At 35.1% G+C, this 72,089-nt stretch overlaps 2 protein-coding genes, 1 long non-coding RNA gene, 1 other non-coding gene and 1 pseudogene across 16 annotated transcripts; 2 read left to right on the top strand and 3 right to left on the bottom strand.

The window, feature by feature from the left end:
• The window catches only part of LOC141712855 (protein argonaute 4-like), a 22,080-nt pseudogene extending 19,113 nt beyond the window's left edge, over positions 1-2,967 (top strand).
• Positions 2,968-6,221: 3,254 nt separating this feature from the next.
• On the bottom strand, positions 6,222-6,328 carry LOC141680082 (small nucleolar RNA R71). The gene has a single exon (XR_012558260.1). It is a non-coding gene; the product is annotated as a small nucleolar RNA R71 (small nucleolar RNA).
• A 15,838-nt stretch (positions 6,329-22,166) lies between these two features.
• On the bottom strand, positions 22,167-24,652 carry LOC141672740 (uncharacterized protein At1g27050). The gene is made up of 2 exons (XM_074479399.1): positions 24,292-24,652; positions 22,167-22,745 (listed from the first exon to the last, which is right to left on the bottom strand). Exons 1-2 carry the CDS (start codon positions 24,622-24,624, stop codon positions 22,494-22,496), a joined length of 585 nt encoding a protein of 194 aa, XP_074335500.1. The 5' UTR covers positions 24,625-24,652; the 3' UTR covers positions 22,167-22,493.
• Positions 24,653-31,886: 7,234 nt separating this feature from the next.
• On the top strand, positions 31,887-39,246 carry LOC141672677 (uncharacterized). Of its 13 annotated transcripts, none has more exons than XR_012555650.1 (6): positions 31,887-32,288; positions 32,668-32,757; positions 33,263-33,386; positions 33,517-33,590; positions 34,222-34,321; positions 34,990-39,246. It is a non-coding gene; the product is annotated as an uncharacterized LOC141672677 (long non-coding RNA). The 13 variants fall into 13 exon arrangements; XR_012555657.1 differs by having other exon boundaries at positions 31,887-32,404; XR_012555675.1 differs by having other exon boundaries at positions 31,887-32,757; positions 34,990-35,352; positions 37,933-39,246.
• A 7,049-nt stretch (positions 39,247-46,295) lies between these two features.
• LOC141672665 (uncharacterized) lies at positions 46,296-48,571 on the bottom strand. The gene is made up of 3 exons (XM_074479318.1): positions 47,960-48,571; positions 47,051-47,460; positions 46,296-46,816 (listed from the first exon to the last, which is right to left on the bottom strand). The coding sequence occupies exons 1-3, from the start codon at positions 48,075-48,077 to the stop codon at positions 46,391-46,393; spliced, it is 954 nt and encodes a 317-aa protein (XP_074335419.1). The 5' UTR covers positions 48,078-48,571; the 3' UTR covers positions 46,296-46,390.
• Positions 48,572-72,089: the final 23,518 nt, after the last annotated feature.

Below are 72,089 nucleotides of genomic sequence, written 5' to 3'. Positions count from 1 at the left end.
AATGTTTGTTGAAGAACTATCTCAGAACAACTCCTGACATCAGAGAGATCAGAAAATGAAGAAGCCAAGTCGAAGATCTACAACTGCTTAAATTATGATATTTATACAGATTGAAGTTGTTATCAGAAGTTGAAATTGGTAAAAACTTTAAGGACTGTAAGTTGTAGTTATCTAGTCTATTTCTCATGCATTTGTACTTAATGTTTTTGACATCATCAAATATCTGTTAAACTTGTATATTTTGTTAATTTACAAGTTGGGGGAGATTGTTAGATATATTTGATAATGTCATGGCTAATATGTTTTATGTTTAGCTTTCAGATCTTACGTGAACAAGATAAATCAGTACTTAACTGTTGATCAGTACTTATACTGGAAGTCAGGACTTAAGGATATCAGTACTTATATTATCAGGAGATAATCATCAGAAGATAGATATCAGAACTTAAGTGCTGAAGGACAATCAGATAAGGACAGTAGCTGATTAAAGGAAAGAAGATCGAGATAAACATAAGAAGAGATATGCATGAAGAAGGAATTCCGTGAAGAATGGAATACTTGGAAGAAAAGATATCTGATTGATATATTTTAGGAAGCAGAATTATATTCCATATCAATTAGCGATTATCTTGTAACTGTGTAGTATATAAACACAGGCATAGGGTTTACACTATAAGTGTTATCATTATCGAAGTTATTATTCTTTATAACCCTAGCAGCTCTCGTGATATTTGTTCATCACTGAGAGGTAACAGTTCCATATTGTAACAGAGTTTATTGTTTCAATAAAGTTTGTTTTCTGTTACTTAAGATCTTAAAGTTCAATTTGAGTGTACTATACACTGTATTCACCCCCTCTACAGTGTGTGTGTGACCTAACAGTAAAATGTTTGCAAGTTGCTGGTCGCATGCAATAAAGTGAAGTTCCACAGTACCATTCATGACATGTTCTCGAATAAAATGGTACTTTATGTCAATATGCTTTGTCCTTGAATGTTGCACATGATTTTCAGTAATGGAAATGGCACTTGTGTTGTCACGGAAAATTGGAATCTTGTCCACATGTAAACCATAGTCGAATAGCTGATTTTTCATCCATAAAATTTGTGCACAACAACTACCTGCTTTGTTTTTTCCTTGTTTCACTTTTATTTGTTGTATGTTTATACCTTTGCTGTTGTGCATTAAGTGTGAATGGTGTGCATTGCCAGTATCTAAGTATGTGTACTTCTATAGGTTGCTCTTTTTTATGAAGATGGTCATCCAGTTGATGGTAAATGTATTGGAAGACGTGCTTGACCGTATTCATCAAACTTATAAGATGGAGTTGGAAGGGAGAGACTTTGCTTATGATGGTGAAAATAGTTTGTTTACTGTTGCAGCTCTTCCAGGAAACAAGCTAGACTTTAATATTGTACTTGAGAATATCTCATATAATAGGAATGCTCTTTTAAACACGCTACCACATTTGTAGAAATTCAGTGCATCTGTCCTCACCTAGTTATTGTAATTATGTTTTTCAGGAGCACTGGAAATAGCAGTTCACTTGCTGATAAAAGTCCTGATGAGAATGATCGGAAGAGTTTGAAACGGCCTTACCAGTCCAAGACTTACAAGGTGGAAATTTCCTATGCTAGAAAGATTCATGTGCAGGCCATTGCACAAGCTTTACGTGGTCAGGACTCCGAGAACTCTCAGGAGGCCTTAAGGGTTCTCGATATTATCCTCATACAACATACAGCTAAATGATAAGTTATTGTCTCTAATCTCTTTTAGGACTTGTCATTCATAATTGATATAATTAATAAGGAGAGTTTCAGGGGTTGCCTTGTTGTTCGATAATCATTCTTTCATAATGATGGGAATAACTTTTCTAATGTGGGTGGTGGTGTTCTTGGTTGCCGTGGATTACATTCAAGTTTTCGTACCACGTAGGGTGGTTTATCACTGAATATGGGTATGTTTAATTACGTTTGTATATGAGTAATAGTTTTCAAGTTATATATTTGCAATAATACTGACATAGATGAAACAACGGATATATTTATTATTAATTAGCTTTATTTTGTGACTACCAGATGTATCTACCACTGTGATTATCCAGCTTGGACCTGTTGTTGATATCCTATAGCCAATCAAAATGCCAGGGATCCATTCTCTCTTGACTGGGCTAAGGTAATCTAAAGTTCACTTCATTCTCAAAGTTCATCATAAGAAAAGGTATGACAGCCATGCATATTACTCGAGAAATTGGGTTGGAACTTTCAGAAATGGAGACCAGACTTCTTTCATTGCCTTATATACAATGGTCTGATGGACAAGGAAATGAGGTGTGCCAAGCCTCTAAATTTTGGTTTCATGTTATTGTTCTTCATATATCAGGATTTATCTGATCCATGAAAAGACTTTCTCAAATGGTAATCCATGACATTTTACTCTTTGCATGTATATGCAACACTTGCTATAGTTTCAGAACTAAGATGGTGGTTTTGTGAGGTTTTCCGTAATTCCAATGCAAACAAAATTTGATATTTGAAGAGGATAAGGCAGATGGCTTGATCATTCGGTAGAAATATAACGATTCTTTATCTGCTTCATGTATCATTTTAGAATTTTAGTTATTTCTTGGAAATTTAGATATATAGTATATTTTTTTTAGTTGCTTGTGATATGTAGAATCTTTCCTAATATCGTTTGTTGCTACCTAATTTGAATGTCTCAAGGATTTTCTGGTCTTACCTTGAACTTTTGCCACTACTTTATATGATTTGGTTTATTTGTTTTCTTTTAATTTTAATTTAGATGAAATATACTTTGTAGTTCGAATTGGATGATTTCATTCTGATTCCATGTGATGCCACTAATACAGGGGTGTATAAGAACAATGGTTATTTGATGGTTTCATGGAATGGAGGTCTTAAACAAATGTGTGCAGCGGTGAGTGGACCAAGCGAAGATTATGTATGAAATTTTTTTTATCTCCTGTTATAGGTGAAATCTATCCTTTAACTTTCAGCATTATGATGAGCGCTAGCCAGTGAGTAAAGGTTGAGGGTTTGCTGTTGAACACAGGTCTGTTGCAGGGTAGCTGGGTCTCTGGACGATCTTCTATAGAAGATATTGAACACATATAGAAGATGATCTTGAATTATAGAATAGTTTGTTTAAAATTATAGACATATTTGAGATTAGTTGTACACATTGAGAATTTATTGATCTTGAATTCAATTGAGTAATAATATATATGTATTAACTGAGTTTTAAGAATTAAATTTTTTCAGTATTGTGGTTAATGCATTATCTAATATTCGATGTTAATACAGGGATATTAGCACATGTAAACAAGGAAATAACATCGATTCAAAAATAAACACCCGATGTCTATTTATTATATCAACATTGGTAATTTAGAAAATAATCAATGTCTATTGTTCAAATTGACATCGGTTATTTAGAAAATAATCGATGTCTATTGTTCAAATTAACATCGGTTCTTTAATAAAAAATTGATGTCTAATAGGTTTAAGACATCCATTTTTATTTTTAATCGATGTTAATTCATAAATATTGCTTGTGTTCTATAGTTTTAAATATATCTAATCATTCTAATATTGTATTTCTGAACTTGATATTACTCAATTAGATAACAAGAATGTGAATTAGACATCAGAAATTTTCCAGAAACGTTGTGTAAGATTACTTAGACATCGGTTTTTAACCGATGTCTATGATAAAATATCTTTAACATCAGTCGCGAATATATCATATATTTTTTACATAGACATCGGTTTTTAATCGATGTCTAAGGTGTTTTTTCTAGTAGTGTCTGAGCATCAATCATCATTTTCACGCTTCTTCGGGAATTCATCCGGGTATCATATCTTTTCTCGTTCCTTGCCCTCGGGACAAAGCTTCTTTTGGTGCTCTTGTACGAATCTGATCTCGGTCACAGATCGGGCCTGGCTCATAGATCGACTCTTCCTTCTACACTTCTTTTACCGGGGGTAGGTTGAATGTGACCTCTCTTTCTTTTATCGCCTTTATAGTGATCTTTCTACCTTGAGTCATAGGTCCTATATGATCCCGGCTTGGTGATAAGTGGCATTTTATACCACTTAGAACGTCTTAAAATGGCTTAAATTGGTGTCTTGAAATCAAGTATTTTGTGTATTTGATGCATTTTTCTAGTGTTTATGCATTTCAGGGTATTAGTTGCATTTCGGGGGAGGAATCATCAAGAATAAGCCTTGGCATGTGTTCACCATTGCGAGAGGAAAGGAATGGGCAGATTACGGCGAAGAAACAGAGCAAACCTGGATTTTTTCCAGTAGAGGCCTGCGCGCCCGCGCAGCAATGCTGAGCGGCCGCGCAGCAACCTGCGCGCCCGCGCAGCTATGCTGAGCGGCCGCGCAGGGTCGGGGAAAAAGATAAATTATTTTAGACTTCTACTTCTGTTTGGCTTCCAACTTCTATGTAATCTAAGTTTTATGGGACTATTATATAGGTAGATTTGAGACGTTTTCACAGAGAGTATTAAGGGGATTATGTTTTAGATTGTGTTTTACGCAAGAAGCGAAGGAGATAAGGAAGAAGACCGATTTAGCACACCGCAACGAAGAGGAAGCATATTTTCTTGTGATTCTTGTTTCGTTGTAATGTTGGATGCTAGTTTTCTTGCTTTGACTTATTTACTCTTGTGACGTACTTTGTTTTAATATAATTAGTTTAGTTATTATTTTTTTGTGTTTGTTTGTCATGATTTCATATGAACCCATGATGGCGATAAGTTCTATTATGGGCTAATCGTGATTATGGGGTTGCAACGGATTTATTATGGAATTCTTTAGTTAATTGTTTAATACTTTAGTGTGTGATGATTGCATGATATCTAGTATTGGTTGTGCGTATTCGTCTTATGTGCGTCGCGAACATATAAGATAGGGTGTTAATCTCTTGTGAAGCGACGGTGGATCTTGAGATTTAGAACTTGCCATGCTAGCATAGGTTCATGTACGTTGAGCATGATTAGTGGGTAACTCTAACAGTTTTATTTGCCCTATGTAATCAAAAGGAATAACTTGAGCTTAAATTGTTGTGTTGTCAATTTCTGTAGACATATAGGAACTCAATATAATTGATGACTATTCAACTTCTATCTTAATTGTGGATGCTTGGTAGAATGGTATTAGTACAATGAAAGTTGGCTTTTATCAGTTTCGTGTTATTCGATTAATATCATCACTGTCACATGCTAAAGGTAATAACAATGGCTATAGAAGGAAGTAATAATGAAGTTGTGATCTCATGAGTGTTTTATTATTGATAAATTGAAGTGTTAGTTAAGTGGTTAATTAAGTAGTTAATTATAGTTAATATTTAATCAACAATTTTAAGTGTTATTATCTTAACATTGAGAAGTAATCATACATTGGTGAGTGAGTTTAATTAGACAATAATTTAGTCTGAGTCTCTGAGGGAACGAACTAGAAAGTATTCTATATTACTTGCGAACGCGTATACTTGCGTGAATATTAGCGCGTGTTTTCGCCCTAACAAGTTTTTGGCGCCGCTGCCGGGGACTCGGCGTATTTGTTTAGTTTATGTACTTACCATCATTGGTCATTAGGACTCAGTGATTAGGACGTAGTAGTTACTTACTCTTTTCGGTTGTGTTTCAGGTACTTTAGCAAGCGTTTATGCAAACTCGTTCTCGTGCTCGCAAGAGGACTTTAGATACAGCTGAGGAGACAGACGAAGTTCTTGATATTCCGGAGAAGTTAGATTTTGAGGATTCGGATTCAGGAACTGAGCAGAAAGAACCAGTAAACATGGGAGATCGTATTGTTCAAGCTGATCCAGCTCTTATGGATTTTTCTCGGCCTAAAATTGATGACATTCAGTCAAGCATCCTTCATCCGGCTATTCAAGCTAACACCTTTGAAATCAAGCCGGGCACTATTCAGATGGTGCAGAATTCTGTTTCTTTTGGAGGAGCGGCAACTGAAGACCCCAACATGCACATAAGGAATTTTGTCGAGATCTGCAGCACTTTTAAGTATAATGGCGTGACTGATGAGGCTATCAAGTTGAGGCTTTTCCCATTCTCACTGAGGGATAAGGCTAAAGACTGGTTACATTCTGAACCAGCTGGGTCCATCACTACGTGGCAAGATCTTGCGCAAAAGTTTCTGGTGAAGTTTTATCCAATGGCAAAGACTGCTGCTATGAGGAGTGCTCTTACTCAGTTTGCGCAGCAACCTACAGAATCTATGTGCGAGGCTTGAGAACGCTACAAGGAAATGTTGAGAAAATGTCCACATCATGGAATGCCGGATTGGATGGTGATCACTGGTTTCTATAATGGTTTGGGGGCCCAATCTCGGCCCATGCTCGATGCAGCAGCTGGAGGAGCCTTATGGGCTAAAAGCTATACTGAGGCGTATAATCTTATAGAGACGATGGCTGCAAATGAGCATCAAAACCCAACTCAGAGGATGACGTCAGGCAAGGTAGCAGGTATTCTGGAAGTTGATGCAGCCACCGCTATTGCAGCCCAGCTCCAAGCGCTATCAATGAAGGTTGATTCTCTGGCTACGTATGGAGTTAATCAAATAGCTATGGTTTGTGAGCTTTGTGCAGGTTCTCATGCTACGGATCAGTGTTCTCTTGTCAACTGAATCTGTTCAGTATGTGAATAATTATCAGCGACAACAGCAGCCTGTGCCAGCGACCTATCATCCTAATAACAGAAATCATCCAAATTTCAGCTGGGGGAATAATCAGAATGCTATTCAGCCACCATATCAGCAAGGAATGAGTAAACAGTTTAACCCACCTGGATTCCAGCAACCACAGCAGTATGCTACAAGGCAATCATATCCTCAACAGGGAAGTACAGCTGCACCCACTAGTGCTGATTTTGAGGAACTTAAGCTGTTGTGCAAGAGTCAGGCGGTTTCTATCAAGACCTTGGAAAATCAAATCGGTCAATTAGCCAATGCAGTGCTCAATCGTCAACCTGGCACTCTTCCCAGTGACACGGAAGTACCAGGCAGGAAGGAAGCTAAAGAGCAAGTCAAGGCTATTACCTTAAGGTCTGGAAAAGTGGCTGATGCTGAAAAGGCAAAGGAAGTCGAAGCTGAAGTTAGAGATGAAGAATCTAAGCAAAAGGAGAAAGCGGCGGAACCAAGGAAGACTACTGTTGAACACACTCTGCCTGAGGCTAATACAGGGGAGAAACAGCTCTATCCTCCACCACCTTTTCCTAAGAGATTGCAGCAACAAAAGCTGGATAGACAGTTCGGGAAGTTTCTGGAGGTGTTCAAGAAACTTCACATCAATATACCTTTCGCTGAGGCTCTGGAACAAATGCCTAGTTATGCGAAGTTTATGAAGACTATTCTTTCAAGGAAGGTGAAACTGGATGACCTTGAAACCGTTGCTCTCACGGAAGAATGCAGCGCTGTTCTGCAACAAAAGTTACCACCAAAACTGAAAGATCCAGGGAGCTTCACCATTCCTTGCACAATTGGCAATCTGACGTTTGACAAGTGCCTTTGTGATTTGGGAGCAAGCATTAATCTGATGCCGTTGTCGATCTTTAAAAAACTGGATCTGCCTGATCCAAAACCCACGTACATGTCACTACAATTGGCTGACCGTTCCATTACTTACCCAAGGGGCATAGTTGAGGATGTGCTCGTCAAAGTGGATAAGCTCTTCTTTCCAGCAGATTTTGTTATTCTGGATTTTGAGGAAGATAAGAAGATTCCCATAATCTTGGGGAGGCCTTTCTTGGCTACTGGCCGTACCTTGATAGATGTGCAAAAAGGGGAACTTACTATGCGGGTCCAAGATCAGGATGTGACCTTCAACGTATTCAAGGCAATGAAATTCCCTACAGAAGATGAGGAGTGCTTAAAAGTGGATGTGATTGATTCTGCAGTTACTTCGGAACTCGATCACATGCTAATGTCTGATGCATTGGAAAAGGCCTTAGTGGGGGATTTTGATAGCGATGATGAAGATAGCAACGAGCAATTACAATATCTGAACGCTTCTCCATGGAAGCGAAAGCTGGACATACCATTTGAATCCCTTGGTACTTCTGACCTTAAGAATGCTGAAGGGAAGCTCAAACCATCAATAGAGGAAGCACCTACCTTGGAGCTCAAACCATTACCTGAACACTTGAGGTATGCTTTTTTAGGTGATTCATCTACGTTACCTGTTATTATTTCATCTGACCTTTCAGGTAGTGAGGAAGACAAGCTCTTAAGGATTTTGAGAGAATTCAAATCGGCTATAGGATGGACCATAGCAGACATCAAGGGGATAAGTCCTTCATATTGTATGCATAAAATTCTGCTAGAGGAAGGTAGTAAGCCAATTGTGGAACAGCAGCGAAGAATGAATCCCATCATGAAGGAGGTGGTGAAGAAAGAAATTCTGAAATGACTAGATGCAGACATCATTTATCCTATTTCTGACAGCTCGTGGGTGAGCCCCGTACAATGTGTACCTAAGAAGGGAGGTATCACTGTGGTCGCAAATGAAAAGAATGAGCTCATCCCTACTCGAACAATTACAGGATGGAGAGTATGCATGGATTATAGAAAATTGAACAAAGCCACAAGGAAGGATCACTTCCCCCTTCCATTTATTGATCAAATGCTTGACAGATTGGCGGGTCATGAGTATTTTTGTCTTCTGGATGGTTATTCCAGGTATAATCAGATTTGTATTGCACCAGAGGATCAGGAAAAGACTACCTTCACTTGTCCATTTGGCACATTTGCTTTTCGCAGAGTTTCGTTTGGGTTATGTGGCGCCCCGGCCACTTTTCAGAGATGTATGATGGCTATATTCTCTGACATGATTGGAAATAACGTCGAAGTGTTCATGGATGACTTCTCCGTCTTTGGACACTCATATGATGAATGTTTGAATAATCTGCGCGCCGTACTCAAAAGATGCGTGGAAACTAATTTGGTGCTTAATTGGGAGAAATGTCATTTTATGGTGCGTGAAGGCATTATCCTTGGGCATAAGGTCTCTAGCAAGGGTCTGGAGGTGGACAAGGCCAAGGTGGGAGTCATTGAAAATCTTCCCCCACCTAATTCTGTGAAAGGAATCCGTAGTTTTCTTGGTCATGCGGGTTTTTATCGGCGATTCATCAAGGACTTTTCAAAGATATCTAAGCCGTTGTGCAATTTGCTTGAGAAAGATGTGCCGTTCAAATTTGATGATGAATGTTTGGCAGCATTCGAGACTCTCAAGAAGAGTTTGATCACTGCACCAGTTATTACAGCACCAGATTGGACAGAACCGTTTGAGATGATGTGTGATGCGAGTGATTATGCGGTAGGTGCAGTTCTGGGACAGCGCAAGAAAAATCTCTTCCATGTGGTCTACTATGCGAGTAAGACTTTAAATGGTGCCCAATTGAACTACACCACTACTGAGAAGGAGCTTTTGGCTATAGTCTTTGGCTTTGAGAAATTTCGATCTTATCTGCTTGGTACGAAAGTAACAGTATTCACTGATCATGCAGCTATTCGCTATCTGGTTTCTAAGAAGGATTCGAAGCCGAGACTCATTTGTTGGGTGCTTTTACTTCAGGAATTTGAGTTAGAGATCAAAGATAGAAAAGGTACTGAGAATCAAGTAGCTGACCATCTCTCTAGGTTGGAGAATCCCGATTCTACTTCACAAGATAGGACGTTAATCAATGAATCTTTTCCGGATGAGCAGTTGTTTGCAATTCAGGAGGAAGAACCATGGTTTGCAGATATTGTAAACTATCTCGTCAGCAATATAATGCCTCTTAATTTGACATCCGCTCAAAAGAAGAAGTTTCTGCATGAGGTGAAGTGGTATATGTGGGATGAACCATATTTGTTTAGACAGGGAGCTGACCAGATCATCAGGAGATGTATCCCGTTCTGTGAGACGGAGGGGATATTACGAGACTGCCATTCCACGGTTTATGGTGGACACTATGGAGGTGAGAAGACGGCAGCTCGTATTCTGCAAGCAGGTTTTTTCTGGCCTACTTTGTTCAAGGATGCTCATCAGTTTATTTTAAGGTGTGATCGTTGCCAAAGAGTGGGAAATTTGTCAAGGAAGGATGAGATGCCATTAAATGTGATGCTTGAAGTCGAGGTCTTTGATGTATGGGGAATCGATTTCATGGGGCCTTTTATCTCGTCTTGCAATAATCAGTACATCTTGCTGGCAGTCGATTATGTCTCAAAATGGGTCGAAGTTAAAGCTTTACCGACGAATGATGCAAAGGCAGTACAAAATTTTCTTCATAAGCAAATTTTCACAAGGTTTGGAACACCTCGGGTAATCATAAGTGATGAAGGATCGCATTTTTGCAACCGTAAGTTCACTTCTATGATGCAGCATTATAATGTGAATCATCGAGTAGCTACTGCCTATCATCCGCAAACAAATGGTCAAGCGGAAGTGTCTAACAGAGAGATAAAGCGTATTCTAGAGAAGGTTGTTTGTCCGTCAAGGAAGGATTGGTCTTTAAAGCTCGATGAAGCTGTTTGGGCTTACAGAACAGCATACAAAACTCCACTTGGGATGTCACCGTTTCAGTTGGTGTACGGTAAGAGATGTCATCTACCGGCGGAGCTTGAGCATAAGGCCTACTGGGCATTGAAGAAATTGAACCTGGATTTAGATGCAGCTGGTAAGAAAAGAATGCTTCAGCTTAATGAACTTGATGAATTTCGACTTCAAGCGTACGAGAATAACAAAATGTATAAGGAAAAGGTGAAGAGGTGGCACGATAGGAAGCTACATCCTAAGTTATTTGTGCCAGGGCAACAAGTTCTTTTATTCAACTCTCGGCTCCGACTTTTTCCTGGGAAGTTGAAATCAAGGTGGTCTGGACCTTTTATTGTCAAAACTGTGTTTCCACATGGAGCGGTGGAAATTTTTGAGAATGATTCGGACCAAGCATTCAAGGTTAACGGTCAGCGGTTGAAGCACTACTATGGGGACATGGCAAACCGAGAGGTGGTTAGTGCCATTTTGTTGACTACTTGAGAAAGGTACGGAACGTCAAGCTAATGACGAAAAAGAAGCGCTGCGTGGGAGGCAACCCATGAATTGTTGTTACAGGAACCCTTAGAAGTTAATAACCTATCCAAAAACACAAAAAAATCAGAAAACAGGGGCTGAAATTTTTTTTTTCCAGAGACCCTCTGCGCGCCCGCGCAGCTATGCTGAGCGGCCGCGCAGGGGTCGAGTTCCAGAAAAAAAATTTACAGTTCAGAAAAAAAAAAAAAGAACAAACAAAAACACAAAAACAGTTTTAGCCCATAAACCCACGAATTGTTCCCACTACCCCATCATTTTATCCCTTAATTCCCAAACCCTAATCTAATCCACACCCTATATATACATACACCTATCCTACATATCTCCCACAAAACTTCCTACACTTAAACCCTCTCGCAAACATCAAAAATCAGTTCTTACACACTTTTATTCACGAATCAATGGCACCCAAGAGAGCACGCACTATTGACAGCAGCAGCACAGTTCCTACTGCTGATTCATCGAGGGGTACTGCTGCAAGGCCTCGGTTAACTGACAGAGCTGCGGAGGAGGAGTACACTAGGCTGTTGGGGAAGCCGATTCTGAAGGAGAGGGGGTTTTTACCATCAGGGAGGGATGGTGAGTTGTTGCCCATGATTGCAGAGAAGGGGTGGATAGCTTTTTGTGAGTCACCCGAAGCAGTACCGATGAGCGTTGTTCGCGAGTTCTACGCGAACGCGAAGGCTGAAAAGAATGGGTTTTCTGTAGTCCGTGGGCTGACGGTTGATTATCATCCTGCGGCGATTCGCCGTGTGATTGGACAGCGAGAGAGGAAGCCCGAGGAGGAGAACTGGAATGAAAAGACTGCTGAGGATTTTGACTTGGATTTGATTTGTGCGACTCTCTGTCGACCGGGCACAGTTTGGACCCGCAGTCCAGGCAATAATGAGTATCGTCACTTTCTGGCGATCGCCATGAACAGGTATGCCCGTGCATGGAATGCATTTATATGTGCTAATATTTTGCCTTCTTCACATGCACACGAGGTCACAGTTGAGAGAGCACAGTTGTTGTGGGGAATTCTGCTGCATGATGAGTACTATGTGGACCTTAGTGAGTTTATCTACCAAGGAATTCTGAAGTTTTTGAGGGGAGCAAAGCATATGAACATCCCTTATGCATCCACGGTTACGAAGCTATGCCGAGCAGTGGGAGTGAACTGGCCGGCTCATGAGCAGTTGTAGTTGCCAGCAGCTCCGATTGATTCTGGCACTCTGAATGGGATGCAGGAGTGGACCGGTGGTGAGCCTGAGGAGCATGGGCTGGGTTATCGTCTTCCAGGAGGGCGTCCAGCACGAGGTGCTACTATGGCTAGGCCAGGGCGTGGTGAGGCTGGTTCTTCGAGAGCTCAGGAGGGTGCTGGGATGGGTGATGCCCAGTATAGGAGGCTTTCACGGCGGATGGATGCCATGTATGAGACGCAGAGCAGGTTTGCTCAGGAGCTCACCCTTGCGTTAGGGACTGCTTTTCGAGGCCTTGGAGCTGATATTCAGTGGCCAGTTTTTGGTGAGGACTCTGCATACCTACCGCCTGATACTTCACCCACTGAGGGTGATGATGATGATGACTCCGAGTAGGTATACCCTGTGTTCCTTTCTACTACTTTCACTGAGGACAGTGAAGATTTTTAGTTTGGGGGTGGTAGTTAAGGAATATTGTGTGTGTGTCATTTAGTTGCATATTCATGATAGTTTAGTTCATATAGTTGCATAATTTATGCCATTTAGTTTTTTTTTATGAATGTCATGTAGCTCATGCATTTACCATGATCCCTTTTGTAATAAGTTATCGACTGAATTGTGATATTGATGCGAGTGTAGTGATAGCATTAAAGTGATATTAAGTTATGTAGGTTGATATGCATGCTAGAAACAATTGTAAGTCCACTAAGTCTTAAAGAATGCGTAAGGGCTAGATTGTTGTTATGATTTGGTTGTTTTCAAGGTCAATCTACTTATTATGCTTAGAATTCGATTATAGGTTCTTAGTGATAAAGACATGAAAAAAGAAAAAAATTTGGAGAAAAAAATATAGAAGTTGTTGCTAGTTGTGGCTAGGCGTCAAATGGCTAGTAGCCGGCTCGCATATGTTGCGAGTAGTCTAGGGTTGAGCAAGATGGAGCGAAACGCACTTGCTCAGAAGTTATTAAAAAAAAATTGCATAATTGATCAAGAGTGGGCTCTTTGGTATTCGAGTTATTAAGTTCTTAGGGGACTTTGTGCCTAGTGACCTAAGGCTTTTAGAGTCTGGGATCCGCTAACCTAACGCTCGTTACATGGATACCATTGTATAAGTCTTTTGTGGACCTCACTCATTGCACGGTCAAATAAGCATTTGAGTTGTAAATAAAAAACACGATTCCGTAGTAAGCTCCAGAGTTCTTGTAGTGTTGTATATCACTTTGTGCCTAGAATTTTTATTCTTTGTATAATCGTAGGATTGCCTTGAGGATAGTCTAGTCATAGTAATTGGTCTAGTTCCGAAGCATATCTGTTAAGCATTTGCACACACCACGTTTTTGGCTGTATGTCCGTTTGCATGAGTTTATTGATCTTTAGTTGTCTAACTGCATTCGTTGAGATGTGACAATTTGGTTGGTTAATTGTAGTAAGGGGGATCGTTGCATTTTCGTATAGATTGCATTCATGCATATTTTTATTTGTTTTTGAGTCTGTGACGCTTGAGGACAAGCATCGATTTAAGTTTGGGGGTGTGATAAGTGACATTTTATACCACTTAGAACATCTTAAAATGGCTTAAATTGGTGTCTTGAAATCAAGTATTTTGTGTATTTGATGCGTTTTTCTAGTGTTTATGCATTTCAGGGTATTAGTTGCATTTCGGGGGAGGAATCATCAAGAATAAGCCTTGGCATGTGTTCACCATTGCGAGAGGAAAGGAATGGGCAGATTACGGCGAAGAAACGGAGCAAACCTGGATTTTTCCCAGTAGAGGCCTGCGCGCCCGCGCAGCAATGCTGAGCGGCCGCGCAGCTATGCTGAGCGGCCGCGCAGGGTCGGGGAAAAAGATAAATTATTTTAGACTTCTACTTCTGTTTGGCTTCCAACTTCTATGTAATCTGAGTTTTATTGGACTATTATATAGGTAGATTTGAGACGTTTTCACAGAGAGTATTAAGGGGATTATGTTTTAGATTGTGTTTTACGCAAGAAGCGAAGGAGATAAGGAAGAAGACCGATTTAGCACACCGCAACGAAGAGGAAGCATATTTTCTTGTGATTCTTGTTTCGTTGTAACGTTGGATGCTAGTTTTCTTGCTTTGACTTATTTACTCTTGTGACGTACTTTGTTTTAATATAATTAGTTTAGTTATTATTTTCTTGTGTTTGTTTGTCATGATTTCATATGAACCCATGATGGCGATAAGTTCTATTATGGGCTAATCGTGATCATGGGGTTGCAACAGATTTATTATGGAATTCTTTAGTTAATTGTTTAATACTTTAGTGTGTGATGATTGCATGATATCTAGTATTGGTTGTGCGTATTCGTCTTATGTGCGTCGCGAACATATAAGATAGGGTGTTAATCTCTTGTGAAGCGACGGTGGATCTTGAGATTTAGAACTTGTCATGCTAGCATAGGTTCATGTACGTTGAGCATGATTAGTGGGTAACTCTAACAGTTTTATTTGCCCTATGTAATCAAAAGGAATAACTTGAGCTTAAATCGTTGTGTTGTCAATTTCTGTAGACATATAGGAACTCAACATAATTGATGACTATTCAACTTCTATCTTAATTGTGGATGCTTGGTAGAATGGTATTAGTACAATGAAAGTTGGCTTTTATCAGTTTCGTGTTATTCGATTAATATCATCACTGTCACATGCCAAAGGTAATAACAATGGCTATAGAAGGAAGTAATAATGAAGTTGTGATCTCATGAGTGTTTTATTATTGATAAATTGAAGTGTTAGTTAAGTGGTTAATTAAGTAGTTAATTATAGTTAATATTTAATCAATAATTTTAAGTGTTATTATCTTAATATTGAGAAGTAATCATACATTGGTGAGTGAGTTAATTAGACAATAATTTAGTCTGAGTCTCTGAGGGAACGAACTAGAAAATATTCTATATTACTTGCGAACGCGTATACTTGCGTGAATATTAGCGCGTGTTTTCGCCCTAACACTTGGGCCTTGTAATTGAGAATTAACACGTACAATGGGCGGAGCTCCTCGCTCTGATGGGAACTCGATGATCGGTTCATCGTTATTTAAGGTTCGTGGAGTCACGGAACCTGCTTATCCTTCTTTAGTTATCTTGATGAATCCCCTCCAGATCGATATCTCCTTTTTCGCAACTCCTTCCATAATCATCTGTCATCCTACAATAGGCTCTTTCCCGAGGTGATATTTTTCTGTTCAAAGGGGACAATATTTTTTCGTATATGGGCGATGTTTTTCATGCGTCTGACCTGATCGGTTCCTTGGGTGGTACCCGAATTGATACTTCTCTTTGATAGAGGGACGATTACCATTGTCCCTCCGACTATCATCGACGGTCTAATGCTTTTCACGCTCTATCTCATCGAGGCGAGCTACTATCCTTCTCATAGGTGTCTCATCCATGACTAGGGGGTAGTGTCTCTCCTTTCCTAAGTAAGGATCTCCCTTGGTGCGGTGTCCTTTTGGGGCGGTGGTGGCAGATTGATCATACGAGCATCATGGCTTGTTACTTCTTGGTCGTTGTCTCCGTCGTCAGTAAATTGATACTTCACAAGGGTCGTTTCGTTCTATACAATGTATCTACGTACCCCTATTTATAGGGGATTAAGCCAAACGTAGTTATTGGGAAACAAGTAACCTAGGTAGTCATGGGCTCACCTTTGTGATACCTTAATAGATCGGACCACCGCATTTGAGTAGAATCGTTATGGGCCTTTCAAACCCAGTTACTTTTTTGAAGTATGACGGTCAAGTTATTGGCCCAAGAAAATCGAAGTCAATGTCAACCTAGAACCATGAAAAAAGGAAACTAAGTAATGGGTTTTAAGACCTATGACCTACAAAGGGGTGACGTCATTCAACCCCCCTAACTGGGCGAGCCCTGTTAGCCGGGATGGGGCCTAATCCATTATCAGGGATAAATAATAACTGGGTTGAATTTGAATTGATGTACAGAGGCCCAATTATTGATATTTGGGCTAGGTTTCTTCTTCAACAATCTTCATAAAACAACATTTTTGTTCTGGACTTGACCCTTGAGCTTGGCCTAGGACGTTTCTTACTTTATAGTCTTCATAATATAGTCAATTGTCTTCTGGACAGAAAGCTCACCTTTAAGCAAAAACCAATACATCTGGAGAGAAGGCCCACCTTTGGGCGAGAACTCGTAATAGCATACAAGAGGCCCACCTTTGGGTGGGAATGATTGTTAATAATTCACGTGGTCTTTAGCATCTTTCTTTTAATAGAGCTTCAACATACCTTTGAGGTAGGACAATGCTTGTTGGGCCTAATGAATAAAACCTATGACAACTTATGGGTGGGTTATATCTAAAGGTGGGCCTTCTTAACATAAAATTAGGTTATACTCTCTCCGTCCCAGTAGGTTCTTAATATTTGAAATGATAGTTCGACACGAATTTTAAGACTCTTATCTACTCCCTCCGTCCCAATTCTTTTGGCTGATTTGACTTTTGCATACATATTAAGAATAGTGTTATATTTGTAGAAATGGACCAAACTACCCATAATTTTACACTGTATTGTTTATCTTTCTTAATCAATGCATGTCATCTTTTTTAACAGCTTTTCAATGTTTGGTAAAAATATACCTAGGAAATTTCATTTTTTAATGGGACTTTCATTTGACTCTTAAACAAAGTGAAATAAACTAAATGCAGGTGGGTAGTGATTAACATGCAACAGGCTATATAAACTAACCTCAAAACTCCATGTAGTCATTATCTCAATCTTCTTTTTAGCTCCATTTTCTCTTTGCATAACTTGTAAATGAAGACGAAAATAAGTTCTGATCTTAATGAACTACCTCCACCACCCAAAATTTATTTTGATCTTAATGAGCCACCTCAAATACCCAGAGTGGTTGATATGCATGAACCAAAGCCACCTGAAAAATATGTCTATTGAAAAGTAACAATCCATCATGAAGATGTTAAGTATTTTGATCACTTGTTGTGACTGTAAGTTTTTTTAAAAAAAAATTGTTAGACTAACAAATTATAATATTCTTAAAAAAAATTAATGCATGCCTTTTTTTACAGGTTGTTATTAAGAGATGGACTAGATATTGGAGTATTTGCTTGGAAAAATGAAGATATAAATTTTATGTAAACAAATATTTTTGCAATGTTTCATAAATATGTTCCTTTAAGGATATTAATGTTGTTTAACATTGCTTTCCAAATATTTATGCATTGTATTTGTTTTTTGATTATTTTTACTTTATATACCATGTTACGTACTTAAATTTAACTAAAACTAGCTAACAAAAGTAGAATGGTTGCATTTTTTTGGGCAAGCTAAAAGGGATATAAAATTAATTTCTTGAAAAATAATCACCTATTTAAACTTGAATCATTAATTTAAATTAGCTAGTAAAATTAGAAGAGGTTAATTGATGGTATATTTTTTTTAAAGTATATACAATAATAAATCTATAAACACAACAATCACTTAACAACAAAAAAAATAAAATATACTTAAACAAAAAAAATTCAAAAAAAACATATTTTATGAAACACGTAAATAAAAAACCTTCAAAAGTCTAGTTAATAAGCCAAACAAAAGACACCTACATAATTTAACAATGATATTACAAGTACTTTGAAAATAAATCTACAGCTAACTAGAATGAGATAATTGATCTTTAACAAAGGTTAATAAGCTCCTCGTCACAAGCTAACTGAAGGGGAATGGTTCCGTTTGGGCACTGATTATCATCAAAATGTGGTTGTTTATAGTTATGACTTCCAGAAGTCTTCATTATCTCAATCATGTTCAATTGCAACGTTAGAAAAATTTTGTTAAGCTTATCATGATGGAGTTCCTCAAAAGACTTTTCAACTGCTGCAATAAGTTCAACTACACTTTTGGGCGCCTGTTCATGTTGTAAACTTTGTATTACTCTAAAAAATCTCAAGTCTAGCACATTTAGGTTTGGGCTATTAGGAGGTTGAAAGCACAACGTATATCAAAACCATTTCTTTGAGTAGCTTCCACAAACTCTGGGTCATCTACACTAATGTGAGGTTTTGCATTATCTTGTTGGACAAAGATTATACCACCTGTATTTCCTCCAGGCCAAATAGATTCAATTGCTGGAATCACTTTCTCTTTCATCATTTTTCTTGTAACATCTTTGGTTATTGGAATTATTGGTTTAGTTTCTAAGGTACCTGCAGGCCTATTTTTGCTTTTTCTCTTGGCAGGTTCTTTTGTAGTGAAGGGAAATATACCAATTTTCCCCTTAAACATGGTTTTCCGTAAAGGGTCAAATCTAGGATGTGCAACCATACATTAAAACATGATTTTGTCAATAAAATTAGAACTTTTACATGGACGTAAGGGTGGGTTCTCGTCCGGAAGAAGATAGTACCTTTGATTTTTTTTTATCATGCTAAACCATTTTTCATCTATGTAGATATAGTTTAACATGCTTGAAAAATATGAAACATTTGAATTTATATCATGAGTGATCATAGATAAACAAAACCTTAGACGGGCTCTCTTGTTTTCCTCCGTCAAAAAATAGCTTTATTGAATTTGTATGTGGACGTAGGTGTCCCTCTTGAATGCGTCTATGAACAGTGGACTTTGGTAATTGATTGTCACATGATAATGAACATATATTTGTTCTTCTGTTGAACGAGACTCCTTTCACCATATTGACATCAATTTCTACTCTTTTTCTTCCTACATGACCAAATGACTCACTTGTAAAATCAATTCCGTGAGCAATGTTTTACTTACCAAGTAACCATATTCTTGTAATGGTGCGGGTTGATGTTGAGAACTTGTTTGCTGTAATTTTTTTTAAACTCTTTTTCACCTTCATATTCTTAGAATTTTGGAGGAGAAAATCAAATACAATTATCTTTTGATCCGCACTCAAATGCTTGGATCCACCTGCTCCATCTTGATTTGATATATTTTCTTCCATATTTATACTTTATACACTAAATATTTTGTGTAAGTGTTTTAAAATTTGCACGTACTGTATGTTTAAAAACTTGTTAAGTTTGTCATCTTATTATAGGCTGAATAAGGAGACCAGGAGGGGGTTTTTGGAGGGAGTAAAATTTTTGAAATGAAAATAATTGATATTGGAGGTATCTCTCCTGATACAGGAAAATATTTGGAAGGAGAATGATTTTTCATGTTAATCAATGTTTAAATTTGTAAATGGAAGAGTTAATTTCTTTACTCGAGATACGTTAATATAATTAAAAAATATTAATGTCTGTTATATTAAAAATATTACAAATAATTCTAACTAGCTAAATTTAAGAATAAAATAATGTTAATATTGTTCTCATCTTTTGTATTTTTAAATTTATTTTTTGGTTTAAGTATGTGATCACAAAATATTCGCATATTTTATGTTGATAAATTGAATATAAGAAAGATTTAATATTAATTTAAGAAAGGTTTAATATTTTATGTTAATTGTAAAAATTTTAGTGAATTCATTGTACAAAGAGGTGAGTACGGTCTGTATTGGAGGGAAAATGATTTTTTTTTAAATGTATATCACTAAATATTGGAGATAAGTGTAACAGCCTAGTAAAGTTGTTATGGTTAAGAGACAAAACTAGAATTAGGTCATTATTACGTAGGTAGATTAGTGAATAGTGCACGCCTATGCATGCAGGCTTTGTAAGGGTAATATTGGAACATATTTATTAAAAATGGAAACACAAACATTTATTTGGGACAACTTAAAATGGTAACTCAGCTAAAAGAATTGGGACGCATGGAGTAGTATAGTTCCAAAACTTATTTTAAATTTTTTTTTTGAATAAAAGTTTATTCGAAAAAATAAATTTTAAAAATTAAATTATGGAACTATACTAAATAAAAGCCTTAAAATGTGTGTCGAACTTTCTAGTTCAAATATTAAGAAACTAGTGGGATGGAGGGAGTACCTGATTTTGGGCGTAACAGGGGCGCATGCGAATATATATATATTTCAACTTGCATTCTCCATACCTTAGACATAAGCTGATATTTAATTGGGAAAATAAATTGATAAGTCCCTCAACTATTCCGGTTTTATTCGATAGGTCCTTGAACAAAAGATTCCGCAAACCGGGTCCTTTAACATTCAAACTTTTTTGGATCGGGTCCTTCCGTTAAAAAGATTCTAACGCCGTCAGAATCTGTCAGAATTGAGCTGATGTGGCATTACCCTTTTGACATGTCATCAGCTTATTTGTATACACGAACAGAGAGAGTTAAAAACGAAAATAAATCAGAAAAGAGTCGTTAACAAAGTTTAAATACATATATATACATAACTATCTCTATATGTTGGATTAGGGTTCATAACATAAATTGGGGAAACACTTCATAGAAGGCATGCTACTGATTTCATTAGGGTTTTCGTATGTGTACTTACATGGATTCTACCTTCTAACATTTGTGTGTATATTTGCGTGTTCATGAAAATGACAATGATTCATGTGTATACTTGCATAGATGTCAATAATTTTCCTTCAATTTCATAGATAAACTCTAACCCAATAAATAGATATATGTAATGTGTATGTATATGAATAGTGAATTCTGTTAACATCTATATATGAGCTAGTATGTCTTTTTTTATTTAATTATATTTTTCTGTCAATTTACATGTCAACTAATAAGATTTTAAAGTTGACTGTCACGTCAACAAAATTTTGATGACGTCAGAAACTTTTTAACAGAAGGACTTGATCCAAAAAAAATTGAAAGTTTAAAGACCTAATTTGCGGAATCTTTTGTTCAGGGACCTATCGCATAAAATCGGAATAGTTCAGGGACTTGTCAATTTATTTTCCCTATTTAATAAAGTAATTCGGAGTTGGAGTGTTAGAGTTCACACTGGACGATTTCACCTGAAGATTTCCTTTAGACTGCCTTACCAGTTACCTTAAATTATGCATGTATCAAACGACAACCCAATTAAGACGGTCTCAAAATCTCTTTCTACGATGAGACTCACCTGGTTGCTGGGAGTTATCTTAGTTTTAAGAGAGCTACATCACGTTGTTACTACAGGACTAGTTGCATTCATAGTAGACAGAGCTGGAAAACCTCTTTTACTGGAATATCCTATCATACAAGAATCCAGTATCACTTTCAACTATTATATGCTGAAAGTAAACTTTGATATTTGGTTATGTGTAACAGCATTAGACTTGGTATCAAACTTTCTGATAATAGAGCTGTCATTTTGCCTAAAGATATAAAATCACACTACATTTCTGCAATCCGTCTTTTTCTATAGTTGCTTTCGAGTTAATTTTTTAATTACCATGAACCAGGCTTATGAAATGGGAGTTAGAGACTAACTTCCAAGAACAGATTTGTTTCAATAATAAAAATACCATGCCAAATTTCAGCTATGAAACTGGGGACTAATATCACACCCACCCACGCATTAGACAGATAGATAAATAGATAGATAGACAGATAGATCGATATCACTAATTGCAGAAAGATATAGAAAAACCTTGTTATGAAACGTTTCTGGGAACAGAATTTCAGCAATTCATCTTGAAAACTACCTATAGCGAATCCCCATCGACGCAACAATAAACTAATTTTACCATCTAACAAGGCCCGTGAATGGCGCCTAACACAAGCAATCTTTTAGACAGTGAATAAGAGCCTCAGAGGTAGTGTTATATATATATATATAATGTTTTTAGTTATTTTTAAACATGGCCAACAGGGTTGGTCAAATTTTTGCAATCTTGGATCACTTTGGTTGATAATTTGCAGTAGCTAGTTTTATCTGTACAATGTAACAAGGGCATCCAGAGATAACTATCGGCAAATGTATGCAAGTGATGCTAAATATGAAGCTTAATTTCACTGCAAAATGTTAACACTAGTCAGGTTAGTTCAATACATGATGGTATGACACTCTAATCACAATAACTTTGGAAAGGAAATAAAATAACTCTGGAAAAGAAAATGCCAGCTCTGGAACATATTACAGTATTATCAAGCAAAACAGAAACCAATTTACTAAACTCTATCATCTTTGATCACCCTCACTCATCTTATCTCAATCAGCCCTGGCCCTTAAACCAACATCAGCTATGCTAAAATCTGCTTTGGAAATGCTAAACATACATAATGTTACAAATCGGATCAAACCCGTTATTATTAACTAAATTACAGAATATCATCATAGGCAACAATTTCTCTACCGTTGAATGGAATTTCTTCCAAAGACGGTCCAGACTTAGAAATCTTCTTGTTGCCATGATCTTCATCTCTAGGGTTTACAATTGTTGACCCAAGCCTATTATGAAATCTTCCGAGTCTACTCAATGGAACCTCAGCTCTCAATAGTTTTGAAGATCCATCTTGTCGAACCCCTTCTCTCCATTGAGGCACTGGATCGCTCGCCCTCATTACCTGCACCTACATTTACACAAACCACAAAAATTAATCCCTAATTTCACACAAAGGAATCACCTTTCATTTAGTCCTAGCCATTAAAATTTCATCTTTTATAAAATACAAAAATATATCATAATCTCAAATATGAAGTTTCTAGTAAGCTACTAACTTTGTTCTCATTATAATACTTCAAGAATTACAAAAAGATCTTAGGCCATGTTATATAAAATTCAAGAATTATGAAACATACAAAAACACCTCAATTCAGTAAAGAACTCACCTGCTACATGGCACAAAACTCTAATCATAAAAATTAGATCTTTCTATAACAAACTTAAATCCCAATTCATGACATTTCAAGAACTTAAACATAAAACAAACACCTAAATTCAACCAAGTAGCCACCTTTAATCCACAAATACTCATTAAAATCCAATCTTTGGACATAATTTTAATAATTGCAACAAAATCAACCCCTAATTTCATAAAAGGAGCCATCTTTACTACACAACTACTCGGAAAAATCCAATCTTTACACAAAATTCCAATAACCGCCTTACAATTAAGCCCTAATATAAAAAAAAATGCAGCTACCTTTAATACACTACTGCAGCTGCTCATAAAATCTAACCTTTTGACATAATTTCAGTAATTGCAACAAAATGAACCCCTAATTTCATAAAAGGAGCCACCTTTCCGACACAACTACTCAAAAAAAATCTAAACTTTACCACATAAATTTCAATAATTACAATACTATTAAATCCTTACTTCCAAAAAAACATCTTTACTAAAATACCACAAATAAAAATCCTATCTTTACACATAATTTCAATAATGCAACAAAATGCAGTCCTAATTTCCAAAAAGAACTTTAATTCGCCACTACTCACAAAAATATAATCTTCACAAAATTTCAATAACCGCATTACAAAAAGAAAAAGGAGTTGCCAGCTTCAATACACTACTGCTCATAAAAATCCAATCTTCACACCAAATTTCGATAACTGCAAAACAATTCAGGCTAATTTCGAAAAGTAGGAACCTTTACAACACCACAACCCATCCAAATTCAATCTTCCTACAACAAATCTAAGAATCACAACAAAATTAATCTCTAACTTCAAAAAACAAGCCACCTTCTACAGACCAATACTCACAATAATCAAATCTTTACACACCGAAATTCAGTCCTAATTTCCAAAAAAGACCTTTAATTCACTACTAACAAAAATATAATATTCACACAAAATTCAATAACTACATTACATTTAAGCCCTAATATCCAAAAAGAAACAGATTCAATAAACTACTGCTCATAAAATCTAATCTTTACACAAAATTTTAATAAATTCAAAACAATTAAGGCCTAATTTTGAAAAAGTAGCAACCTTTACTACATCACAACCCATACAAATCAAGAATCTCATCAAAATTAAGCTCTAATTTAAAAAAAAACACCTTTTATACACCACTACTAATAAAACTCAAATCTTTACACAAAATCTCAACAATCACATTAAAAAAACAAAACCCAAATTAAAAAAAAAAAGGATCTTGAACATACCCTATTAGAATTAAGTGTGATTCCAAAAGAAGGGTCAAGAGAAGCAGCAATGGCAGCTTCAGCTGACTCATTTGACCGGAATGTGATGTAAGCAACGCCAGTGGGTTCCATTCTAGTCCTAGAAATTGACCCATAAATCTCAAATCTCGATTTCAGGTCAAGAACAGAGCAATCTTGAGAAAGTCCGGTGACTATGACGGCGGTGGAGATTTTGGGTGATGGATTTTCCGGGGGGTCATCGGAAGTAATGGGTGGTAAGGGACGACGTCGTTTTGGGTAATTGTAAGGGACGTGGCGTGTGGTGTAGGAGGGTTTGTCTCTTTTGCGGCTCATGTTTTGTTCGGTAGAATTGGCTGAATTGGGGTTGGTTTATATATTGTTGTGAATTGACTCGGTTTATTTGAAAATTTAAGTTTTTACGAAATCACAATTTCGGTTGAACTTGGTTTTGGTCCTTTTGAAGTTAGGAACATAATATTTTTCCAAATTTTAGAATATTTTGAATAACTTTGATTCGGAAATTTGGTATTTTGATTAACCGGGATCGAACAAGGAATTTAGAATGGAATGAATTTGAGAAGTTTTCATAAAATTTCACGTGCTGATTATTCATTTCATCAAATTCGTTAATCATAATTTTTACATTAATTTTAAGCCCATTCTCTTTTTCTATATAAATGGACTCTGGTATTTAGCTTACGGGGAATTAGCAATGCGACTCAGCACTCCGATCTTTCATACTTACATTTTTAGTTTTGATATACTAATAGTTTTATTGACTTTAGAGTTTAAGATTTGATTTGGCTAAACAAAAAAAATGTACCTGGCTAAATATATGAATGGGTTGTTATAACTCACTATATATATAACTACTATTTTCTTTTTAAAATTCCTTCTGAACTTAATCCCAGGTAAGCCTGCACACACTTCCAAAGAGTCTATATATATAACTACTATTTTTTAAATTGTAAAGACTAGACGAATATACAATAAGTTTAACAAAATCAGCTAAATATTATACATGTATATATATTATATATAACTATTTTTCTAATGTATACCAAAGAGTACGCAATAAATTCTAACCCTCATGAGTTACGTGTATTTTGATCAATTTTCTAATTATAAATATTGACGTACCCCTGCATTTATAAACATATCTACCAATAAAAATGTATCAAAATTATATTGTTTGATTTTAAATACTCATTAGAAGGCCGTATATATAAATGTATTAAAATCTATAAAATTATCGGGCCATCTCCGACAGTTGTGATCCAAAATCCAAATTTGGATCACCAACTAATCCAAATACTTATCCAAATTTTTTATCAACTCCAACAGTGTGATCCAAATATTTGATCCAAATTATTATATATAATAATATATAAATGTCATATTCAACAATTTTTTCTTAAATTTATTGTTTAATCATTATTAATAATTTATATAACATTTCATAAATAAATTAAATGAAAAAAAAATTAATACACATAAAAATGTTAAAATTGTGCACACATTTATTGCAATAATTAACATACAAGATATCGTTGATACACACTAATTTTCCGAATTAGTATATTCTTCCCAAAAAAGCTCAATTAATGCATCTCTAAGTGCAATATGTGTCTCTTTATTTTTCATTTTTCTATGGCGGTTTAGGAATTCTTGGAATCGAGTATTTTCATCAATCGGAATGATCTCAACTTCTGAATTGGACACTTCTGACTCTTCAATGAAATTTTAATGAAATTATGTTTTCTCATTATTTTAAGTTTTATTTTAAAAATAATTTTGTTAACTATTAATTATATTATGTTATTAATTATATAATTACAAAGTCAAAAATCAATTTTAAATCTCATAAACTACAAATAACAAAATTATTATTTAATATTAAATCAATTGATCCAAATTGGGATCAGTGAACAGCAGTGATCCAAATTTGGATCAGTGAACAGAAGTGATCCAAATTTGGATCAGTAATGTTCACTAATTTGGATCAGTAATGTTCACTAATCCAAATTTGGATCACTATTGAAATAGAATTTTGGGATAATCTGCCCCAAATTTAGATATTTTGATCACTCTTGGATTTGCCCTCAGCCTCATACTCCCCCATGCACTGATTATGTATTCTATAATTTCCTTCCTCAAAAATAAGATAATAATCAAGATGAATAAGTAACCCACCTATTTCTTCAAACAAAAGCCGATCTCGAACGAAATCATCATCTCGCCAACTACTCCAGTCGGTCGATCCTGAGACACGAAACAGGCAAGAAGTAAAAGAAGTAAAAATATGGGCAATAATTTAAGAGCTACTCATGCGCAACATACACGTATTCTTCATCATGTTCATTCAAAAGTTTAACATTCAACTTGATAGAAAAGAAAAAATAGTTTAATATTTAATTTTTTGTTAGAAATCTTCATTGCATGGCCAACCAAGCGAAAAAAATATTTTCGGTATATAGATTGGATTCCAACTTACCAAGCAGCTACTAAGCAGGAGCGGGACTAATTTATCTTCAATCGATAAAGTGCCAAACAACTGAGATAGTACCAATCAACCCTATCAGGTCTATATTGGACTTTAAACAAATTTTGACTAGACTTGAATAAGATTTTTCTTTAATTTTGATGCATCGTTTGGGTGAACTAGTTCTATATCTCGTGTAATGCACATGCATACTCTAAATTACATGAATATATTATTTTAATTATTATTGTTAACGGTATATTTATATTGTCTTCAGGTAGATAATAGATGATATATTTGTTTATTTATACAATGAGTATTATTTGGGGGATGATGACATCGGTGCATAATATGTTCTCCGACATTTGACATTAAGATGAAACAACATTTGTAATGTATTCTTTATTATCTATTAGGTGATATATATGGATTATTGTTACGGAAATATATGTGATTGTTTGAACTACTGCATAATATAGTAATTTATTCACATATACTTTTAATTTATAACTATTATTTGAATTTAAGTCTTCTTGAATTCTTATTTTTTACTTTAATAAATCTCCCCTCCCTTATTCAGTAATAAAAGATAAATAACTCTGGACATGTTAAGCGCTTCATGGTTACATTTGATACATAAATCTTATTGTAGTTATTCACTTAAATTCATATCATTCGTCCACGTTGTGGCATATACGGACACATTCAAACACCAATATAAACCAGTATGATTACATGTTTTATGAATATTATAAGCTAAATCATATATAGATACACACACACCCACACACATTCATGCTAAATTCATATCTTTTTCAGTTGATATTTTAATATTTAGTGAATCTAATTATTAGTATTACTATGACATACGGTATATGTCATCAAATCGTGTGATGAATTATCATAGAAAGGGTGTGACGAAAATCATTAAAATTTATGACAAACAATTATACTTTTGTAATTATAATCTCTATGATCACTTAAATGTATTGCCACTTATTTATAAAATAAGAAAAAATTATCAATATTCTCATTTTTTTGGTATATTTTGACCAATATATATGTTGTCGGGTTGTTGGTCATAAGTAACCATGTAAAGCTCTAACCATTTAATTTATGTTAATATATGTAGAAGTATGTGCTCATATCTCCGCTAAACCTCATACCTTTACGTTTTGCGTCGTAGCTGCCTTTAATGGCATATGTCCAGGTAGTTCATTATATCTTCTCTCTCTATTCCATATTTAGACTTAAACTTATTAACTCTTTTACGAGTCAAACTTAGTCAATTTAGATCTCAATTACCACAATTAATTCTCCACTGTATCCAGTTGATGTTATTCTTTTTAACATTCTCTTGTACTCGTAGTTTTGTTGGATGATTTAATTAATCAAATGATAAATTTACACAAATTTATTGGAACAGATATAAGCTTCATTGCCATATCTTATATATATGTGTACCACATCCTAAAGCAGCATTCTGCATTTTATGTGTACTCTATTACCTCTAATGTTTCGAAATTATACATAATTATATTTAGCGTATTGTTCATGTTTGCATATGTGGGTTGTTTCGATATCTGAATTTATTATTATTATTGTTGTTGTTGTTGTTATATAGACATAATATTCAAATAAAAATCTAATTCAAATTACGTATTTTTATGTCTCAGGAAATTTTAAATTTATAAATATTAATATTTATTTATATTTTTTATTTATAATTCACTTATTTTTATTAATAATTTGATAATTAATAATGTATGAACTCATGTTCAGAACTTAAACTAAGGTTAAAGATAAATACATTTTTATTTTAATATCATTTAAAAACCAATACCTGACATTTTATTATATATGAATGTATGTATATATGTATGTATGTACATATGTATGTACTAAAAATATATGCATGCGTGTATTTTTAATCACTATATATTATGAGTTATAGACAAATATTCATATTAATTATGCAACAATGAATAGATTTTTAATAAATGAATGATGAGATGAAATAAATATTAACGTAATATTAAAGATTTGCACTAAATATATGTATTTTTGATCAAATATATAATAATAACTTAGATATAAATTTGCATATTAATGATGTGTTAATTGTATGAATATGTGTGAAATAAATTTTATATAAGTACTAATGTTTGGAGAATATTTATTAAATATTAATAAAAGTATTAATAATTAAATTTGGCATATAGTAATAAGTTAGAATAAATATAAGAAATAATTATAAAATAATGAATGTGTTCTAATGGTTAAAATATGAATATTTTTATGGATTATAATTAAAGTAATTATGATTAAATTGATAACAGATAAAACTATATGATGTATTTATGTGTGTATATGTATCTGTGTATGTGTGTATGTCTGTTTGTATGCATGCATGCATGTATGCATGTATATATGTATGTATGTTTGTTTGTATGTATATATGTATGTATGTATGTATGTAGGCATGTATATACAGGGGGTTGTTCAAATAGAAACTGCCTTAAAATAAAAACTAGAAACCAAGGTCCAGCCCATCACTTTAGTACCATTCACCCACCTTACCAATTCCCTGTACCCAACCCCCGACTCTTCCCTCAAAACCTCACACTTCAACTTACCTCATTATCCCACCCTACCACCGCCATCACCTCTACCACCACCATCACCCCCTTGTTACCACCGTCATCCATGTTCGTTACTTTCCATTTACCCCATATATTCCTCCCTTCATATTCTCTGAACTTTTTTTTTGATAAGCTTTTTCTTTTTCCCACCTCTCTACATATGGTAAATACTGTATTAATAGTTAAAGTTAGTGATTTCTGTTTGATATTATGACTGTTACAGTCATGGTAATAACGGTGAAATAGGTGGTGGTGTTATAATGATTGTGTTTAACGATCAGTACAAATAATATGTCTTATATTCCGGCGATAAATCATTAATTATACTTACAAATATCACTAAAATTTAGCTAATTTATCTAATAATATAAAAGGATCAGAGAGATATCTTAAACGTTGTTGGGCCTGGTCCACTTATGTGGGCAGGGGCTATGGTTTTATTAAGCCGAAATAAATAAATTAAAAAACGCATAAAAAAGGTCCAAGAGCGGACAAAGAAATTAAAAAGGGGGAGACAAAGTGTTACTGTGAGTATGATATTCATACTGACATACTCTTCAATCACTAAATCGTATGACGACAATCACTAAACTGTACATAGTAATCACAAAATTACACATAATAATCATTATATTGTACATAGAAATCACTATCTACACGGTCTGGATCCTAGGGTTTAAGGCCTAAACTAAGTTAAGGTTTAGGGCTAAATGGAATGTTTATCAACTAATTTCTTATTATTCGAAATAGCTAAATATTTTTAAAACCTATTTAAGAAATTGGTGAACCCTAAAAAATTAACAACTATTAAATTAAGTTCCAATTTAAATTTTAGATAGTAATTTCTAGATCTTGAATTATTAAATTTCGTAAACAGACAAAACACACTATTCAAAAGAATGTTGAGGAGAAAATGAAATTTGAAGAAACTGAAATACAAGAAAGTCAAGATCAATTTCAAGATTAAGAACCAAACAAGAAACCAAAAATAAACAAGTGGAAGAGGAGGACAATGAAAAAGATAAAAATTTACTATATTAAACATGTTATTCACTAAACCAGTAATTTATGTGTAAAAGGTAAAAACGTATATTAGGAGATTAATGGTGTATGGGGGGGAGATGGGATACGAGGAGAAAAATGTGGTACAAAAGAAAGACGACAAATCACTAATTATTCTTACGAGAATCACTAAAATTAAGAAAGTTCTGAAATTATAGTAATTCTGGTTTAGTGGTTCTGTTAAGTATAAATAGTGATTTATCGTCGGAATATAACAAGTATAGTATGCAAATTAATTGTTGGGAGATTGAGAAAAATATAGTGAAGTCGGATTTTAAAAAAAGATTGTCGCTTAATAGAGAAAAATAAATTAAAAATAGATACAAAAATATTTACGTAGAGATGTACGTGAGAGATAACAGTTGAAATTGAAGGGAGGAGAAAGAAGGGGTTGGATAAAATTTGTGTTGTGGAGATTCAATTCAAGTTATAAAATTAGTGGTTGTCATTAGTTTCTAGTTTTTAGAATAAAGTTGGTTTCTATTTGACCATCTCCCTATATGTACATATGTACGTACGTATGTATGTATGTATGTATGTATGTATGTATGTATGTATGTATGTATTTATATAGGCAAAAGTTCCACAACCATGGTTGGCTCCACGTGGTTAGGAGCCAACCTTAATATTTGAAATGAACGGTCTTGATCGGTTGGTTCAGGAATGATTTCTAACCAATCTTGGTTGTGAAAGGGGACCCATGTATATATTATATATATGTGTATGTATGCATGAGCCCTTCTTCAGAGAACAGTTAATTCTATTATAAAATTTCATTAAATTCGTTGTTAATATAAAATAATAATTATATTTAAATATAATAAAACGTTTAACAATTGAAATTTGAAAAAAATAATTATTTTTAAATTTGATTATACTTTGGAATAATTTTGGATAACTGTGATTGTACTACATAATCACTTTAAACTATTTAATTAAATTTGAATGATTTTTTAAGGAAAAAAATTGTGCAACTTTGTTTTTAATTTGATAATTAAAATTTGTAACTATATACGATGAAAAATGAAATAAATTATGTATTTATATTTTTTAAATAATAGTTATCCAAAGACCTCTATCTAACGGAGAACTTCATGAATTGCCACCCTATATGCATGTATGTATATATTAATGTATATATGTATTAAAGTATATATACACATATTAATTCGATAATAATTAATATTTTTTAATAAATAAATGAGAGTGAAATAAATGTTATATTAATGTATATTAATGTAAGGTATAACGGTCAAATTAATTAAATCTATTATTAAAACCCGAATGTTGTTAGTACTGTAGTATACATAGCGTCATAGCCCGACCCAACTAGGATCCGACCCAATCCATATATAAAGCGTAGAATGGGGTCGCACAAATATTTTCGAATTAACCGGTTCAACATTTTAAAAAGCGTCGTTTTTTCATTGTAAGCCGGCCGATCCCACCGGTGTTCACCCTCTAAGCACGTATGATCCGTCACCGTCTTGCCTAATAGGTGTGCCTAACAGTTTGGTATGAGTAGCCTCAAGAAGCTGCTGAGAAAATGCTGCTCTATCTATATATACCCTATATCTATCTCTTCTTCTTCAGTGTGATAGCAGAGCGCTCTCTCTCTCTCTCTCTCTCTCTCTCCCTTCTTCAGTGTGATAGCAGGGCTCTCTCTCTCTCTCTCTCTGTCTATATCTCTCTCGCTCCCTCTCTCCCTCAAACACACCGACACACACTGACTCTCCGTTTCAGGAAAGCGAGCGCTAATCATCGGAGCAATACAATCTTTTACTTCAGTTTCATTTACACCACACACAAATGTATTTTATATTTTATTATATTTTGAGTAATTTACATGTTTTTTGTACTAATTTTGTACTGTAATTGATATTACTAATGAAGCTGAAGAAATTTTTAGTGATAACTCGAAATGAAGGTGTGTGTAGATAATTTATATTTTCTATTGTAATATGAGTTGTTGAGTTATGTATGTTATTAATTGTATGAAATTAGTATGAGAAATTAAGTTTATTTAGGTTTCAATCAATAGGTTGATCGGAGTATAATTATGGTAAAAATTGAGCTAATACGAATCTTCATTGTTTTCCCTCTTTGTTAGTATATATTTATATATGAAGTTAATTTGGGTTTGAGTGTATATATGAATTGATTTTGTTTTGTTGTATATATTTGTTACAGCTACTGTGCTCATGCTGAGCAGGCTACTCTCAAGTGAGTAAGTCACAAGTTAGTCATGAGCTGAGCTGGAGGAAGTTAGTTAGAATCCAGGTGTATATTCTGTTACTTTCTGATTCTATATATAAACAAGCCTGAGCTCTATTATAAAGTTGAGAAAATCGAGTAGAGAGATCATTCCAAATCTCTCTCGTAGTGTTCATATACACGACAGATCTACAACTTGTAAAACTTTCAATATTTATATATGAATGTATCAAATAAAGTAGAGGAAAAGGACAGGCGAGGGCTGGAATCATTTTTTTCTCTTCAGTCACTTAAATTCAGATTTTTTCAGACCGCATATTCAATGAATAATGTCCTACTGTCCGTAAGAAGTAAGTTATTCAACATATCTGAACTCTAAAACTCGCATGCACTCATGTAAGAAGTAATGCTATGCACTGAGACCAAAAAGTTACTGTTAAGATCTTGATAATTTAATGATTACCTTATTTGTATGTTTAGTTTAGTCTTGCTATCATTGATAGTGCAGTGTAATTCCTCTCCTGTTGGAGTTTTTTTTTTTTTAATTATTTCTGTATTATTGACATTTCAGGAGTGAACAAGCAATGGAAAGTACTAAAGAAAACTTCCCTCCTCTTTCTGATCCTCCACAGTCAAATTTTTACCAACCGGAATCCATTGTGAATATTCTAAACGTATCTGTTGCTAAAGCAAAGGTACTAGAAGATAAGCCTCTTCCTTGCCATATTTAAATGTTATATCAGAATACAAAGTTCTACTATCAGTATATACAATCGGGAACCCTTGCAGCGCTGTCAAGTACTTCAGTTTATATACTTGTTGCAGGAAAACTACTTAACATTCGTAAATCAGCTACATTCAGAGTGTTCAACAGCCCAACTGCAAACATCTTGATGTAGGTAATTAGAATCCTTTCGTTATCTACAAGTGGTAATTAGTTTAATTTAGTTATTACAGTTTTTTTTACTAAACTATTAAAGTGCTTATTTGATTTCTTTGTTTTCAATAATGGCCCTCCAGTTAGTTTAAAATGTGATATCTTGCTTCCCACTTGCTAATCTTATGAATTTTGAAATGTGATAAGTTGTTTCAGTGAAAGTCGACCTACATAATACTCATCAGTCATCAACAAAGAGAACTGTCTAGCTGAACTTCAATTTTCTCTCAACTGGTTAACTCATAACTTGGAAGATATTTGATCTATTTGAAATAGTAACAAAGAACTTGCAAACCCAATACTATCTTTCATCAAATGAACAACAGAAAGAGTTCAAACAAACTTATACAAAAAAAACTTATAACTTTCTAGACAACTTAATTATATAAAAAAAAATTTAGCTACAGCCTACTAATAGGTTTTACTGTATATGTACCTCTTTAGAGTAATTACATATTCTTATAGTTATGCCCCTCTTCAATATAATAGCAAGTATGAACATCAAGTAAGTGTAATATGTTTCTATAGAAGATAAATGTATTTTATTTTATTATATTATAATTAATTCACATATTTCTGTACTGGTATTACAGAAACATAACGAAGCTGAAGAAATTTACAGTGGAAAATTAAAGGAGTTGCAAGCTGAATTTAGCTGCATCTAACGATCTTCGTCAAAAACTCGAAACCAAGGTTTCTATATAAGTTATTTTTTGTAATATAATTTGAGGTATTGAGTTATGTTTGTTACTAATTTGGATGAAATTAGTATGAGAAATTAAGTTAATATAGGTTTTGAGCTATAGGCTGATCGGAATACAATTGTCGTAAAATTGAGCTAATATTAAATCTTCATTGTTTTTCCCTCTTTGTTACATATATAAATGTGAAGTTACTGTGGGATTGAGTGTATATATTAATCGATTTGGTGTAATTGATGTGTGAAGTAATATTACCTGTGTTGTCGTTACTTGTTCTTTTTAATATATATGTATGGCCATGAAAGCAATTAGTATTCTCATAATTTTGCTAAACTGGGTAATTTCTTTGACATATTTATTATATATATATATATATGCTCTTTAAATGTGTATGAAGCCATATATCAACTATTTGGACGTACATTTAAGAACATGTAAACTTCAGGTTCTAATACTACTAAGTTGTAATCAACAGATTTGAATTATTGTTGAAGATAGGTGTACATATTGTTATGTGTGGTTCCAGTGTTGGTGATGCAATGATTAAAAGTTCGCTACATTTATATGATGTTATACTTAGGAATTATTCAAGAATGGAAATAGTTCGATAAATACATTCTCTTTATCTTGTGTTCATTTTTTCTTGGCTGTTTTAAGCAGGTGGTATTAGGTGTCAATCGCCTTGATATGGTTAATAGAATTCCCCAAAGATACCTGGATTTGAAGATTTTCTTGAAGACAACAAAGATTTGTGTGACAAAGTCGTATTGCAGAAGTAGCATCAAAAAGAACAGATATGCTCTTTCACACTCTTTTTATGTATCTGCATTCTGCAAAAATTATTCTTAAGATCTGTAAAGCTACGTCTACAACAATTGTCAGGAAAATTATGTCTCTTTCCACACTAGGAAGATCATTTTACGTGTTCAAGACATTAAGGGTCTCCATGTCAGCATTGATCAATGAGTCTCAACATATCCATATCTAATACATAGTTATTTTAAGATTTCAGATTATGGGCAGGTAAAATACAGACTTTACTTCTAATTGCATCTATTGTGGATGTTCAGTAAGTTCTATTAGTCATATACATGATCAGCCAAAATAAATTAAATATGCCTGAAGTATCGTACACATATGCTTCTAGCTCTTAAGAGAACTTAGGTCACAGTATGCTGCCATAACAAACTTTCTAATGTTGGGTGGGCGAGATTGTAGACTTCTTTCCTGTGTTACATTGTGTGAATGAACTTTTAATTAGTTTAATATCCGTAATTGGTTTTCGGTAATATGTAATGAGAGTTAATTGTTTACTTCCGTGTGTACTTTTGGCGTGGAACATGTAGCCGTGCATTTAAATGGTTCATATATTATGTCAAATTCTGTTTAATGTGTTGAGTCTGTATGTACATCTTACAACGATTGAACACTAAATATCCATGAAGGAAACAACTGTAACAGGGTTGTCTAAACTATAAGTGTTGACACTTGCTGTGCATCTTGCTAAGTACAATAGTACATACTCTAGGTATATATCACTGATTGGAGGGTAAGGTGTCTCCCTTTTCTATGCAGCCAGCTGTTATGGTTGTAACTTGTAATGAGAGTCCTGTGTTCTCTTCTTTTTTATGTCTTGTATATACATTAAATATTTGACATATTTTACATAATTAGGATATGCGTGTGTTTGTGTCGAGCAATAAATGCATGCGATGATTACATGTTAATCTTGCTTGGAATTATCGACTTCAGCAAACCCGCTAAGACTGAGACACCTAGAAAAAAATTGAAATAGTTAACTTGAAGATAAGAGATACCAAAGTTACATTGATATTTCGATTTTAAATAAAGGAGAACACTCTGCCAAAGTTTGGTAAATGGACCGTTAATTATGTTGATTCATTTGTTTGAGATTCATGTAATATTTAAATGTTCTACTACAACATTAGATGTAACCTAGGAAATTATATATAAGTTCCTTGTGCATTTTTATCTGATCTTTGGTTGCATCTTAAGAATTCTTCATGTCCAGAGTTCAAGAATTTTTTAAAAACATCTATTAGATGATAATCATTAGTAAAAACTAAAATAATGTACCGAATAGATTCATAATAGATCTCCATTGGCCATGTGATAATACCTAAGTTGTTTCCTACAATGCAGCAGCCAACAAGAGCTGTTAAACTTCTATGATGTATGTTCATAAAAAGCTTAGTCTGCAATTAATCGATTGCATTGACAAGCCTATTCGACAGTACTTTTCAGGCAGGTTGCCCGTAAAGTATTGAATAGGCTTGTCAACACAACAATAGATTAATTGCAGGTTAGGAGTTTTTATGAACATTCATCATAAAAGTTTAACAACTCTTGTTGAGTATTGTAATGCGGGCAATGACTTAGGGATCATCACATGGCCAATGGATACCTATTGAGGCATCTATCAGGTTCGTTATCTTAATTTTCACTGATGAATATCAATTAATTGATTTAAAAATTATTTAGAGAACTCTGAACATATAGAATTTTTAAGATGCAGCCAAAGATGAAAAATCAGATGAAACTGCAGAGGGAATTATGTATTATTGCCTAGATTACTAGTAATGTTGTACTCCCTCCGTCCCTCCCAAATGTTTACATTTGGGTGGGGCGCGGAGTTTAAGAAAAATAATAAAGTAGTGGAGAAAAGTTGAAAAAATGAGTAAAGTAGTGAGACCGATTAATATTATATATATAAAGTGGGTATAGTGGATGAAAGTAGTGGAGGTAGTTAATTTAAAAATTATAAAAACTTTACTATTTTTGGAAAATTTTGAAATGTAAACAATTGGAAGGGACATCCCAAAAAGGAAAGTGTAAACAAATGGGAGGGACAGAGGGAGTAATAGAATACTAAAATATTACATGAATCATAAACAAAATGAATTAAACAACTAATAGTCCCTTTACCAAACTCTGACAGACTGCCAATGATGCAACCAATATATTTACACAGAAAATACCGACACTGGGTCAATATAAATTACTCCCTTTGTCCCATTTAATTCTATACATTACTTTTGGGCACGCTTTTCAATACTCTCTTAAAACATAACTCCACAATATTTTTTAATTTTTTTTTCTGAATAAAAGTTTTATGTTTAAACTTTTATTCAAAAAAAAACATTAAGAAACTATACTTTATAGAAGTCTCGAAATACGTGCTAATAGTAAACGTATACAATATCACGGGACGGAGGTAGTACAAACTAAAGCTTATGTCACGCTACAATATACAATGTCCGCACAAACATAAGCAGCACTGCATGTACTGATTAAAGCATATTAGTACGTAAGGAACATAAATTACCATCCTCCAGCATCAATAAACGTACATTAGAATGTCAGTGTCCTTTAAACATGTAGCATCAGCTAATGATTCAGATCAACCTTTCTAGTTTTAACCTACAACTTTATCATTAACTAGTTACCGGATTAAATGCTGTTATCACTGTATTATGTAAGTCTCTGTTTATAGTTTGAACTTTAAACAGTCAACTGTACTAAACATATCTATAATAGTAAGTGATTATGACAAATACATTAAACTGGTTGCATTTGGTTCAGGTACAAACTCTAATGTCTTAAGTTGGGAAACAGAGAATTCTGATCGCAATTGATGCAGCAGGTCAGCAGATAATCTCATGTTATTGTTCCTTGCAGTGGATAACATAAATTGGTGTTGAATCATGTAAATGTTATTTACTTTTGCAATTTAAATATGGACTAAATTGCACTTTGTGTAATTTTATAGTTTTGCACATAGATGGCCGAAATAAAAAAGTCAACATTTGCATGGCTAATTTTGCTTTTTAGATACACTATAGGGGCTCCGCACAACTGCCGTAAAAAAACTTAACAGAATGTCAATTTTCTTGAGGGTAAAAAAGTCATAAATCTTTTTAATCTTATGTTGTGTCTATATTGCATGTATACATAATTATTCCCCAAATTGAAGTTCTAAATCCTATACAACACACTGAAATTATAATTGCTGGCTGCCTGGCTGCTCCCACAATTTCCATGAGCCTCTCGACACTCTGGGAAGAAAATGGGAAGAAAATTCCAAGTCTGTGTTGCTATAGTAGATACTTTGAGCATGTCAGTGGCAGAAATTAGCAAATTTGGAGTAAAGTGGCTTTGAAGTTTAAACATAGATGACACATCTCCCTTTTCAGTTTTCATGGCTGGAAAAAACGAGGGCTCGTAACCTATTAATTAACAAGCAAGGATTGCATAAACCGAAATGATGGAGACTCGTACAATTTTAGTTGGTTAAGTTTTTGTAGCAAGCTGTTCCCTTCAGAATTGATGGTCTTAGTTTCACAGGCACTGTGGCTCTCTTGATGTACTTTAACGTTCAAACGGCTCTATTATGTGCTGCCGGGGTGACTTATGCAGGTATTTGGTATTCCTTACTACCCTTGGAATTATGTCATTGTTCTCATGATTCTCTTGTTTTCCATTGTATTGTACTTGCAGTACAATTTTACATGCCTCATGCCGGAAGCTGAGCCCTGCCAAGCCACCTTCTCGAGGGAGATCAAAATAAAACTTATAATTGCTTTAATGACCCTGATAAGTAGTGAGCGTTGGCCATATTTTTGGAACATTTAGGAGGGTTCTTGTAATAGCCTCACTCAGTTATCCTGCAGGAATGTAGCTGGGTCAGCTGAAATTGGTATTAGGCGTTCCAGCACTTGTATGCAACTAAAACACTTTGATGGATAGGCAATATTATTGTAAACATAATTAGAGTAGGTGTGCTGATACCTTTTGAATTTGAGCTCTAGATCAAAATAGGTTCTTGGAGTGAATTTGGCAGGCTAGATGATCGCACATTAGTAGCTGTATATGGAATAACTTTTACTTTCGTTTTCAGTTGGATCCATCTTATGTTTTCTTAATCGATAATGTACTCCAATCTACTTATACAAGTTTTTAATCAGCAAACAAGTAGTTTGCAGAGACTAATTTGGTTAAAATTGTCGACCAGTCCATGGTTTATAAAGTAGGCCGATAGCTATTAGAGAATGGATAGGATCTCACAAGTAGAATTTACTTCTATGAATTTTGCATTAGAGTTGATCTTAAACTAAGATATCCACAAATTCTCAACAAGGGAAAAGACTTGTCAGCTGCAACAACTTTCAGACAGTCCGCTTGTGTACATTTAATGGATGTTAGCTATTACATGGCATTTAGATTTAGACCAAAGCCAAGAGCTTTGATCATAAACAGAAATATGGAAATGAGATGTGTCTCGAAAAGAATTTACAGGTTCAGATAGGGATACAAGGTCTGTATCAGCACAATGTGGACTCTCCGAATCAAAAACATCACTTCTGGGCGAATTCGCATGCCTCGGCTTAATTACCATCACATTTGCACTGAATACATTCTGAGATATCAAATTTGAATTTGACATATATCTGTTGGTTGTGGTTCTTCCGAATTCGTCATAGTAGGTGGTGAACTGTTTAGAAGAAACCAAGAATGCCACACATTTCCAAAACTCTATACTTGATTGAGCATAACAAATCCCATATTAGAAAGCTCAGCTGTCAACTACTCAATTATAATTGCAAGTACATTTGCAATTCTATAGATCCAATTAAATTTGAGCATGTACTAATTAAAACATACTACTAGCTTAATTAAGCCTCACTTTCTCCTTGACTTCAACATCCTTAAAAATTAGACCTCAGTCAAACCCCTTTTTTACCTCAGATTTTTATATAATTGTAGTTTAACTTTTGACGATTTCGGTTAGTGACTAGTAGGCTGGTTACTCCCTGCGTCTCTAAAAAATTTTCTCGTTTTAACCTTTTACATTATTTATGCTAAGAAATTAACTACTAATTTACGTCTAATTTATAAGATTAAATATAGTTATGAATGATCTTGTTGAATTCGTAATTATGAGTACTTTAATATAATAAAATTTTTATACCTAATATTAATATAAAATTAAAAATATTATTAATAAAAAATATATATTGACAAATGTGTCCGAGATAAACGGAAAAGTAACATGAGAGCGAGGAAGCAGCAGATAACGTGAGAATTGAGATCCCCCGGGGCCTTGATGAGCATTGGGATCGATGATATAATACTATAATAGTAGTAGCTCATTGCAGACATGGGTGAGCAAATAAAAACCGAAAAATCGAAACCGGACCGAAAAATCGAACCGGAAAAAATTGAAACCAACAATAACCGTAAAATATCGTAACCGAACCGAACCGACACAACGGTTTAGTAACGGTTATGGTTTTACTCTAAAACCTAACAGAAAAACCGAACCGTTTATAATACATATAAATACATATTTAATTTTGAATTTATATAATTTATAAATAATATATTATTAAATATATATATATATAACAATTTTTTTACCATACTAGTAGTTAAAATAAGGCTACTGTTAGTCTGTTACTTCTTAACTTTAACTTGGTACTCCTAATTACTTTGTTCATTTTCACTTATATAACTTCTTGTAATTAGTCTTTCATGTTGTTTTTTCCTCATACATTTAATTTTCTTTATTGTGTAGATAATAAAGTTAATAGGCTACATACGGTAGGTTCTAAATATTTCTTATTATTGTATTAAAAAATTAAATTTAAAATTATAAAAATTAAAAACCGGAAAAAACCAAAATCGAAATACGGTTAACCGAACCGAAAAAAACCGTTCCGCACGGTTCGGTTACGGTTAATAGATATAAACCGAACCGAACCGACATGTACGATTTTGGTAACAGTTTTCGGTAAAAACCGAACGGAACAACCGTACCGAACCATGCACACCCCTAGCAAAGACTACGTAGCCGCAGTCCTCCCGCCGTCCCTAAAAACGTTTGCTATTTGTGTTGGACACGGTTGTCAATGTACAATTTTGATTATTAATATCTTTAATTTAATATTAATATTAAATATAAAAATTTCATTATATTAGAGTACTCATAAATATGAATTTAACAAGGTCACTCATTATAAAAGTTGATCTTATAAATTAGACGTAAATTAATAGTCGATCATTTATCATGAATAGCGTCAGAGATTAAAATAAGAAGAGTATAATAGGACAGAAGGAGTATTAAATAAGAGAAGTCTCCAGTCTGTTGAAATAAGGTCACGTCACTGCTGAAACAGAAGGGAGTTGTTGGGATATTATATTGTACTCCCTCTGTCCCATCCATTTCTTTACAGTTACTATTTTGGGCCGTCCCATCCATTTCTTTACATTCCAAAAATAGTAAACTTTTAATAATATAAAACACTATTACACCCACTAACTTCCTCCACTCTCTCAAATCTATTATTAAATATTAATAGGTCTCACTACTTTAACCACTTTTCATCATTTTTCATTATTTTACCTACTTTTATATATATATATATTGGTCTCCGTGCCCACCAGAGATGTAAACATCCTGGTGGGACGGAGGGAGTAAACTCTTATCTTCTTCTACCTATGCATCTGTCATCCCTGCGCATATAGGCTTCATCTCGCAACATGTGAGTCAATGTGGACTCGCAGATTTATTTATTTCAGGATTTCTTTTTTAGTACTCCCTCCATTCCAAAATGATGTTCCTATATTGACTTTCAGTACTGTTTACTATAAGCGATTGACTACTAATTTACGTCTAATCTATAATATCAAACATAGTCATGAGTGATCTCGTTGGATTCGTATTTATCAGTACTTTAATATAGTGAAATTTTTATATTTAATACTAATACGAATTTAAAGATATTAACGATCAAAAGTGTGCATCGGCAAACGTGTCCAACACAAAAAGGAAACGTTTTAGGGACGGAGGGAGTATATTGCTAAAACAGTTTGATCCTAACGTCAGACCCCGTATTATTTATATAATACATTGCTATATATATGTGGGGTGATCCATATTTTCATATTTTCATATTTATTTTATCAATATGTTACTCCCTTTGTCTTTTTCATTTTTTTACATTTTTATTTTTGAAATGTGTCATTCATTTCTTTATATTTCAAAATTTACCAAAAATAGTCAACGTATTCCTCCATATTCTTACTTTTACTCATTTTTTACACTACTTTTACCTCCACTATCTCCCTTTTATATATTAAAAATTAATGGGTCACACAACTTCACTCACTTTTACTTCTCTTTTTCATTACTTTATACATATTTTCTAATCTCTGTGCCCAATCCTTTTAATAACAAATAAAAAGGACAAAGTAAATATATTTTTTCGTGAAAAAGAGAGCAAACGGGTTGATCCTAACGCCGGACATCGTTCATGTACTACATTGTATATGGGCGTTGTGATCTATTTTTTCAAATTAAAGCATTTATTTTATCAATACATTATATTTTTTCGTGAAAAAGAACTTTTAACTGCGAATAATTGTAACGGATTGGTAAAAAAAAACTTTAATACAAATCCTTAAAATAGAAATTCAATAATTCTAGAACAATATGTTAGATAAGTCTTTCCCTTGATCCAGTGTTACGAGACCCTACTAAAACTACTCGTAAATGTAATACATAAACACACATTTCAGAAATTTATATGCAGTTCCATCACTACAGTTGAACATGCATGTCACCCTGCAATGTCGCTTTAGCCGTGTTAAAGGCCTCTTTCGGTCTTCGATAAATTTATTATTTACACATTTTAATATACGTAATTGTTTTTTATGATAGTAGTAGATAATTTTTATATTGCACTCATATTTTACAGCTCTCCTTCTACTTTTCGAGTTTATAATTATTTATGATTTGATTTCAAGAATTTAATGAATTATTACTGTAAATAAAAATATACTCTTTCTATTCTACTAAATTTTATAAATCACTTTTTAACACGTTTTTCAATACTCGTTTAAAGTATAATTTCACAATATTTTTAATCAAAAAATATATATTATAAAACTATATTTTATATAAATCTGAAAATACCTATAATGTACTATAACACAATCATTTATAAAAAAAAAATATGTACGAAGATTCAATATTTATCGTAATATTGTGCTAATTCTCTCCGAAATTAGCAGACGAGACACAGAAGTCCGGGGTACCCCAGTAATAGCAGAGTTCCCTCACTTTGATGTTGTCCACCGCATATGTGACGCCACGATGCATTTCCCGAGTCACTGTCCGTGAGTCGTCGTTGATTACAGAGTGTCAGTTGGCCCCACTCCATCCGTGGTGTGTTGGATTAACTCCACTTCTGTGCATGTGTGCCCCCACCCCCATATTTCTTATTTATATACCATCTCCATCAGCTCCCCACTCGTGGCACTACATCATTTGTCACTTATATTTTACTACTCCTTTTTCTGTATTTATTCCAGATATATACAAGATAGTAATGGATGATAAAATTTCTGTGTTTCGAACAATTATTTTTCAGATTCGGCATATATAATTTTACTTTTTTTTTGCTTTGTCATGATTCACTATGTACAAAATAAGCAACTAAATTTGTAATTGAATGTGTCAAGAGTAGTGTCAACGTCTTATAATATGACTATTAACATGTTTTGACATTTTTGATAGAATAACATTAGAGTTGGGAGATGTTATTTATGTCATGAGTCATGGGATGCCAGCTTGGGATACCAAAAATTGGCATATCATGTCAACTTCATTTATATGGTCAAAATATGTAAAACATAATTTTTGTAATATATATTTATTATGCATTTTTTATTTAATTAGTGAAGTTGATATTTTGGAATGTCAATTATTGCAGTGTTTTCTAAAAGAAAGTGATTAAAAATGATATGAAAGAAACAAAATTTAAAATATAATATTTTAGATTAATTATTAAAATGGGCACCTTTTGAGGAGTGCCAACCAATGAAGATACTTTTAAATGTTTTACGAAAAATGTCAAAATCAGAAGTACTATATCACGATTATGTGGATAAAAATTGAAAGTAAAGGGGGTAAGTCATTAATATAAATTTAAAAAATCGAAATGGTAGCGCTTTTTAGGACTCTCGTCACTGAAAACTTTGATAATTCAGTATTTGTGCAGTATCAAGTGTTGTTTTAGAAAATCTTGAACAGCATGATCTTATGGCCGACAGGACAGAGTTTGGGATGCAGGCTTGTCAATGGACCATCCCGAAACTTAATAAACAAATACAAATTTTATAAAAATGAAACATATCCGAAAATAATTTAATCCGGTAAGAATTTGATTTATTAAAAATGAATATGTATTTTCACTAATACGATCCCATAAAGACCCCATTCAAATTACTAAAATTATATATTTAAAATTTTATATATTTAATAATAATTCAATGTAATTTACTTTTATATATATTAATATTCTCATTTCTTTTAAGTTATATTGTTTTATTTTCACACAAATTATAATTTTATCGTATTATAATTTCGTGTACACATCAAATGTTATCATATTCTGTCCACAAGAGTTGACTAAGTTGTTTAAAAATGAGATAACAATTCTCTTGATAACAGGTTCGAATTCTACAATTTTATGATTATGCCTCTTGAGTCGCTTAAATGCCTTTTACCTTGGTTCACGTGATATGCACGTTACTGTGTGAGCCGTGAGATTTATCTAGTGCGGCGACCGCAAGCTCACTACGATAAAAAAATAATATTATCATATTCAAATGAGAGAAACATGTGTCAAAAAATTATTTTCATACATACCATTTTATTCGCAAATCACAAAATTTATCTATAAATATATGAAATTGACATATATGATTAATTTCCATATATTTCTTAAATTACATTATTGCTTCCTCCATCCCACCCAATTTTTTACATTGGGAGACGGGGGTTCGGCACACACTTTAAAATTTTATAAAACGTAATTGCTTAAATTTATAAAAAAATTAAAAATATATTATATAACTATATTTTATAATAGCTATAAAATGTGTGTCAACACATGAAAAAAATGTAAAAAAATTAATAGAACGGAGGGAGTATATTTTTATTTTTTTAATTTTATAGTTATTTTAAACTCAAAAGTTTTAACCTATATTCAAATATTTTTAGTATTTACGAACATGTTTGACTATAATATAATTTTTTTTGCTTATGTTTCTTTTATTATAAATCATGTTAAATTAATATTGTTGATCTCAAAATTTTAGATGGATCAGGGGATCGGTCCGATAAATCGAAACCCTAATGAATTTAGATCGATTACATTATTAAAAACGTGAAAGCAATCCATTCTGAATTCGATCCAACAAATTTTAATGAATATAAATATGAATTTAATCAAATCCAATCCAAACACGGCCATTACAAGCATGTTGGGAGGTATATAAATATACTTATATATTTATGGATAATGCAATTTTTTGTGTATCAACAAACTTGGCGCATCTACAGATATTCCATGTCCAAAACTCATCACATGTTTGATTTTTTTTGTTTCCTGGTCAAGTTCTATAGTATGGCAATCGTGAACTCTGTCAAGTCTATGTTAAAAAAACCATCCTTTAATTTAGCCGACAGTTTTTTATTTGCCCTTGGAATCTCCTCCGTGTTGATCTCTGTTCATCTACTTGGTCAAGTTCTCTATTGAAAATCTAGAACCGACCACAAACCTCAAGAACTGAATGAGTTTCCAGTTATGTGTTTATGGTTTACATCACAGTTGTCATTCCACATCCTTGCCAATGCTGTTTTTATATGTTGTTCAAGACTTCAGTCTTCAGTCTTCAGTCTTCAGGTTCAGGTCCCTGTTTTTATTATGATACCGCCTTGCAGAAGCTAAATGTTTATAAAGATTTTTACGGAAACAGTCTCTCAGAATCAATTTACGAGTATGTTTAGTTTGCTATCATATTTTCCGATAATGATAGACTGAGAGTAGTTTTCAGAAGATGGGAAAAAAATAAAATTAGTGTTGTCAAGAAAGAGCAAATGAGCAAAATGCAAAAGGTTCCAACTTTATTCCTGGTAAAGAAAACTAATAACAAACATGTTATTCCATAACATTAGATTTTAGTAACTACTTGATTAAGACCAAAACCAAAAGGTTTGATCATCAACAGAACTACCCAGATTGCAAGTGTCTGCATTTAAGTCCTCATAAGATTCGATTTTGAGCTTTGGGAGACATGGAGGTGGCAAAATCCTGGAGTCATCTTCATGGTCTTGGGAGAAATCAGACAGGTCTTGATCCAAAACTCGGGAAGAATCAACAGGCTCAAATACGGATACAAGGTTTGTATCAGCACAATGTGGACTCTCTGAATCAAAGACATCGCTCTTGGCTGAATTTGCATCCTCCTGTTTGATAACCATCACATTTGCACCGATTACATTCTGAGACATTGAACTTGAATGTGGCATCTCTGTTGCTCGTGGTTCTTCCGAATTTGTCATATTAAGAGGATTAGGCCTCTTCTCTGCCACCGGCAGTTTTCGTTTGAGTGATTCAACCTAGTAAAAACAAAAGATTGAAATTTTAAATGGAACAACCAACAATCTCACACATACTTTGAAAACTCATATACTTGATTAGGCAGAACCAATACCATTCCAGATAATTCAACTTTAAACTTCACAATTATAGAAGCACATATGCATTTTTATAAATCTATAAACTAAATGATATTTTGAGCAATTACAGTTTCAAAATATAGCTTAAGCTTAAATGTCAAGAGTTATGATTACCTCAAGCCTCAATTTCTCATTCTCTTTGGCTAGCCTATCATGATCATCTTTGAGCTGATCATAACTTTCTTTCAAGCAATCATAATCCTTCTCAAGCTGTTTGGTTTTATATCGAGCTCGCCGGTTTTGAAACCATATAGCAATCTGCCTAGGCTGCAAACCAAGATCCTTAGCAAGTTGGACTTTCCTATCAGGTTCAAGCTTGTTTTCAACCTCAAAGCTCTCCTCGAGATACTTAACCTGATCAGCTGAAAGTCGCCGCTTCTTTTCGGGTTGATGAAAGCAAGGTTCATACTCCTCATTACCATTCTCTTCTTTGTCAAATGCTGGTAACAAACCCCCAAGTCCACCATTTTCAGGTGAGGAATTTTGAAATTGAACCATAGTTGAGGTGCCAGAAGCAGAGTCCACTGTACCAATATCACTTACATTTATCAATGAACAGTATTTGTACCACTAATTAATGTACACAATAAATAGTACCAGTACTACTAATAAATGTACACTACTAACTCAGCAGAGAAAATTACAATTTGTTACAAAATTAAACAACGAGTATCAAATCAATCACAAGCATTAGTCTAATCTTTTTAGCACAAAAACTAATTCTCTTCAAATAGAAAAAAAAGAAGAGAAATTTCATAAGTTCTAGCAAGAAGTACTAATTATATCAAGCCCTATGAACATAAATAAATGCAAGTTCCATTCTATTTTACAAGATTGAGTGAGTGACCAGGCTATGTTTGTCTATTCAAAATGTTAGGAATTGACACAAATCTTGTGCAAAATTGCATATTACACAAGCACCAGGCTAAATAAATGTGTGTGTGTGTGTTGTTTTAGTCTATTGTAACTTAAGTCTTAAACGCAAAAGAATTAGAAGCCATTAGAAAAGGAAGTGAAAAGGACCTTGAAAAGAAGGGGAAGACTTAGAAATCCAGAAGGAATCAAGAAACTCAGAAGGTGGTGGCCTTTCATTGGAAAGCAACACATCATCAGTGTCTTCATAAACTTTATCAATCTCCATAGCTTAAAGATAGAGTTAGAGAGAGAGAGATTTGTGAAACTCAGAACTTAAAGATAGGGTTTCTTTTAGGGGGGGGAGAGAGAGAGAGAGAGAGAGAGAGAGAGATTTAAGAAACTGAGGAGCCTAAAGATTAGGTTTTTGTACAAGGAGAGGGAGAGAGAGAGAGATTTAAGAAACTGAGGAGCTAAAAGATTACTGTAGGTTTTGTACAAGAAGAGAGAGAGAGAGGGTTCATAGAGAGAGTGAGTTATAGCAGTTGTTGAAGGGTTATGTCTGAAAAAGGTGATGCTAAAAATCACAGGCATGTGAAAGATGTAAGAGAGTAGGAGGAGCAGCTGCTGAGACCCATCACTGAGCTCCAAAAGAAGAACCAGGAAAATACACACACAGACCAATAGATTCTTCTCTGGGAAGAAGAGCTAGGCGAGTAGACTAGTACTAGTATAGCTTGTTGGGATTATAAGTAACTTTTTCTTTTTCATCCTGTCATTGAAATTTTTGGAAAGGATTGCCCTTCTCGGGTTTCTACAAATCCCAGGGTCTTGCTTTTACTATTCTACCCCTTATTGTCCCCTTGCTCAAAATCATTTACACCTTCCTTTTTTATTACATTTTAAAAATTTTCAAAAATAATAAAGTTTTATAATTTTTAAAATAACTACACCCAGTACTTCTCTCCACTATACCCTTTTTATACATATAATTTTAATCGGTCTCACTACTTTACTCATTTTTTTTAACTTTTCTCCACTATTTTATCATATTATTTTAAACTCTGTGTCTAACCCAAATGTATACATTTGAGAGGGGCGGAGGGGGTACTTTTTATACATTTCCTTTCTTTTACTTATCATCTACATGAATGGATATTTTATCGAATTTTCTAGTGTGTGCATGAGTAGATATTATGTTAAGTGCGGAAATCATCATTTTGGTTTATTTTAATTAATTAGCGAAACCACTTTTTTTTATATCGTAGGTAAATTTGCGAGGGACGGAGGGAGTACTTTTTTTTTACATTTACTTATCATCTACATAAATGGATATTTTATCCAATTTTCTAGTGTGTACATGAGTACATATGTTAAGTGCGGAAACTCATCATTTTAGTTTATTTTAATTGATTAGCGAAACCTCTTTTTTTCTATATCGTAAATAACTCGCAGCCGCTATCTTTCTGATGCGTACTGGGTAAACCTACGGGTTCACACAATAGCCTGCAAACCACGTGAACCAAGATAAACCGCATTTAAGTGACATGTTCTGACTCAACAGGCATAATCATAAATTCTCCTCACATGGGATTCGAACCCGTGACCAAGAAAATAGTTTTCCACTTTTTAACCCACTGAGGCAACCCTTGCGGGCTTAGCGAAACCTCTTTATAAATGTTACTTTGATTTCACTTGTTTTTTTTAACACCAGCTTTTGGTTTCACTTTAATAACATTTATTAATAAGCGAAAAATCTTCTTAAGTCGTAATTTGATTTCACTTATTTTTTGTTACCACCATCTTTTGGTTTCACTTTTTATAATTCATATTATATCTATAAGTGTATTATTTTTATTCTTTTTGATTCCGATATGACTTATAATTATATTTATTATTTTTACCCGTTTTCTTTATTAATAAACTTTTTAAGTGGTACTCTAGTTTTACTTATTTTTTTGGTTCTACCACTTTTTAGTTTCACCTTTTATGATCCATGTTATAACTCTAACTGTATTATTTTTATCCTTTTTAATTCCTATGTGACTTATAATTTTATATATTATTTTTACCCGTTTTTCTTTATTAATAAACTTTTTAAGTGGTAATTTGTTTTCAATTATTTTTTAGTTATACCACATTTTGTTTTCACCTTTTATGATTCATTTTATAACTCTAAGTATATTATTTTTTTTAATTCCTATATAGCTTATAATTCTATATATATTATATTTACCCGTTTTTCTTTCAAATTTAAATTAGAACATATGGAGTTAATTGAGATAAAACTATTAGATGCCTCGACTAACATGAAAACGGCATTTCAAATACGGCTTGGGTTATGGTACGGCTTCAAAGGTCATCAGTAGCTGGAGTGTTTGGATTGTTAATTTTTGTCGTTTGACTGGCCTATTTTGTGATCCTTTAACTGAAAAAATTGTACTTGGGTGCGTACCCTACTTGATTCATAGTCCGCCTCATCTGGGTAATTAATTTTTATTAACTTATTTAGGTCCCGAAGACCAAAAATATCCTCAAACACGTACTGATTTTAACCTCCAGTTTCCGGGTCAAACCCTCATAATTCAGTTTACAGTCAATATTTTATTTACCTCTCGGAGCAACCAACTTTTTTACTGTACTTTTGTTTCTTTGTTACTGTTAATTTCTTGAAGAAGAACAAAATGGTATTGAACCTGTGCAGTGAAAGTTACAACAAGAAACTGAAAGATGTGAACTATATACAAAAACAGAAAAAGAGCAACAAAGTTTGTTATACTAACTAATGGACTAACTACGAGAGTTACGACTATAATGGACCATCAACTAATTTTATGTGGGCTTCTATATTGGGCTTGCATTGTATCTATTGGCTATGGTCCAATAAGACTCATCGAACGAAGGCCCATCTGACGATTGTGCTATTGGGCCGAAGGTCCATCAGGCCCATGAGCCGAAAGCCCACGGAGTGACACGGGCTAAGACTCACCTTCCCTCCCAATCATTGGAAAGCAGAAGAGGCATAACGCCCCATTTTCACTCCCTCCTTAATGATAAGTAACGTAAGGACACTTATGGCAGAAATGGGTATAAAATCCTGGGAAAGTAAGGAATAATCATAAACTCATTCTCTCAAACACTTTACTTTCTTGTATTTTCTACCCACTTTACAGCTAGATTCTTATTCTTACGCCGGAGGTGAATCGGGGGAACAATCCCTCACATTCTCTTCATTTTCAGGTCACAGCTGAAGGCATCTCCACGGAGGCCGAAGCCTGTTCATCCTTCCGAAGGAATCTGGGCGTAACATTTGGCGCCGTCTGTGGGAAATGCGAGAATCACAAGAGAGATATCGAGACAATGACAAACGTAATTCATGAGCATTCACCACCACCAGGTTTTACCCCACCTGACAAGGGGCAGCCGTCCACCCTAGTGGACGCCGATGGAGTCATCACACTAACTCCTGAGGAAGAAGTCTTGCTCCTAAAGATCCGGGCGGAAAAGCTAGCTGCGGAGAAGGGCAAGACCAAAGAGGACCAAGCGAAAAAGGAGGCAGAGGCCCGCGCAAAGCGAATTGAGGCTGATGCGTTATAATTGAAAGCCCCACAACTGCAGAGAGAAGTAATTGATTTTCAAGAAAAAGCATTGCGTGAGGCGTTGCAGGCCGATGAGCCAGAAAGAACGGCTAAGCACAAGAAAGACAGTAGGGTGCATGACGAAGAAGATGAGTTTGACTCTGATTCGCATCCCCGAAGAAAGAGGACGAAACAACCCTTTTCATCTGATTCGGATGAAGAGCCGGATGGGTCCCGAATCAGGCGCACTTGCCTAGAAAAGGCCATGTTCGGTGACAGGAGGGTCGACGAGCCGATCATGACGGAAGAAATCGAACAGTATCGACCTCCTCCCGGCGAGGAAAGGCAGTTCCCCAAGATGAGTGAATTCAACGGAAAGGGAGACCTCGAGGACCATTACGAAAAATATGAGTTGCTGATGATTGGAATGTGGCATAATGATATCATGCTCTGCAAAATGCTCAAGACTTATCTGAAGGGATCATCCTCGATGTGGTACAAATCCCTCAAACCCAGGTCCATCGGGTCTTACGAACAATTGAAAAGAAAGTTTTTGAAGTACTATTCGCACTTATGCCGGAAGGCGAAGGATACTGAAGCCCTGGTCCACGACAGACAGAGGCGAACGAAGAGTTGGGGGATTATCTCGCTCAATTTAAAGAGGAAGCTGGGGTGGTCACTAATCTGGACAAGGTCAAAGCAATGGGCTTATTAACGGCGGGGCTAGACCCCTATAAAGGTAAAAAGCTTCGCTCTTCTCTTTATGATTTCCCCCCAAGTCCCTAAATGATATATATGTGAGGGGCGAGAACATTCGCTGAAAAATGGAAAATATTGGGGGATATAAGGACTCTCGAAGGGATGACCGATCGAAGCGAGCTGACAAATACGAAGGCTCAAGATCAGGCTCTGATTGAAAGGATGGTAGGAAAGAAGGGAGAAAGGAGACGAATCGTGGGGCCGAACGATGACGAGATAGAGATTCAACCGTATTCACCCCTCTGAATGCGCCAATCTCCCAGATTCTCCATGAGATCAAGGGCAAGCCTGGGTTCGTTCAGCCGGCCAAGATGAAGGTCCCAAATTATAAGAATAACTCCGACAAGTACTACGATTATCACAGGGACAAAGGGCATAATAGTGATGAATGCTACCACCTCAAAAAGCTGATTGAGCGAATGATCAAAGAATGCGAACTTAATCAGTTCGTCCGAGATCTGAGGGACAGACTGGGGCCGAAAGAAAACCAAGAAGAAGAAGAAGCCGAATAGCCGGAGCGAAGAGACAGGATAAGGGGTGAAGTAAAGACTATATTTGGGGGCAGTATCCTAGACAATGATAGCAAGACAGAAAAGAAAAATATGCCCGACAAGTGAACAATCTCTATCAGTTCGTCCAGGCGAAGTCCCACATGCCCATGACCTTTAGCACTGAGGATTACGAGGACGTCATTCGTCCACACGAAGACCTCCTCATCATTAACCCTATCATTATGCAGAATAAAATTTAGAAGGTAATGGTAGATATCGGAAGTTTGGCCAACATTCTGTTCCACAAGACCCTATTGCAAGATGAACTTGGCTGGAGAAAAGTTGGAGCCCTGCTACGAAGCTCCTCTTTATGCCATCGGAGGACACCCTATACAGTTTGAGGGAAAAATCACTATCCTCGTCCTCCTAGGAAAGCTACCATATATTGTGGAAAAGCCGGTGAATTTCCATGTGGTTCGGATTGAGAGCCCATACAACGCCATTTTCGGAAGACATTTCCTATCGACCTTTGAAGCGGTGGAATCTATACCCCACCTCAAACTCAAGTTTCCAACCGAGAAGGGGGTAGGAGAAATGAGGGGCGATCAAAAAACTACCCGAATTATAATGCTGGAAGATCTGGAGAAAGATGAGGAATATCAGAAGCCGGACGAAACCGGAAAGAGAAAAAGGGCTGAAGCAGAACACAATGGAAGTAAAGAAACATTGAATATTTAGTTGGAAAAGTTTGGGGCTGATCTTTCGAATCCGATCGTTGAACCCGCCACGGAAACCGAAGAAGTGGAGCTGTACGCCGGCCATTCGGGAAAAATGGTTCGGATTGGGAAAAATATGGAACCAAATCTGAAGGAAAAGATGATCGCTGTGATTCAGCAGTACCGTGATGTGTTCGCCCGGGGGCCGGAAGACATGCCTGGTTTGGATCCCAAGACGGCTAAGCACTGCTTAAACGTGCAGCCTGAAGCCAAACCAGTGAAACAGAAGAAGGGGATGTTTGCAGTCGAACGATAGAAGGTAATAGAGGCCGAAGTAGAAAAGCTATTAGAGGCCAAGTTTATAGAGGAAATTGAATACCCAGACTGGTTAGCCAACATGGTGGTCGTCAAAAAATCAAACGGGAAGTGGAGGATGTGTGTAGACTACGCGGACCTCAATAAGGCATGTCCGAAGGACCAACTAATAGACGCAATGGTTGGCTACCAGGTACTTAGTTTTTTGGATGCTTTTTCGAGCTATCATCAAATTCCATGAATGACAGGGATGTGCCCAAGATAGTGTTCTTAACTTCGAAGGGGACTTATGCTTATATTATAATGCCCTTCAGACTAAAGAACGTTGGAGCCACATTCCATCGACATATGTTGACGACATGATTGTAAAGTCACTGTTCCAAGCTCATGCCGAAGACTTGAAAGAGTTCTTCGAGATGCTCAGAAGAAACAACATGAGAATTAATCTGAATAAATGTACCTTCGAGGTATCCAGTGGAAAATTCCTGGGCTATCTGGTAAGCGCCCGTGGGATAGAGGTGAGCCCAGAGAAGATCGAAGCGGTCATTAACATGGAAGCCCCTAGATGCATCAGAGACATCCAAAAGCTGACTGATCGGTTCGCTGCCCTTCGGCGTTTCATCTCCAAATTAGCCGAGAAGGCGCTCTCATTCTTCGTCATACTTAAGGGGTCAAAAAATTTTGAGTGGGGGCCTGAATGTCAAAAGGCATTCGAAGAAGTGAAAGAATACCTCACTAAGGCACCGCTCTTAATGAGGCCTAATCTGAAGGAAACCCTTCAGCTTTACCTGAATGTGTCTGACAGAACGCTAGGGGCAGTTCTTGTGAAAAATCATGAAGGCAACCAACATCCCGTGTTTTACGTGTCTCATGTCCTAAAGGATTCAGAAACAAGATATCCCAACGCTGAAAAATTAGCATATGGGCTGGTTATGGCCTCCCGAAAGTTATGACATTACTTCCAAAACCGAACGATTTGAGTTGTCACCAGTCAACCTTTAAAGAAGATTTTGACAAGGCCCGAAGCCTCCGGAAGAGTGGTAGCCTGGTCCATCGAACTTGGGGAGTTCGATCTTGAATACATCCCCAGAACGACGATTAAGGCTCAAGCCTTGGCTGACTTCATCATCGAATGCATATTTTCGCGGCCACAGGATCTCACCCCAGAAGAACAACTCATTCGGACTCCCGGGAAATAGAAACTCTTTGTAGACGGATCGACCACATGGAAAAAATGTGGGGCTGGCTTAATACTTTCCAGCCCCGAAGGGTTTGAGATATGCCAGGCTATAAGATTTGACTTTACCCTCACCAATAATAAAGCAGAGTACGAAGCACTCCTTGCAGGAATGGAGTTAGCCCGAAGCCTTAAGGCGAAGCACCTGAGGGCCTTCAGCAATTTTATGCTGGTAGTAAAGCACTTCTCCAGAGAATACGAGCAAATGGATCCTCAGACGAAATCTTACGCCACCAAGGTAAAAGATGCTTCTCTGTCATTTAAAACCTTTGAGCTAAGTCAAATTGAAAGGGAGAATAATGGACGGGCAGACGCCCTCTCCAGGCTAACTTCGGCTGAGACAAGACGCCTTCGATAGAGAAGAAAGAATGTCTCGAAATTCACCAAGGGGCCGATTGGATGACCCCATTAAGAAACTTTTTAGAGAAAGATAACTTGCCTCCAGATCGAAGAGAAGCACTCAAAGTAAAATACAGAGCATCGAGCTACACCATCATTAAAGGAAGAATATATCGCCGGTCTGTTAGCTAGCCCCTCCTCAGATGCTTAAATATCGAAGAACAACATCAAGCTCTTGAAGCAGTATATGAAGAAATTTGCGGAGAGCATTTGGATGTTCGGTCCCTCGCCTTCAAAATACTTTGTCAAGGATTCTTTTGGCCAACTTTGAAAGCCGATGCCAGCGAATATGCCAAGAAGTGTGTACAATGCCAGTTGTTCGCCACTGTTCCGAAGCAACCCCCTGAAGAAATGACTTCAGTTCTCAACCCTATTCCATTCTCCGTGTGGGCTGTTGACATAGTCGGAATTCTCCCAACCAGCACGAAACAAGCAAAATACTGCATAATCGCCATCGACTACATGACCAAATAGGTCGAAGCCCAACCATTGTCGGCTATAACCGAGGAAGCAGCAAAGAAGTTCTTCCTAGAGCAGATTATTCTCCGATTTGGGATCCCGAAGATTTGCATCTCTGATAATGGGACTCCGTTTATTGGAAACAAGTTCCGAAGGTTTCTGCACCACTACGGGATCGAACAAAGATTCAGTTCAGTCGCCCACCCGCAAGGGAATGGGGCAATCGAAGCAGGAAATAAAATAATCCTTTAAGGGATAAAAAAGAGATTGGGCGAAGCTAAAGGAAGGTGGTCCGAAGAGCTCCCTTGGATCTTGTGGGCTTACCGAACGACCCCCAGGTCTTCAAAAGGGGAAACTCCTTTCAGGAGGGCCTACGAGACGGAAGCCCTGGTTCCAGTCGAAGTAGGTTTGGAGTCGTACGAACTGAGGTCTACAATATGGAAACTAACAACTTTAGGCTAAGGGCGAACATGGACTTATTGGAAGAAGAAAGAGAGGCTGCCCACCAAAGGAACATGAAATATTTGCTAGAGGCATCCCAACACTATGCCTCTAGCATTAAGAAGAGGTCGTTCGGAGTAGGAGACCTAGTCCTAAGGGAGCTGGCTGCTTCTATACCAGCAAAGCAAGGGAAGCTTCAGCCGAATTGGGAAGGGCCATACAAGGTGATTGAAGTTGTTCTCTCAGGAACATACAAACTTGAAACACTAACAGGCGAAGCAATCAAAAACACCTAGCACGCCAGTCACCTTTGAAAGTTCTATTAGTAAGAAATTTCCTTTAAAGTCAATTTGTACTTCTCTTTAAGTTTTATCTGAAAAGTGTAAAGAGTTTAATAATGAATAAAAATGCACTTTTTGTCAGATTTATTTTTATTAAATACAAATCGAGTGGTCGAAGTAGTATTATCTAGGGGCGATCCCGAAGAGGATAAATGTAACGCCCCCAAATCCGGGGTCAAGGGATTTGGCCGTCACTATGAAATCTCAATCCAACTTAACCTGTTAAATCAATAAATAAATGCCAGCGGAAGATATTTAACATAAATGACCCCATCTAATCCAAGATATTTTAAGGTTACAGTTCTAGAAACAAGATATCCAAATTCCACAAATAATTTTTTTTCACTTCCTTTTAAAACTCTTTTCAATAATTCTCAATATCCAAACTTAACCCGCTAGTATAACTTCGAAATGAAGTATAGTAGACCCAACTATAAAATACACAACTATAATATAATATAATATAAACAACTTTACACAATAAAACTTACACTAGCCCGCAACCCTGGATCAACCACCTTCCAAAAGCTTCTTCTTTGCTTCCTTGAATTACGCAGCTAAACAGCGCAGCTAATCCTCACTGGAGGTTAAATTTAAAAACAGGCAAGTATGAGCGGAAGAAATACCCAGCAAGATCATTATGACATATATAGGGTCTTTTGATATAAAACCGACATCTGCATTGGAGCAGAACATTTAAAGTCATAATTACTGGATCATAAAATTTTAGTTGAGGAACCCCAGAATTGGTTCCTTAATTGTATTCAAAACCATTTTGATATTTTTGAGCGAAATGCTTCAGCAATACTTTGAATCTCAACGAGAATAAAACTCGTAAAACAGTGTTTACGGAAATATCGTAAACAACACCAACATGAAACAATGATTATGGATTGAATCATAAACTTTACTCTAAACCGAACTCTTGAAATTAATACTTATTTTGCTGCCATATCAAATTAGATATCAATAAGAACTTTGATGCTCACAACATCCATACTGAAGTCAACATCAATCATCTATACTAATACCACCTTTGATATTTAACAACAACGTAAGTATCAGCATAAATCAGAATCTGAATCAAAACTGCATTTCATCATTATTCCAAAACAGAAACAGTTGATAAATCATTTATGCTATGATTATCAAAACAATAAAGAATTTTAGATATCTATTTAGATTGGAACCAATTATGCACTATGCTGTTCCTGATGATCAGTCACGAAACAACACCGGTATCCCGCAGCCATACCATAAATATAGGTACTACCCGTATCCCGAAGACATACGGTACCGATAGGGCACCAGAAAAGGCATAACAAGCCTTGTAAGATATTACACTTCCGTATAATAGCTCACGCTGGACCGGTGCCTCGGCCTCTTACGCAACCAGTAACCATCCAATCTTAAAACATTTTATTGAAAAAGGGGTCATAATATTCGACACCCGAAATAATTTTATTCCCCCAATTCTTGGGTAGGAATATTCGCAACCAAATCACTTTTCTCAAAATCCAAAACATTTATAAATCCGATAATTGGATAAGTAAAATCACTTAGCTATTCTGATCATAGAATAGCAGAAAAATACTTGCATAAACAGAATCATTTAATTCGGCGATATGTAAAATATTTATCTATCTTGAACTGAATAAGGAAAGCAATACTTGCATAATAAGCTTCAAAATAAATATCACTTGAACAATAAGTGATGATAGGGATACTTGCCTTTGGGTTTTAGCAGTTAGTCACACTCGCAAAGACGCATCTATTCTGACATTCTGCCTCAAAACATCACCGTCTTTATTCAATTAATCATTTGGTCTGCTGCTCATGCAGTGCTGCAACCCAAGATTCCATACTATTCAACTCTACTCTTCACCCATTCCATCGGGTCCTGATCGACTTGAGAGATCCGCATCTATAATTAAAATATAGAACTTTAATCGTCTAATCGATAATCACTCGACGAACTACGCATCAAAAGCCTATCGTCTACCCATACTATAACCCACACATGAATATAACAGACAAACACAAGACTCTTGATCCACATATGCACATAATTCACATAGCATATAAGCACATAACTCATATATCACATAATTCATATCACATAAGACTCGGTTCATCAGAAGGGTCGACTCGGTACGTTTAAAACGGAAATTAGGTCAAAAATATGATTTATCGATCAAAAATCGACTCAGAATGATTCGTAAAACAGGCGACCTTTCGAAAGAAAAGAATTTGGGTCTCGAAAGTATTTTTAATAGAAGCAGAATATTTTTCTGAGTCTATACGCGTTCGTTTCGTATTAAACAGACGAACGGTTGATTTATTATAAATTTTTGAACATTTTTCGGAATAAAAACGGGTCTCTAAATCATTTTATAACTAAATAATAGTGCTCGAACACCCGAAAATAATTTTATAAGAATTATTGAGCCTGGAAAATAATTTAAAATAATATTTTAAAGCTCGAACTATTTTTCGGAATTTTAAATCATAAGAAATAATTAACTCGAATTAAATAATCAATTAAAATTCATTAACTAAATAATTTGAATTTATTTTCGAATAAAAATAAAAATAATAATCTTCAGAACAAAAAAAATAATATTTTCTTGGAAATCGGACATCATCTCCTCTATTTCTCGGACTGCCAGTCGATATCATATCGACACAACCAACAACAATCAACACAATAATTTATATTTACGCGTATAAACACTCCAGAAATGAATAACACGGCCACCTGAACCAAAACTCGGACCAAAAGTGACTTCTCCAACAATTTCTAAAAATTATGAAATAAATATATAAACACTAACATGCTATAATATACACAAGCACGAAGGCGGGATTTCGGAATCGTTACCAAAAATAATTTCTGATCAACCCGAAGAGAAAATCTGATGTCCGGAAAATATCTCCAGAAAAATCCGAAATTAATAGCCATAGACATATACACGCTGAGATGCCATGTGGAGTAATCAACGCCTCCAAACTCTTTTTCTACGCCCCGAAAATAAATTAAAACGGAAATATAACGGAAATATGCCCCACAATTTTTCTTCTCAAAACCTTGCAATATATATACCTATGCGTAGGTATCGAAGCGCTGATCGTTTATATATATAACAATTGAAATTTGAATGAACGGTTGAGAAGATATGAATTTTTGAAAATTAAAAGTATATAAAATAGGGAAAGACAGAAGACAGAGGGGAGGGGACTGTTGTGTTTGGTAAAAGAAACGGGGAAGGGTGAAGAAATAGGGGGAGGTTTTGTTGTTCACGGGGTGGCAGGTGGGGGTGGTGGCCTCCTGCCACGTATTTTTTTTTTCTTTTTTTAACAGAGCACAGCAACATATTCTTATTTATATCTGAAATTTTTGTTTTTCCCCGCATTTCTCAACTTATCGAATAAACGCGCCGGTAAATAAAATCAGAAAAATTACCAAACAAATTCTAAAATTCTCAGAATAATTAAAAAACTAGTAAAATAAAATTTTCATAATTTTTAAAATATTTTTGACTTGCGCTCTAAACCCGCATTATACAATTTAACGAACCGAGCTGCACTTGAAACAAATTCAGAAAATCACGAAAATAGTCTTAAAATGTTACAAATATCCCGAAGTTTATAAAAACATAAATTTCATAATTTTAAAATAATTTTTGAAATGTAATTTATACCCGCTTTTAGCAATTAAATGATTCAACGCGCGGGTAAAATTAATCCTAAAAATTCCAAAAATAATTTTAAAATTCTCAGAGTATTCCAAACTTAAATAAATATAAGTTTCGTAAATTTTGAAGAATTTTGGAATTAAATATGGGTTTTACAAATAAATGCAATCAGAAAATCATACAGGGCTAAATAATTGATGAAATATTGATTTCTAAATTTTATAAAATCCCAAAAATAAATATTGTAATTATAAAGTCATAAAAATAAATTTAAAGATAATTTAAATATTTATAAAATTAAATTTTTCAATAAAATCACTTTTAAAGACAAAAACAAAAGGATACGACTCAGTAATTAATAATACAAATAATTCTCAATCACAACTGAGTTCCACACAATTAATATTACATACAACACATAGCAGACAGAATATCCATCCAATCCCTAGTATTACTAAACGAACTCAATTTACCGATATCAATAAAATGATCGGTTTTCAAATAAACTTTTGAAAATAATTCATTTAAGGAAATATTTTCAGAAATTAATAAGGATCGATATAACACTCAACAATTAGCACATTACCATTTAATAACACAAACTCGTCAAATAGGAATAAAATATCCACCATTTTATTCCTTCTAAATCAGAAAATCACATAAACATATTCAAATATTAATAACAATAATTCTGAAAATACGGGATATCACAATAAACCCTTCGGCCAACATGTTTAATTATGAAAAAAGGATGAATGGATAAAAATCTAGGGGCAATCCCACGAGAATCAAACATCCTTCACTCTGTAACTATTATTTACTTTATAATGAACATGTGGCAAGGATGAATGAAGAATCTTTTGGGCAATTATTGGTGAGACTGCGTAGCTGTATGAACAGTTACGTGATATCTCAACATGATAACAACACTAGAACATGATCGGTTAATAATACTACATCTACACAAGAAATCAGGAAGAATGAGGACAAGGAAAATACAAAGAATCAGAAGATTAGAAGAAGGCCTGAAGTCTGTCTACATGTCACTGAAAGAAGTTCATTAATATGATCTGTTATTCCCAGTGGACTAACAATGAGATTTACAGAAGGGGGGTTGAATGTAAATCTCAAAACTTTTTCAAGTTTTGAGCAGTTTCTAAGACTAAGTGTTTTGATGAACAAATGTGTGTGAATTGATTTAAGCTAATACAGACAGATATATATTCAAGCACAAATGTAAAGAACACAAAGAACTTAAAAACTTTTCTGGTGGATATGTTGTTCCACCAGAGATGTGTTATTTCAGAAAATCTGTGAATCAAAGAATTGATCACAGCTGCGTCCTGGTACAAACTAGATGATTTTCTCTCTGGATTTTTCTAAACAGTTCTGGAAAAATTCACACTCTAATTACTAGCTGCTACTTGGTTTATATAACACCAAGTTTACAAGTGAAGACAAAACTGTAGAATACAATTAAAAGATTCTTCACATATTTCTTCTTCATTTCTTTATCCAATGTAATTTAGGTTTAGCTGTGAATCTTTGAATACTTCCTTGTTTGCACCAGAATGGAAATGTTGCTTTTTCTTGATTCCTCCTAGAGGCTGCCACATTCCAGTTTGTTTCTGTCAACCCATGTGCCCCTATCAGCTTATGAATTGTCACTATCAACTGCTATTGAACTTAGCATCCGTTGAAGCTTTCATCCGTTGATGGCTTTATCCGTTGAAGCTTTATCCGTTGAAGCTTTATCCGTTGATGCATTAGCAGTTGAAGCTTTATCCGTTGAAGCACTCATCTGTTGATGGATGTTATCCGTTGAAGCTTTAGAGACATCCGTTGAAGCTTTGTTTCTCATCCGTTGAAGGCCTTTAATATCAGTTGATACTACTTCACTTATACAAAATTACAAGGCATGAAATATTTACAATTAGCCCTCCTATTTGCATATCCACTAGTAGTCAACATGACTTATAATTTCCCACAATATCTAAGAATTACAACTTAAATACAGAGAATGAAATGTGCTACAATACTAAACTTATTTCTAAGTAAAGCTACTCCTTCAACGGATTGCCAGAATGGTCTTATCCGTTGTGGCTACAAACACCAGATTTCTGCTTAAGTGTTTTGTTGAACTTATCATCAAACTAATACACATATTCCTAACAATATCCCCTTATTTATGTCTACTAGAACTGTAGGCATAAATTTGGGTTTAACTTGATGATAACAAAACACTTATTGAACATATGAACTGAAATAAAGTAGAAATTCGAAAGTGCTGCAAAAGTGTATATACTGAGATAGAATTGAAGAATTACATTGTTTCCAAGGGTGCTCCTTTAGCTTGAGCAGATTAATTCCTTTTCCTTTGATCCCTTGTTTTCTTCCCTAGCCTTCTGTCATTCTCCTCTATTTGGAGTTGGAGTTGTCTGTAGAATTCAACATCATCTTCTTCATTGATGTCCAACTTAGATTGCATTTGTTGGGTTCCGAAGGCATAAAATGCAGCGGATAAACGTAAATAAAACAAAAATTTCGAAACCCAAAAATAGGATCCATGTATAATTATGGGCAGATTATGGAGATAACGAATCATATCTTTCAAGAGATTAACTTTCACGAACTCAACGGAGATCCTAGCTATCACGCTTTGTGTCTACCTCTCGGAGAAACACCTCTATGGTATCCACACGAGCACCTTCAAGAACGTCTCACGAACTTGACTACGGAATGGATGTACTAGCCTCCTTCTTGACGATCTGAATTACCTCTGCCTCTCTTTGCTGCTAGGGTTTTCTTAAAAAACATACAAGCCTATTTAACCTCTCATTATCTATTTATAATGACTGATTAAAAAGGCCCATAATAGCAAAGCCCAACCCTAGTAGGTTTGGATTAAATAATAAAAACGAATTTCTATTATTTAATTAATAACTAAGTCATACTTAATTATTATGGGCAAAAACATTCCTTTTAATTCGAATTTATATTATCTGAATTAAGTCTTACTTAATTATAATAAAATTCAAATAATCATCAATTAATTTAAATCCATAATTTAAATTAACTATTCCATTAAGTGCTCTATTTGTGCGACCCTATAGGCTATTATTTAATTGGCAATAATTTTATTCTCTAATAAAATTATAAACAATGAGCGGTATCTAGTAATACATCATTGTTACCCAATTAAATAATAATTAAATCGTGATTAGATAAAACCTTTCGTGATTAATGTTTTTCGTGTAATATAATCCCTTTAACCATACATATTATAGATTAAACTCGAGGCATGTATTTAGTCATCCTCTTCAACATTTAATCCGAGTTTACTTGATCCATGAGTAGATTATCGAGACAAATCATTATTTGAGCATGACCATGCTTTTATAATCTCACTCAATCAAGAGGCCAATAATATCTCTCCTAATTATAGGAGGGTTAAATCCTTTATCTATCATTCATATTTCTCATACGACTCATGATATACCCGATGTCCACTTTTATCATCACCCGATCAAAAGTAACTTTTAATGTAGTCAAAGTATATTAATCCTCGTATAGAAATATAATGATTTCAAGTCAAAGGATCGTTACACCATTATCACTGTGAGTCTTTCTTATGACTTTATTAAACATGAAGAATCTCACTGTGGGTCTGTCCAGTACCATGTACTCTCACATGTACCTATGTATTGACTTTAGTATCCCCATACTTATAACCAATGAGATGTGGTTATCTTGTCAAACAACATACTAGTCTATCTATGTATTATTATTGTCCTATATAATAATACTCGACTAGGGACCTTTAAGAATATGATATATTATATAATCTCAAGTTCAAGTCATGTACTTAAACTATACAATTTGTATCATGATTCTAAGGACATTTATTATGCTAACAAAATATCGCAGTAATTAAGGTCATAATAAATACATTTATTGAATGATCAACTGACATAAAGATAAAAGAATAATGTATTGCCTCTAGGGCACCTACACTAACAATCTCCCACTTGCACTAGAGCCAATCACCCATATATCTAATACCCATGGAACTAGTGTGACCATCATGCTTCTGCTGCGACAAGCCTTTGGTCAGTGGGTCTGCAATGTTATCATTTGTGTGCACTTTACATATGTGTATATCACCCCTTTCATTAATCTCTCGAATAAGGTGAAATCTCCTGAGTATATGTTTAGCCCGGGAGTGTGATCTAGGTTCTTTAGCCTGTGCAATGGCTCCATTATTATCGCAGTATAGATCAATGGGATCTGCGATCGATGGAACCACTCCCAAATCAGAAATGAACTTTCGAATCCAAACGGCCTCCTTAGCTGTTTCACAAGCTGCAATGTACTCAGCCTCCATTGTAGAATCAGCTACTGTTTCTTGCTTTGAACTCTTCCAGCTTACAGCACCTCCGTTTAGACAAAACACAAAACCAGACTGTGATACAGTATCATCTCTGTCTGTTTGGAAACTTGCATCGGTGTAACCTTTTACAACGAGTTTCTCTTCTCCTCCATACACCAAGAATGAATCTTTAGTTCTTTTCAGGTACTTAAGAATATTCTTAACTACCGTCCAGTGACCTTCACCCGAATTAGACTGGTATCTGCTCATCATGCTCAAAGCATACGAGACATCTGGGCGAGTACATACCATTGCATACATGATAGATCCAATCGCTGAAGCATATGGAACTTTATTCATGTGGTCCTTCTCATCCAATGATTTCGGACACTGGTCCTTAGAGATCGTTATCCCTTGAGACACGGGGACATATCCCCTTTTTGCATTTTGCATTCCAAAACGATGCAAAACCTTATCAATGTATGTGCTCTGACTTAGACCGATCATCCTTCTAGATCTTTCTCTATAGATCCTCATTCCTAGAATGTAGGATGCCTCTCCTAAGTCTTTAATGGAGAAATTGCTCCCTAACCAAGTCTTAACAGCCTTTAGAGAAGGTATGTCATTCCCCATTAGTAGTATATCATCAACATATAATACTATGAATGCCACATAGCTACCACTAACCTTCTTGTAAACACACGGTTCATCTTCGTTTTGAACAAAGCCATACTTTGTGACTATTTCATCAAAACGGATATTCCATCTCCTAGAGGATTGCTTCAATCCATAAATGGATCGACGCAATTTACATACCTTGCCAGCATTCCTTGGATCGACAAAACCCTCAGGTTGTGTCATGTACACATCCTCTTCAAGGCTTCCATTAAGGAAGGCTGTTTTGACATCCATTTGCCAGATTTCATAATCATGGAATGCTGCAATGGCAAGTAAAATCCTTATAGACTTGACCATAGCCACTGGTGAGAAAGTTTCATCATAGTCAATACCATGAATTTGTTTGAAACCTTTTGCAACCAGCCTAGCTTTATAGGTCTGAACATTTCCATCCATGCCCTTTTTCTTCTTAAAAACCCATTTGCACCCTATGGGTTTTACCCCTTCAGGTGGATCAACCAAAGTCCATACTTGGTTTTCGTACATGGAATCTATCTCGGATTTCATGGCTTCAAGCCATCTCTTAGAGTCTGGACTGTTCATAGCATCTTGGTATGTGAGAGGCTCATCTTCATCTATGAGCATCAAATCACCACACTGAGTCATGAGAAATCCATATCTCTCTGGCTCATGGCGAAATCTACCAGATCTACGAACAACCTGTGTTTGTTGAGCATTATCATTATTCTGCTCTTGTTCCACTTCAGGTTCAATGCTATTTTGCCGTTCTCGATCTTCATCGAGATCTATAGTTCTCCCACTGTTTCTTTTGGAAACAAAATCTCTTTCCATGAAGACAGCATCTCGAGCAATAAACACTTTCTGCTCAGAAGGACTATAAAAATAATACGCCTTTGTTTCATTAGGGTATCCTACAAAAATGCACTCTTCGGATTTAGGTCCAAGCTTGTCAGATTCTTGACGTTTCACAAACGCCTTACATCCCCAAACTTTCATAAAGTTCATGCCTGACCGTTTCTCTTTCCATATCTCATATGGAGTCTTTTGAACCTTCTTAGTAGGAACACGGTTAAGTGTGAAAGCCGCTGTTTCTAGAGCGTAACCCCAGAAACTAATTGGAAGATCTGCATGACTCATCATCGATCGCACCATGTCCAACAAGGTGCGATTTCTCCTCTCTGAAACTCCATTCCATTGAGGTGTTCCTGGCGGAGTGAGTTGTGATACAATACCACACTCTTTCAAATACTCTCTAAATTCGGTGCTTAAGTATTCACCCCCACGATCGGATCGTAAGATCTTAATACTTGCATCTCCGCCAATTTGCTTCTCTACTTCAACCTTGTATTCTTTAAATTTTTCAAAAGAATCGGATTTGTTCTTCATAAGATATACATATCCATATCTACTGAAATTATCAGTAAATGTTATGAAGTAGTAGTAGCCTCCTCTAGCCATTACACGCATTGGGCCATATACATCACTTTGTATTAGCTCCAGACATTTAGTGGCCCTTTGACCCTTACCAGTGAAAGGGGCTTTAGTCATCTTACCAAGCAAACAAGATTCGCATTCTTGGTATGATTCAAAATCAAACTTATCCAAGTATCCATCCTTATGTAATTTGGATATGCGTTTCTCATTTATGTGGCCTAGACGACAATGCCAGATGTATGTTTGATTTGAGTCATTCATTTTAAGTCGTTTGTTTTCTATATTACAGACAGGGTTATCTAAATCAAGAACATATAAACCATTAAATAAACGCGCAACACCATAGGTTAAATCATTCAAAGCAAAAGAGCAATTGTTGTTCTTTATTGTAAACGAAAAACCTTTCTTGTCCAAACAAGAAACAGAAATAATGTTTCTGCGAATCGCAGGCACGTAAAAACAGTCTTCTAGTTCTAAAACAAGCCCAGAGGGCATAGATAAATAATAAGTCCCTACAGCTAAAGCAGCAATTTTTGCTCCATTGCCTACTCTTAGGTCCACTTCTCCCTTAGCCAAAGTTCTACTTCTCTGCAGGCCCTGCACATTTATACAAATATGAGAACCACATCCAGTATCAAATATCCAAGATGTAGAAATAGACAAATTGACTTCTATAACATAAATACCTGATCCAGAAATCTGAACTGCTTTCTTTTTCTTCAGATCCTCCAAGTAAATTGGACAGTTTCTCTTCCAGTGACCATCTTTCTTACAGTAGTGACATTCACCCTTGGCCACACCACCTTTAGGCTTTAAAGCCTGTTTGGGACCTGACTTTGGCTTGGGTGTAGAATCAGATCCAATCTTCTTCTTACCCTTCCATTTGCCCTTCCCTTTGGCCTTACCTTTATTTCCCACCATCAGTATGGGAGCAGGTTCAGCTGTCTTCATGTTGGTCTCATATGTTCTCAACATATGCAACAATTCAGTAGGTGTTTTGTCAAATTCATTCATATTGTAGTTCACAATAAACTGAGTGAATTTGTTGTTCAAAGAATTCTTGATTAGGTCATTACCAGTTTCCGGACCAATCGGGAAACCCAAAATTTCAAGGTACTCAATGTAACCAATCATCTTCAGAACATGTGGGCCAACTGGTTCACTCGCCCCTTGTTTGCAATTAAAAAGTGACTTACTCGTGTTGAACCTTTCTTGACGAGTTTGGCTTGCAAACATGCTTTGCAAGTGCTCATTGATAGTATATGCATCCATATGCACATGCTGTCTTTGAAGCTCAGCACTCATAGTTGCCAACATAAGACATGCAACATCATTTGCATCATTCTCATCCCTTGTGCGTGCTGCTCGTTCATCAGCAGTAGCACCCTCAGGAAGGGGGCCTGGAGGAGGAATATCAATGACATGAAGCTTGCGCTCCTGCCTGAGGACAATCCTCAAATTCCTCTGCCAGTCTAGGAAGTTGTTTCCTCCTGTCAGCTTGTCCTTCTCAAGGACTGAACATACGGATAGTGTGTTTGTGTTGTTTGCCATTACTCAGTATCTACAATAATAAAAGCGCAAAATAAACATTAGATTGTCTGAGTTAAAATTTTATGTTCATATGATTATGATATATTCGTAATATACCTCCCACTATTTTTTTTATCAAATTAATAGCCCTAACTATTAATTCGGAAAGTATATCCCATAAATCTTTCTAGTGAGCCAAGATCCATATTTCGTCATGTTCTAAGTCAACCACTGGTATCCTTAAAACATGATTATTTAGGTAGACAACAGTTGTCAATTATATCATATATAATTCTTGGATAATTTGGTGAACAACAATTGATCTTATCTATCTAATAGATTTTTAACCAAACTCTATGCTTTTAAGTTCATAATAGTTGAATATAACCGTTTATATTCACCTTATTATGATGACTCAGTTAAGTTAGACCCAATGATACAACGTCCGAATATAACCGTTTATATTCGTCGCATTTTACCATGATAGATAGGAGTCCCCTGCCACTGACAGCCCTTCCCCTTATCGATCTAGAATTTAATGAGTGTTCATTCATTGGAAAACATCTGATTAAAACTTAATATTTTTACTTAGGGATTTTTAATTTAGAACGATCATGATCCCATCATAAAAAGATTCCCAATTTTTCCTTGAATAAAATACTTCAAATCAATACTCGTCAATGGTTTGATTTCCAGGTGTTGGAGGAGTCACATCGGTCTCGCTTAAAACCCACAGCCTTACAAGTTCTATGAACCCGTTGTTGACAAAATCGCCCCATGTCAGAAATAAAGAAAACTCGTATTTTATTCCGTGTTTCATAAACACGAGAATCTCATGATCGTTTGTTAATTTTAAATCTTGAGTCGTTACAGATTTTATCTTGTTTAAAGGCATGGCATGGGTGATGTATCTAATACATACATGCATCATTAATCTAATTAAAACATGCATTTTCTACTCTACACATACTATTTATACATCATATGAAAAGTACGTAAAGTAAACGTGCAATAGTTATGGCCCAATCCTATGTGATCTTTTCAGGCTAATGAAAAGATCAAGGTCAATCTATGGTGTAAAAATAACTATTACACATGTCTTCTCTATTGCTTCCATTGTCTCCTTGGCCTCCATAGGATGCCTCCTCTTTCCCTTGTCCTTCTTGGATGTTACATTAAGAATTATACTAATGAACTTACAAAAGAACTCGAGTTACATTCGAGATAAAACAACTACAAATAGAAAACGACATGCAAGTCGTATTTATTACAAACCAAAAGAATAAACCATTACAACTAAGGTCTTAAGGCCATAACTATACACCATGCTCAAGTAACCATTAAAGAACATGATAGATCATATAAAATGACATACTATTTATCACTTATCATGATCCAATCAAGAATAATAAATAAGTAAAGCATATGTCATAAGAAAAAATTAAAAACGAAACCCTAAGCACGCGGATCAACCTCCGCGGTGAGGTCGCTGGGGGGGTTCGGGGGGGCAGCGAGCCCCCCGATGGCGGAAATTTTTGCAAAATCAAGTATCAGAATACTAGAAAAACATGTATCAGAATACTATTCCAGAAGCATGTATCAGTATACACACGATCCATATCCCAGTTACCAAAAACGTGTATCAGTATACATATTTTAAGAGATCGCATACATATGAGTTATGGCAGATCTTAAACATACTAGTATCATCATATAGATCATTAACAGATTCATCATATCATTCATATAACATAACTGTTATCATGGCAGACTCATATAACATAACTGTTATCATGGCAGACTCATCACACATGCATACTTGTAAAAATACAGTAAACACGTAACCAAATCAGCCCCTTATACACGTAGCTCTGATACCATTGTTGGGTTCCGAATGCATAAAACGCAACGGATAAACGTAAATAAAACAAAAATTTCAAAACCCAAAAACAGGATCCATGTATAATTATGGGCAGATTATGGAGATAACGAATCATATCTTTCAAGAGATTAACTTTCACGAACTCAACGGAGATCCTAGCTATCACGCTTTGTGTCTACCTCTCGGAGAAACACCTCTATGGTATCCACACGAGCACCTTCAAGAACGTCTCACGAACTTGACTACGGAATGGATGTACTAGCCTCCTTCTTGACGATCTGAATTGCCTCTGCCTCTCTTTGCTGCTAGGGTTTTCTTAAAAAACGTACAAGCCTCTTTAACCTCTCATTATCTATTTATAATGACTGATTAAAAAGGCCCATACTAGCAAAGCCCAACCCTAGTAGGTATTGGATTAAATAATAAAAACGAATTTCTATTATTTAATTAATAACTAAGTCATACTTAATTATTATGGGCAAAAACATTCCTTTTAATTCGAATTTATATTATCTGAATTAAGTCTTACTTAATTATAATAAAATTCAAATAATCATCAATTAATTTAAATCCATAATTTAAATTAACTATTCCATTAAGTGCTCTATTTGTGCGACCCTATAGGCTATTATTTAATTGGCAATAATTTTATTCTCTAATAAAATTATAAACAATGAGCGGTATCTAGTAATACATCATTGTTACCCAATTAAACAATAATTAAATCGTGATTAGATAAAACCTTTCGTGATTAATATTTTTCGTGTAATATAATCCCTTTAACTATACATATTATAGATTAAACTCGAGGCATGTATTTAGTCATCCTCTTCAACATTTAATCCGGGTTTACTTGATCCATTAGTAGATTATCGAGACAAATCATTATGTGAGCATGGTCATGCTTTTATAATCTCATGATATACCCGATGTCCACTTTTATCATCACCCGATCAAAAGTAACTTTTAATATAGTCAAAGTATATTAATCCTCGTATAGAAATATAATGATTTCAAGTCAAAGGATCGTTACACCATTATCACTATGAGTCTTTCTTATGACTTTATTAAACATGAAGAATCTCACTATGGGTTTGTCCAGTACCATGTACTCTCACATGTACCTATGTATTGACTTTAGTATCCCCATACTTATAACCAATGAGATGTGGTTATCTTGTCAAACAACATACTAGTCTATCTATGTATTATTATTGTCCTATATAATAATACTCGACTAGGGACCTTTAAGAATATGATATATTATATAATCTCAAGTTCAAGTCATGTACTTAAACTATACAATTTGTATCATGATTCTAAGGACATTTATTATGCTAACAAAATATCGCAGTAATTAAGGTCATAATAAATACATTTATTGAATGATCAACTGGCATAAAGATAAAAGAATAATGTATTGCCTCTAGGGCACCTACACTAACAGCATATCCTTGAGAGTTTCATTACTGGAAATCTTGAGCTGATCTTCAAGTCTGAAAAATCTTCTGACTCCTTTATTATCTCTGAACTCCATCAACCAATGAGGTGATTTATGAACTGTAACTCCATGCTCTGGGATGAGTAATGTTCTAGGCAAGGCATTGGGATCCCACCAAGTTTTCCTTATGCTGGCAATCTTGTTGAGAATCTCAGTTTTGGCAGTCCTGGTAAATCCAGAATCCCTTTTGATAGCTGAGTAGACTCTAACCAAGGTAGAATAGCCTTCATCCAGAATTCTGTAAAGGGCCCAGGTCCTTTCCCCACTTCCTTTGTATTTGAACACTAGTCTTTCTGGTAGCTGTCTGTAGGCATCTATTCCCCTTACTTCCTCCAGCTCATCCAGATAGAGTTCACCGTCTGTAAAATCCTTTATATCACAAATATGAACATAATCATCCTTTGAGGCTTGTGGCTTAGGCTTAGGCTTCTGAATGAATTTGCTTGAGGTTATGGGAGGAGTTGATTTGGTTTTTCTTTTCTGTTTCTTTGGTGGTGGAAAAGTGGTTAGGAAGG

This window comes from Apium graveolens, chromosome 1 (genome assembly GCF_009905375.1).
Source record: "Apium graveolens cultivar Ventura chromosome 1, ASM990537v1, whole genome shotgun sequence".
NCBI lineage: Eukaryota > Viridiplantae > Streptophyta > Magnoliopsida > Apiales > Apiaceae > Apium > Apium graveolens.
Note: the sequence above shows the minus strand (reverse complement) of the source record. Positions and strands in the feature narration are given on the sequence as shown.

Bases quoted from the DNA above. Each gene is read 5' to 3' on its own strand.
- LOC141672740 (XM_074479399.1), bottom strand. From the start codon at position 24,624: ATGAGCCGCAAAAGAGACAAACCCTCCTACACCACACGCCACGTCCCT. The intron at 22,746-24,291 runs GTATGTTCAAGA...GTGTAAATGTAG, and splicing joins TCACACTTAATTCTAATAGG to GTGCAGGTAATGAGGGCGAG.
- LOC141672665 (XM_074479318.1), bottom strand. From the start codon at position 48,077: ATGGAGATTGATAAAGTTTATGAAGACACTGATGATGTGTTGCTTTCC. The intron at 47,461-47,959 runs GTCCTTTTCACT...ATATTGGTACAG, and splicing joins GTCTTCCCCTTCTTTTCAAG to TGGACTCTGCTTCTGGCACC. The intron at 46,817-47,050 runs GTAATCATAACT...TGTTTTTACTAG, and splicing joins ATGAGAAATTGAGGCTTGAG to GTTGAATCACTCAAACGAAA.